This window comes from Mustela erminea, chromosome 13, assembly GCF_009829155.1.
Source record: "Mustela erminea isolate mMusErm1 chromosome 13, mMusErm1.Pri, whole genome shotgun sequence".
Lineage (NCBI taxonomy): Eukaryota > Metazoa > Chordata > Mammalia > Carnivora > Mustelidae > Mustela > Mustela erminea.
Window position 1 is genome coordinate 67,883,540 of NC_045626.1, and position 72,089 is coordinate 67,955,628.

Sequence of the window (72,089 nt, forward strand, 5' to 3'; positions counted from 1 at the left end):
ATATGGCAAAGGGAACGAGCATCAAAATTCAGGAGGTTCAGAGAACGCCCCTCCAAATCAATAAGAATAGGCCCACACCCCGTCACCTAATAGTAAAATTTACAAGTCTCAGTGACAAAGAGAAAATCCTGAAAGCAGCCCAGGAAAAGAAGTCTGTAACATACAATGGTAAAAATATTAGATTGGCAGCTGACTTATCCACAGAGACCTGGCAGGCCAGAAAGAGCTGGCATGATATTTTCAGAGCACTAAACGAGAAAAACATGCAGCCAAGAATACTATATCCAGCTAGGCTATCATTGAAAATAGAAGGAGAGATTAAAAGCTTCCAGGACAAACAAAAACTGAAAGAATTTGCAAATACCAAACCAGCTCTACAGGAAATCTTGAAAGGGGTCCTCTAAGAAAAGAGAGAGCCTACAAGTGGTAGATCAGAAAGGAACAGAGACCATATACAGTAACAGTCACCTTACAGGCAATACAATGGCACTAAATTCATATCTCTCAATAGTTACCCTGAATGTTAATGGGCTAAATGCCCCTGTCAAAAGACACAGGCTATCAGAATGGATAAAAAAACAAAACCCATCTATATGTTGCCTCCAAGAAACTCATTTTAAGCCCAAAGACACCTCCAGATTTAAAGTGAGGGGGTGGAAAAGAATTTACCATGCTAATGGACATCAGAAGAAAGCAGGAGTGGCAATCCTTATATCAGATCAATTAGATTTTAAGCCAAAGACTATAATAAGAGATGAGGAAGGACACTATATCATACTCAAAGGGTCTGTCCAACAAGAAGATTTAACAATTTTAAATATCTATGCCCCCAACGTGGGAGCAGCCAACTATATAAACCAATTAATAACAAAATCAAAGAAACACATCAACAATAATACAATAATAGTAGGGGACTTTAACACTCCCCTCACTGAAATGGACAGATCATCCAAGCAAAAGATCAGCAAGGAAATAAAGGCCTTAAACGACACACTGGACCAGATGGACATCACAGATATATTCAGAATATTTCATCCCAAAGCAACAGAATACACATTCTTCTCTAGTGCACATGGAACATTCTCCAGAATAGATCACATCCTCGGTCCTAAATCAGGACTCAACCGGTATCAAAAGATTGGGATCATTCCCTGCATATTTTCAGACCACAATGCTCTAAAGCTAGAACTCAACCACAAAAGGAAGTTTGGAAAGAACCCAAATACATGGAGACTAAACAGCATCCTTCTGAAGAATGAATGGGTCAACCGGGAAATTAAAGAAGAATTGAAAAAAATCATGGAAACAAATGATAATGAAAATACAACGGTTCAAAATCTGTGGGACACAACAAAGGCAGTCCTGAGAGGAAAATATATAGCGGTACAAGCCTTTCTCAAGAAACAAGAAAGGTCTCAGGTACACAACCTAACCCTACACCTAAAGGAGCTGGAGAAAGAACAAGAAAGAAACCCTAAGCCCAGCAGGAGAAGAGAAATCATAAAGATCAGAGCAGAAATCAATGAAATAGAAACAAAAAAAAACAATAGAACAAATCAACGAAACTAGGAGCTGGTTCTTTGAAAGAATTAATAAAATTGATAAACCCCTGGCCCGACTTATCAAAAAGAAAAGAGAAAGGACCCAAATAAATCAAATCATGAATGAAAGAGGAGAGATCACAACTAACACCAAAGAAATACAAACTATTATAAGAACATACTATGAGCAACTCTACGCCAACAAATTTGACAATCTGGAAGAAATGGATGCATTCCTAGAAACATATAAACTACCACAACTGAACCAGGAAGAAATAGAAAGCCTGAACAGACCCATAACCAGTAAGGAGATTGAAACAGTCATTAAAAATCTCCAAACAAACAAAAGCCCAGGGCCAGACGGCTTCCCGGGGGAATTCTACCAAACATTTAAAGAAGAACTAATTCCTATTCTCCTGAAACTGTTCCAAAAAATAGAAATGGAAGGAAAACTTCCAAACTCATTTTATGAGGCCAGCATCACCTTGATCCTAAAACCAGACAAGGATCCCACCAAAAAAGAGAGCTATAGACTGATATCCTTGATGAACACAGATGCGAAAATACTCAACAAAATACTAGCCAATAGGATTCAACAGTACATTAAAAAGATTATTCACCACGACCAAGTGGGATTTATTCCAGGGCTGCAAGGTTGGTTCAACATCCGCAAGTCAGTCAATGTGATACAACACATCAATAAAAGAAAGAACAAGAACCATATGATACTCTCAATAGATGCTGAAAAAGCATTTGACAAAGTACAGCATCCCTTCCTGATCAAAACTCTTCAAAGTGTAGGGATAGAGGGCACATACCTCAATATCATCAAAGCCATCTATGAAAAACCCACCGCAAATATCATTCTCAATGGAGAAAACCTGAAAGCTTTTCCGCTAAGGTCAGGAACACAGCAGGGATGTCCATTATCACCACTGCTATTCAACATAGTACTAGAGGTCCTAGCCTCAGCAATCAGACAACAAAAGGAAATTAAAGGCATCCAAATCGGCAAAGAAGAAGTCAAATTATCACTCTTCGCAGATGATATGATACTATATGTGGAAAACCCAAAAGACTCCACTCCAAAACTGCTAGAACTTATACAGGAATTCAGTAAAGTGTCGGGATATAAAATCAATGCACAGAAATCAGTTGCATTTCTCTACACCAACAGCAAGACAGAAGAAAGAGAAATTAAGGAGTCAATCCCGTTTACAATTGCACCCAAAACCATAAGATACCTAGGAATAAACCTAACCAAAGAGACACAGAATCTATACTCAGAAAACTATAAAGTACTCATGAAAGAAATTGAGGAAGACACAAAGAAATGGAAAAATGTTCCATGCTCCTGGATTGGAAGAATAAATATTGTGAAAATGTCTATGCTACCTAAAGCAATCTACACATTTAATGCGGTTCCTATCAAAGTACCATCCATCTTTTTCAAAGAAATGGAACAAATAATGCTAAAATTTATATGGAACCAGAAAAGACCTCGAATAGCCAAAGGGATATTGAAAAAGAAAGCCAACGTTGGTGGCATCACAATTCCGGACTTCAAGCTCTATTACAAAGCTGTCATCATCAAGACAGCATGATACTGGCACAAAAACAGACACATAGATCAATGGAACAGAATAGAGAGCCCAGAAATAGACCCTCAACTCTATGGTCAACTAATCTTCGACAAAGCAGGAAAGAATGTCCAATGGCAAAAAGACAGCCTCTTCAATAAATGGTGCTGGGAAAATTGGACAGCCACATGCAGAAAAATGAAATTGGACCATTTCCTTACACCACACACAAAAATTGACTCAAAATGGATGAAGGACCTCAATGTGCGAAAGGAATCCATCAAAATCCTTGAGGAGAACACAGGCAGCAACCTCTTTGACCTCTGCCGCAGCAACATCTTCCTAGGAACAACACAAAAGGCAAGGGAAGCAAGGGCAAAAATGAACTATTGGGATTTCATCAAGATCAAAAGCTTTTGCACAGCAAAGGAAACAGTGAACAAAATCAAAAGACAACTGACAGAATGGGAGAAGATATTTGCAAACGACATATCAGATAAAGGACTAGTGTCCAGAATCTATAAAGAACTTAGCAAACTCAACACCCAAAGAACAAATAATCCAATCAAGAAATGGGCAGAGGACATGAACAGACATTTCTGCAAAGAAGACATCCAGATGGCCAACAGACACATGAAAAAGTGCTCCATATCACTCGGCATCAGGGAAATACAAATCAAAACCACAATGAGATATCACCTCACACCAGTCAGAATGGCTAAAATCAACAAGTCAGGAAATGACAGATGCTGGCGAGGATGCGGAGAAAGGGGAACCCTCCTACACTGTTGGTGGGAATGCAAGCTGGTGCAGCCACTCTGGAAAACAGCATGGAGGTTCCTCAAAATGTTGAAAATAGAACTGCCCTATGACCCAGCAATTGCACTATTGGGTATTTACCCTAAGGATACAAACGTAGTGATCCAAAGGGGCACATGCACCCGAATGTTTATAGCAGCAATGTCCACAATAGCCAAACTATGGAAAGAACCTAGATGTCCATCAACAGATGAATGGATCAAGAAGATGTGGTATAAATACGCAATGGAATACTATGCAGCCATCAAAAGAAATGAAATCTTGCCATTTGCGACAACATGGATGGAACTAGAGCGTATCATGCTTAGCGAAATAAGTCAAGCAGAGAAAGACAACTATCATATGATCTCCCTGATATGAGGAAGTGGTGATGCAACATGGGGGCTTAAGTGGGTAGGAGAAGAATAAATGAAACAAGATGGGATTGGGAGGGAGACAAACCATAAGTGACTTTTAATCTCACAAAACAAACTGAGGGTTGCTGGGGGGAGGGGGTTTGGGAGAAGGGGGTGGGATTATGGACATTGGGGAGGGTATGTGCTTTGGTGAGTGCTGTGAAGTGTGTAAACCTGGTGATTCACAGACCTGTACCCCTGGGGATAGAGTATTATGCCTCCATCAGAAAGGATGAATACCCAACTTTTGTAGCAACATGGACGGGACTGGAAGAGATTATGCTGAGTGAAATAAGTCAAGCAGAGAGAGTCAATTATCATATGGTTTCACTTATTTGTGGAGCATAACAAATATCATGGAGGACATGGGGACTTAGAGTGGAGAAGGGAGTTGGGGGAAATTGGAAGGGGAGGTGAACCATGAGAGACTATGGACTCTGAAAAACAATCTGAGGGTTTTGAAGGGACGGGGGGTGGGAGGTTGGGGTACCAGGTGGTGGGTATTATAGAGGGCACGGATTGCATGGAGCACGGGGTGTGGTGCAAAAATAATGAATACTGTTATGCTGGAAATAAATAAATAAATAAATAAATAAATAAATAAATAAAAGATTGAGGCTTATAGACATCAAGGAGCAGCCAGAATGCATGTCCAAGGAGGAATTGGGCTCTCAGGAGAGTCTGCTCAGAGGGTAGGACAGTTTGTGGGCAGAATCCCCTCAATGGAACCTCAGAAGACAGCTCTGTGTGGTCCCCACAATGTCCTTGGGTCTCTACTTCTGTTTCTTATGCAGGTATCCTTTGCCAAATTTTACAGAAAGGGTCAGTGATGTCATCCAGGACCTGCTCTCTCCTCAGTAATAAGAGCAGATTCAGTGACACTAGATTCAGAGCCCATGTCTCAGTGTACTGCACACATGGGAAAAGTTCCCCTGTTTTTCACTGGAAAACTCAGCAGTGTGGGCTATGTTGAGTCTGAGACAGAAGCCCCATAAATGAGGTGATTGATGTCACTTGGGATTCAGCCTGAGTGGGAACAGTTGATCACTTTGGATCTGGGGTCACTGCCTCAACCTTCCACGATGTTCTTCACCCTGGGCAAGTGAGCCAACACATCTTCTCTGCTACCCTTGTTTATCCGTCGTGTTTATGTCATTAAGTGTCACCAGTACTGGTCACAGTCAGTGACGAGTCACTCATTGGGGAGATCTCTGCTGTCATGTCAGCACCAGCACTGGCCTAGGGGCCATGACATCCATTTGGATCCTTAAGAATGACTACTTGTCCTTTCCCATCAATCTAAGTATTAACCATTGAGAGAGAATCCTAAGCAGACTCCCTGCTGAACATGGAGTCCTATGCTGTTTTCAATCCCAGGACCTTGAGATCATGACCTGAGCCTAAACAACGAGTAAGACACTTAGCTGACTGAGCCACTCAGGTGCTCCTAATTTTGTATCTTCTTAAGAAACTATGTATTTTATGTATTCATAAAGGAATTATCTCCTTGATGTATACATAAATATTCTTATAGGAATTATCTCCTACAGGTTGTTTTTCTTTTTTTCATATTTCATTTTTCATTTTTCCATGTGAGATTAACAGGGGCACTGTGAGACTGCCCAAACTTCTACAAAGTTGCTCCGTGAGACATTCAGGTCTGGGGACTATGTGTGGTCTCAGCATGTGTTTCCTCCCAAGCCTCTCCCCAAGGGTGAGTCAAACTCCATCCTCCTCAGCGTGTGATGTGAGCTGAGCTCCAGCACCTGGGCCAGGGAATCACTAGGTAGATCCCATTTGCATGGACAGTCCCTCCTGTGGCAGAGGGTAGAGGAGAGCAGGAGGCCTGGGGCAGCCCAGCCCACTTCGGGGATCTGGGACTGTGTCACCATGGCCAGACTCTTGCTCTCCTCATGCTCCTATCTTACGGTACAGGTAGGGAGGGGCTTCAGGAACACAGGACAGACCTCTAGTAGGTGTCAGCCTCTTTCGCTGAGATCCTAAGAAAGGTTACCCTGGTCTATGCTCCATCAGGGAGCATCGCTCATTTTAACCCATGAGTGTATGCGTTTGCAGGTAGGAACAGAGCTCATGGAACACAGGGTAATCCCAAAATCACTCTTTCTGTGCTTAATGTCTGAGTATTTTTTTTCCCAATTCTACCCCTATCACCCATATGTCTGTGTTTGCAGGTTCCCTGTCCCAACCTGGGCTGACCCAGCCCTCCCTTTCTGCATCTCCGGGAACAACAGCCAGAATCACCTTCACCCTGAGCAGTGGCTTCAGTGTCAGGAGCTATAACATATACTGGTCCCATCAGAAGCCAGGGAGCCCGCCCTGGTATCTCTGTACTACTACTCAGACTCAGATAAACACCAGGGCTCAGGGTTCCCCAGTTGCTTCTCTGGCTCCAAAGATGCCTCAGCCAATGCAGGGCTTCTGTTCATCTCTGGGCTGCAGCCTGAGAATGAGGCTGACTATTACTGTGCTGTATATCATAACAGTGGCAGCAGCTATCATTACTCACAGTGTCTCAGATAATGAGGAAGTGAGACAAACATCAGGGATCTTGTCTCTGAGCCTGTTTAACTGAGCAGTTTCTGTAGAGGGTCCTATAGGGTAGAGTCCTCTGTGGGGAGATCTGCCCTTGAGGAGGAAGGAGTGACACACTGAATGTGCTGTTGCCTGAGACAGCACAGTTGTCCCAGGGATACAGGAAAGAACATTAGGGTTCAAAGCTAATGGCAAAGAAAGAATCCTTGAAACATCTTTGGTCCTTAAAAGGTGATTTTATTAAAGCACAGGGACAGGACCTATGGGCAGAAAGAGCTGGAATGGGGTCATGAGGAGTGGCCCATTATATACTTTCAAGTTGAGCAGAGGGTAGGTATAGTGTAAGTCTAAGAAATTTTAGCTATTGTTGGGAAAAGGTCACTTATTACCCTCTAATGAACCCTTAGACATGAGACCCATTATATCAGTGGGCCATATGCTTTAGGGATGATTGCTGGCACGTATCTTGGGGTGATTAAAAATAAATTTCTAAAGGAATTTTTATATGTTAAAGTAGCCGTACAGGACCCTGGGGGTTTGCTCACATTGCGTTTTACCTTTAGCAAAGTAATAACATGGAAGCAGATGAGTGCCTAAGGGAATGTCACTTGGTCTGTTTCAAGAACTTATCAGTGGGCTGTAGGCAATAAGGAAATTTAATACTTTTTCTTCTGCCTTTGTTTCCCACATCAGGAGGTATGTCCACAACCACCATGATCAAATGGACACATTGCCATTACATGCAGAGAAACTTCAGACCCAACAGTCAGGCCATTGTCCCCCTGCACTCTACCCTCTATGGTCCCCAATCCCATCCTGTCTACAGCGAGTTCCCTATTGTGCACATTTCATAGGGACTGAATCACAGAACAGGTGCCCTTGTAAGTGCTCCCTTCACTGGCATGAGGAGCCTGTGCTTTGCTGTGGGGACATAAGCACCACCTTCTACAAATATTGAGATCACTTCACTTATATGCTTATGACCCTTGTCCAGAGGCTATGCTAAGCTTTTGTATGGCTTTAATTGTAATACATAGGTTGTCAAAAGGAGCATAATTTTCCACAGTGGTCTGTAATTAAGGATTTCAATTTTTTTCCATTTTTTATTTTCCAATGACTATTATCCCCATGTTACCTTTTATTTTATACATTTGTGCACACTCCTTTTCCCCCCCAATAATTTAGCCAGTGGTTGTTTCTATTATATAATGAGTTTTCTAGTTTTTGTTTCATACATTTTTGCTTTACTTGTGGTCATTGATGAGGGTGTGTGTGGAAAGCAGAAAGCAAGCTAGGGCAAAGCAGGAACTGACACCTTTTAACCCCCACCCCCTCACTCCAGGGTGGGAACCTATGACATTCCTCAGGCACTCCTGGATGCCCTATAACTAAGGGAAGGGAAGAACAAGTGGTTAAGTGACGGAGATCACAGTCTTCCAAGATACGCCCAGAAATCTCCCTCAGTTTACAAATGTCTTAGTGATTTTAAGGAAAAAGCATTCATATCAATAGGCTCACTTTCAGAGACCTATAGGCTCAACTACCTGGAGCCATAATATCACCTTCTCCTCCACAGTGATGTGGGAAACAAAGATAAAAGGGAATGTAAATAACATAAAATTTCTTCATAAGCTGCCTCCCAAAACCCTGTCCTTAATACTTAAGGCAGCCAGAGTATAATGTTCATCCAGGAAGTTTATTACAGCGAAAATAAACTTTTGGGACTTCATCAAAATCAAAAGCTTCTGCACAGCAAAAGAAAAAGTCAAAAAAACAAAGAGGCAACCTACGGAATGGGAGAAGATATTTGCAAATGACAGTGCAGACAAAAGGTTGATACCCAGGATCTATAATGAACTCCTCAAACTCAACACACACAAAACAGGCAATCATATAAAAAAATGGGCAGGAGATATGAACAGACACTTCTCCAATGAAGACATACAAATGGCTATCAGACACATGAAAAAATGTTCATCATCACTAGCCCTCAGGGAGATTCACATTAAAACCACATTGAGATATCACCTTACACCAGTTAGAATGGCCAAAATTTACAAAACAGGAAACAACATGTGTTGGAGAGGATGTGGAGAAAGGGGAACCCTCTTCCACTGTTGGTGGGAATGCAAGTTGGTGCAGCCTCTTTGGAGAACAGTGTGGAGATTCCTCAAGAAATTAAAAATAGAACTTCCCTATGACCCTGCAATTGCACTCCTGGGTATTTACCCCAAAGGTACAGATGTAGTGAAAAGAAAGGCCATCTGTACCCCAATGTTTATAGCAGCAATGGCCACAGTTGCCAAACTATGGAAAGAACCAAGATGCCCTTCAACGGACGAATGGATAAGGAAAATGTGGTCCATATACACTATGGAATATTATGCCTCCATCAGAAAGGATGAATACCCAACTCTTGTAGCAACATGGATGGGACTGGAAGAGATTATGCTGAGTGAAATAAGTCAAGCAGAGAGAGTCAATTATCATATGGTTTCACTTATTTGTGGAGCATAACAAATAGCATGGAGGACATGGGGAGTTAGAGAGGAGAAGGGAGTTGGGGGAAATTGGAAGGGGAGGTGAATCATGAGAGACAATGGACTCTGAAAAACAATCTGAGGGGTTTGAAGTGGCGGGGGGCTGGGAGGTTGGGGTACCAGGTGGTGGGTATTATAGAAGGCACGGATTGCATGGAGCACTGGGTATGGTAAAAAAATAATGAATACTGTTATGCTGAAAGTAAATAAATTTAATTTAAAACAAACAAACAAAAAACATTAATGCCTTACTAGAAGAAAAAAAAAAAAAAACTTAGCTTGGCAATATCCAGCCAATATCCAGTATCCTGTGAGTCAATCTGTAGCAAATGAAAGTCCTTTTGGACACCTCTCTTCCTTCCAACTTCCTTCCAACTTCCTTCCATCCAACTCCCAAGTATATAATCAACCATTCCTCACAACCCCAGGGGAGCAGCTCTTTCCTCCACTAGTCCTATCCCAGCGCTTTAATAAAATCACCTGCTTCTTGCACCAAAGGCATCTCAAGAATTCTTGGCCTTACTATCATTCCAAAACCACATCAGTGGGGAGGTCGGCTGTGTCTCCTTTCCCTATTTCTTATTCTCCTGTGCCTGGCAGACTCTGAATGACTCCTTCCCCCTCTATTCCCATCTCTATGGTGATTTCAAGGCTCCCCCAACCCAAGGTTCTTTCCCCATCTGCCCATCGCACTGCATCTGACACCTCCTGTCTTCCTCCTGCTCGCCCTGGATGCCCGTCCTTTGGTCAAGGATCTGGTCCTCCTTTCACAGTCCCATGTCTTCACACTCAGGGGCTTTCTGTCCTGATGGTGGTTCCAGCTACTGCTAGTTTCTCCTTCTGTCTCCCACAGCATTTTCTAGAACTGACTTTTCTTTCCACTGAAGCTTATGACTTGTGGTGTGAGCATGGGAACCAGGCTGCCAGGATTCAGTTATTAGTGTCCTATTTAGCTGTTAACTTATGTTCACAGAGGTTGTGTGAAGTGGGTACATAATCTGTTTCATGTGTTAATAAGGTGTGAGTCTTGTGTAGTGCCCTCTGTCTTCTTAATTGTGCATGTGTTTTTAAGACTAATGGATATTTCAGTGGTGAGTTTCCTGATAACCACCTCAGCTATCCATAATTTTTCATGTGAAAAAAAAATCATAGAAGATCTCCTTTGAAAATAGATACTTTTCCAATTAATTACTTTTTTAAACTAATATCTAACATTGTATAAAGGATAAAAGTGGTCAAAGATAATTGTTATGACAGCTATTATTTGATATTTATAAGCAATTTCTCATTAATACATTCAATAAATGTAGTTAAAACCACAGGTAAAGAGTAAGGAGGAGGACCCAGGTTTTCTAGTTAAGGAATGAAATATAGGACATGTTGTATTTTTTTGTTGTTTTTGTTTGGTTTTTGTTTTTGATTTGGAGTAGTGTTGTTGAGGTCCAGAGCTAATTGCCAAGAAAGAATTCTTTAGATGTCTTTGGTGAAAAAGGTGACTTTATTAAATCACAGAAACAGGACCCAGGAGCTGAAAAAACTGCTTCCCTGGGGTTGTGTGGAGCATCTGAGTATGTACTTTGGGGTAGGGGGAACTAAAGATAAGGGAAGTTCCACAAGGATTATGATTTGCTGAAGAAGACTTACAGGATACCAGGTGCCTTGTTATTGGCAAACTAAGGTTGTTTTTCCCTCTAGGGAGCCATCAACTTTAAGACAGTGGGGAACTACCTAGATGAACATTATACTCTGCCTGCCTCAAGCATTCATCGATGGGCTGCAGGTTATCAGGACATTTAATTTTATCCATATTTCCTTCTGCCTTTGCATTCCACATCATTACATATAAATGGCATGGAACTACTGTGAGTTGGCTCCTTGGTGAGGTACAGGGAGGTGTTACATCAGATGTGTCACACAAAGGAAACTTGAAGCAAAGAAGGAGATCAGGGGGAAGTATTTCCAAAGTTGTGGCTCTCTGAGTGGAGGTGAGTGGATTCCATTATTTAGGGTTAGGATGACCGTTCACAAAGGGGAGTTTTCTCATCCCAGGCGAAGGTGGGCATAAATTTGTGCAGGGGAATTGAGAACACTAGCTGTGATGTATCCTGTGGTGTGTTCTTGAAGCTTCTGTTCTTTTCAGGGTGGAGATTTAACATAATAATGAGGCAGAGGTCATTGGGGGGCACTCCTTGGTCCTGTGCAGGTAGTCTTGGTGGAGGAGCTCAAACCCATCTAGGTTCCAGGCTCTTCTGCTGTTTGCCTCTGAAATGTAGGGTTAGCTTTCCTGTGAAGAAGAAGCGGTGTTCTTGGGAGTCTTGTTGATGTTAATTTTAATCTCATTAAGCCTGTGGCGCAAGGTTTCAATCCTGCTGAAACAACTAGAGAATGTGTGTTAGGTGACTGTTCGCTTTAAGCACTCAGAGTTTTACCACTGAGTTATTGTCTCTGAAGTGGTTAGACTGTTTCCTGGCATGGTAGGGAAAGTTAGGTTTTGCATTCCCTTCACTCTGTTAAAATCCTTAACAACTGAGGTGTTGCATTTCTTTGTTCTTTCCCACCTAGGAAATTCCACAAGATGTGTCCAAGTATAGCCTGCAGGGCATGGATCGCAGAAAACAGCTGAAGGTCTAAAATTGCTGCCATAGAGTCAGGAAAGCTGCCTCCTCTTTATTTTTTTTTTTAATTTTTATTTCCCCCCTGGGAACCCATAAATTTCTGCTTATAGATGACTTAGGGTTTTTATTTGAAAAAATACTACACTGATAGGAAAATTCAGTGAAGTCATGAGAAATATATAAAATAAGGTTTATATTAATTATTTCAATCGCAATTTAATAATAATGGTACTATTTTACATGCTAAAAATAAAGAACATTGCCGCTTCCTGATGATGCAGGGGAGAAGAATGAGGCACAAACAATTCAGCTGCAAAAGAAAGGGAACAGGGGGTGGCAGGACATGATTCTTCTAATAGGACCAACAAAGTAAAAGTGCTAATATCATGTGGCAGAGAACTGGTATCTTTGCTTCTAGATAATCAATACTTGAGACAAGGGATGGTGGGAAAGGAATGGGTACTTTACTCAGGAAGCCAGCAACCTGGGAAGAGAGGGTGCTAATGTCTCAAAGACCATCTTCCCCATCCAGCAGAAGTCTTAGAATTTTACAGGGGAAGGTGCAGGCAATGGTCAGTGTTCTGTGCAGAAAAAGCAAGTGCATAAGCAGCCAATCCTATGTGGACATGACCTTGAAAACACTCGCTGACATTATTGGTAGCAGTTTCATCATTGGTCAGGTCTTCTCCCCTAGGAAAGTCTGGTCCTTCATTTGTCAAGGCCAGTGGCCTACAAATCTCAAGGAAAGTGAGGCTATTCTGCTACAGACAAAGAGTCTTAGCACAATACACATGGAGTCCATAAGCTTGAAGCAAGTCCCCCCTTAAAACCAGGGGGAGTGCTGTTACACTAAGAAGTAGCATCCTGAGATGTGCACAACTTGTATATTAATGTGATGCAAAAATAATGAATACTGTTATGCTGGAAATAAAAAATAAAATAAAATAAAAAAAATAAACGCAAAAAAAAAAATTTTATAAAATTCCCTGATGAATATATAATACATTTGGGAAAAAAAGGTGAACATATCATTTTGTCATGAATAAGGAAACAAACTATAAACATGTCAATAAGTAGTAAGTGATCTCATATACCTTTTCTTCTAGCTTCTCTTTTCTAGATCAGACTCTGGATAGGAAGATACTTTCTAACTTCAAGGAAACTGAAGAAAGTCTGAGGATGTACTGCAGATGGGGAGAGATAGCAAAGGATTAAAGAGAGGTATGTGAGAAATGAAGGACCACAGAGTATCTGAACTAGGACCATCTTAGAGGGTATCTCACACATTCCTACGGCAGCAGTCAGCATGACCACATGCACGTGAAGCCACAGGCACCCGGGGAGACAGGGTGGAAAAGAAAGCAGCATGGTGGATTCCATGGATGTGGGGTTAGCAAGGTGAGGGGACTAACCCTTGAGGAGAACGTCGGTGGGGTGGTGATGATGATCATGATGACCCATGATTTTTAGTAAGTGAGGAATTGAAGAAAACATCAGGGTAAGGGAGAGAGAAAATGTCATTTCTTCTATGTTGTGAATATCTTTCAACACAACTTCACTTTGGACTGGAAGTCCACCTTCCAACCCTGCCTCCTACTTTGTCATCTTGATATTAAAGAACAGTATAAAGTGGAAATAAATCAGTTGTGATAATAGCCAAACTATTAGAATGATAGATGAGAGCAGGTCTCTCTCACTCTCTCAGGTAGATTTGTTTCTCTTCCACTACTTCCTCATTGGCATGGTTTCCCCAGGTCCTCTGACTCCATACATTTTCCATCAGTGACTCTGCTTCCCTCCTGACATCCTACCCTCCTCACCTGTTGAATTGCTACAAGTATTCATGGTTGTCCCCACCTTCTATTGCCAAGTAGTGGCCTGAAGTATTGTTATATACACGTAAATCTGTATATACACTACAACATTTGAAAAAGAAGGAATCAAATCAATTCTCTAAAAGTTATGAAATCCAACGACTACATCCACCTCATCACCCATTACAGACTCCATATGTCATGACTTCTCCTTCTCTCTCACCCTCAAAGACCTTGCTAATTAACTCTCTTGGATAATCTCCCTACTGATCAGCTTTTATTCATTCTGTCTTCCTGATTTCCCCAGGTAGCTTTTCTTCAAACTCTCATAATCCCCTGTTCTCCCTCATTCCTGACCTGCTTTCTACCCTTACTCCCTGACTTCCCTTTCTCCTGGATGGATTTCACAGTCTGGTGCATTGCACCCACAGGCTCTGCTCTCTTGTGACCTTGACCACCATCATCCACTATGTCTTCATCCAGGATACTCCTACATCTAAATCCATTCCAGAGCCGCACCATACATTCCCACTTCTAGGACCCTCATCCACAGAAACTTCTTCATATAAGAAACAGATATGTAGAGGACTCTCACTCAGTGAAGTTTTAAAAGTGAGGAGAAAAGGGGGAACATTTATCATGTATTCCTTTGTACTGAAGTCCATAGCAATACTGAGCATCTATTCAAATGAATGAGGTAGGTGTAGTACAGATTTTGAATGATGGTCTTGTTGTTTTCTTGGTAAATGTAGAACAATAATATTATCATATCATTTAATCACAGTTGTGGAAAGATGACATGCGTTTGATTAAATATATATTTATTTAAGAATAAGGGGGAAGACTGAAAAGATACTCACGTGAAGCTGTTTACAATAGTTATCTGTAAGGAAGGTGGATGGAATTAGCAAGAAAAATAAATTTAAACTCTGCTTATACACCACTACAGTGTTTGGGTGTACTGTTACGTGTCATATTATGTTTATTTTTATGTATCATTCATAGTGTTCAGCTCTAAAATATGTTTTATTTTGTTCGCAGTGTGCTCAGCATAGGGAACGCAAGACCCAGATTGGTTCAAATGACTTCAACACTGGGATTCAAAAATGAAATACTAAATCTGTATATTTTGTTTCACTGATAGACTAATATATAAATCATATTATATCTGAAGAGATCAATTGAAATGTGAAAATATTTTACACGAAGAAAAATATTTTGTAGAAATTTCAAAGAATATATCCAAATAGAAATTTTTACACAAAAAGGATGCCAAGAACATCGAAGACAATAGTCTTGAGACATACAAGTAAAAACATGAATTAAAAGCATTGGAGAAAAAGTAGGAACACAGATTTATGACTTTTTGCTTAGTGGTTTTAGTTTTTGCTTTATTGTAGCATAATGCATGCACAAATGCTCCCAATTGAACACACACATCTTGAACATATACATCTTGATGAGTTTGGGGATATGGGACACCCGTGAAATCATCTTCAACACAATCAAGGTACTAAACTTATGCATCCCCTCCAAATGTTCTTGCGTTCTTGTATATATGTATTTTCTTTGTTATATGAATGCATTACTTGTGAACAAGTTTCTTAACATATGTTAAAGTACACTCTATTATATTGTTAACAAGAGATGATATGCTGATCACACATCTCTGGAGTTTATTTATCTTGCATAACTGAAACTTTCTACACATTGAGCAACAATTTTCCATTTCCCTCCCCCAGTTCCTGATAACCATTATTCTATGCTCCTCTGATTTTCCCTATTTCGAATATTCATATGAGGGGAACCGCATAGGATTTGCCCATCACTGACTAGCAAAGAGACAGAGGGCAAAAGAGACAGAAAGAGAGAGAGAAAAGCCAGGAGAGGGACCTGGATTTCTATTCTGTTTGCGCACCAAACTTTCCCCTGGTAGTATAGCTTCCAGATGGTAGAGACTAGAGAGAACGTTCTCATTGGTCACAAAGCCAAGATAGTAGGACACAGAATGAAAAGAAAGAAAACAACCTCATTCATTCTTTCTATGGCTAAGGCTTGGGTCTCTTGTAGGCGCATTTATATCTAAGGCAGATGTGCCATGGGGTTGGGGATTATGTGGTGCTTTACAATATACCTCATTGCACTGATGTAGTCTTCAGAGTGGCAAATGACCTAGTTCAGTCTAATGTGTTCCATGAAAACGTACCCATGAGCTTATTTTTTTGAAATGAGCATTTTAACAGATTTTAAGTGTTTAACTTGTGTCACCACTTTTGTACTTTGGTTTCCAAGATGTCCCTTAGCAGCAGCCTGTGACCCACATTAGAACTTCTCCAAACTGGTTCCAGTCTGGTGAGAACTTTCCACTCATCAATCTGTGGGGATCACTGCAACAGAAGTCTTCTAGGGCCTATGTCTGCTGTCTGCCTAATGGTAAGTCCTTTTTGGACACATGACAATAAAGACGCAAAAGAAAACAAACATCATCTCTGGGAGGAAATGGAAGAATAAATAAATATGATGGAATAAATGGTATTCTATATGATGTAATAAACCATAAACATATGAAAATAAAATCAATGTCATCTTCAATGGCATGATTATGAAATTCCTGAAGGCAAATTTTAGAAAATGTAAAAGTCCTGTACATGGAAAACTAACACTCTGAGAGAAATTAATAAAAACTTGAATAAATGACTACATAGTCCTTGCTTGTGGCTCAAAATGCCGAATTTGGCTAAGGTAATGATTCTAAGTTTTTCAGTCTGTAGCTGGTATCAGTAGCTCCTGGGCACCAAAGAAACAAGTGGAATAACATGTCACAAATGGAGATACAAAAATTTGAAAGAAAATTTTAGAAAACAGAAAAGCACGTATTAATCTCAAGAAGTACACACTATGACCAAATGGGACCTGTTGTAGGAATGCAAGGCCACTTTAATATTCCAAAATGAATCAATCTAATATCTTATGTTAACCAGCTAAAGAAGAAAAAGCCCTGATCTTATCAATCAATACAGACAGCACTTTCACATAATTCAAAACCTAATCATGAAAATTAATGGGAATCAATAAATGATTAAAAATGATTAAATTTTTCAGAGAATGAGAAAACAGAACAGCACAAGTTCAGCTTGATAAAGAAAATTGTAAAGCTATACAAAACTGATAAACTATAAAACACATGCATCTCACGCACACAGAGGTGAAGCGCTGAAAGCTCTCTTCCTCAGGTAGGGCCAAGGCGATCATGTTCAAACTCAACGCTGCTGTTTGACATTGGACAGGATGCTCCGAGCAGAACCACAAGGCAAGAAAAACAATGAAAGGCGTAAGACTAAAAAGAATAAGAAACAGTCATCCCTACTTTTAGATGAGGGAATGATCTGTAGACAAAATACAAAGGAAGCTGCAAATATGTATGTAAATATATAAATTCAAAGAGTGATGAGTAGTTTGGGGAAGGCATAGAATATAAGGTCGACATCAAACGATCACTTAGATGTGTATATGATGGCAGTAAACACATGAAAGATAATAAAAATAACATTTAAACCCTCTCAACCATGAACTACATAGTTGAATATTTAACAAAACATGTACAGGCCATGGATGCTGAAATGCTGGTACATGTAATCAAAGTTGATCTAAAATGATGGAGAGACATGTTCTGTTTATGAATTAGAAGACTCATATAGTAAAGATGTCAATTCTTCCCAAATTGTATGAAAGTCTAATTCAATTCCTATCCCAACAAGAGACATTGGTATGGATGGAAGATAGATATGCTGGCCCAATGTAACATAATAGAAAATACAGAAACAGACCCAAGAAGAATGCATAAGCATTTTTTTACAAAGTTGCAGAAGACTTTCAGAGTAAGAAATATGGACTTTTGGAAAAGTGACTACAGGACAATCGGATATCCATAGAAAAAAATGAATCTCACCCAAAACTCTCACTTTATTTAAAAAAAAAAATCACCAAGAGATTATAGACATAAGTATAAAACATAAAGCTCTAAACAAAAAAGGAGAAAATACTTAGGTTCTAGGGTTTGTATAAACATGTTTTATCATCTGTACAACCCATAACAATTGATAAATTGCACTTCATCAATGATAACTTAATTGTTTCTATTTATTTGTAAATTAGCAAGTCAATAAAATTAGCTAAAATAGTAGATTAAAATAAAACTCAATTTTTGGACAGTAGTTGAAATCTATTGCTATAGTGCACAGGAGCTGTAAAACATTCACAAGGTAAGCATATTCCAAATTGCATATCATGCAATGATATGATGTCTGCAGTATCTTCTGCCGGGTGCCAACATTTACCACTTAATTGAGGTAAATGTTTGCATCTCACATAGATCAGGACTCCTTCTGAGAGTGAAAAATGCTACAGTAATCATGAGCAGCACTATGGGATCACATTATCCTTGATTCAGATCACTGGTGGATGAATCCACAGGAATCTGGTGAACCAAGAAAACAGACTGTGTTCAGGGTTTAAGGCCATGGTGAGGTGTGTGCTGTGCAGCCAGCAGGAGGTAGTGTGGGGACCGCCCTTTGAATCCTACAAAGAGGCTCAGTGAAAACCACTCATTCAAAGGAGCCTTCAACTGGAAACTGGGCCCTGTGCCCCCTGTTAGGAATTAGGGTTGTGTCCTCCCTGGCCTGGCAGAGTTCCCTGAGCAGGGACCTGTGTGTGGTCTCAGCAGGTGCTTCCTACTGGGGCTTTCCCCAGGGCTAAGTTCAACATACCCTCCTCAGTGTGTGGTGTGAGCTGAGCTCCAGCACCAGGCCTCAGGGAGGAGCTAGGCAATCATTGGATGGACCCCATTTGCAGGGACAGCCCCTCCTTGACAGAGGATGGAGGAGAAAAGGAGGCTTGGGCCAGCCCAAGCCATTGTTGGGTCCAGGGTCTATGTCACCATGGCCTGGGTTCCTGTCTTCCTCATGTTCCTGTCTCAATACACAGGGACAGGGCTCAGGGACACAGGGGTCCCAAATGTCTCTTCCCATTGTTCAGCATTTTGATATATTTTGTTCCGCTTTCAGTTCCATCACCCATGAGTGTCTGTATTTGTAGGTTCCCTGTCCAAGCCTGTGCTGACCCAGCCACCCTCTGTGTCTGCATCTCCAGGAACAACAGCCAGACTCACCTGCACCCTGAGCAGTGGTTTCAGTGTTGGCAGCTACTGCATTTACTGGTATCACCAGAAGCAAGGGAGCCCTCCCCAGTATCTCTTGTACTACTACTCAGACTCCATTACAGAGCTGGGACCTGGGATCCCCAGCCACTTCTCTGGCTCCAAAGACACCTCGGCCAATGCAGGGCTTCTGCTCATCTCTGGGCTGCAGCCTGAGGGTGAGGCTAACTGTTACTGTGCAGTCTGGCACAGTGATGCTGGTCACAGGGACACACACAGATGGGGAAGTGGGACAAATACCTCAGCCTGCTCAGACCCTTGTGCTATGACTCTCTTCCAATTTAAAATAAGTAGAGTTCACACTGACTGTACTTGGAAGTAACTTGTAGATGATGATATCTTTCTACCCAGTTTCCTATGCATTCTAAGTGATCTCTCAGAGGAAAAAAATAAATAAATAAAAAGACAATTAAAAACTCATGGTAATGCAGAAACTTCGCCTGCTGATTCAAAGTGTGAAAATCAGAGCCTATTGAGCTGGCATTTGTTCCCTCTTTATAAAGACATAAACTTTCCTTAGTTTTCCTGCTCAGAGCCGAAAGACCATCCCAGCAGGCAGATAGTGTTCCATAGCCTGGACCCTGTTCCTCCAGGGCTCAGAGCAGAGACCTTCCTTCCCTCCAGGTCCTGTGCTCAGGGATGGCTAAGCTCTGTGTCTCAGGAACAAGGCACTAAGGATGGTGCAGAGTGAGGACTCAGAACAGGAGGCATTCCAGGTTCACAGCTGGCCTGGCACAGGGGCTGGGATCTCTCACTTGAGTTGTGATGTCAGGAGGAGGGTAGTTAGTCCTGGGAGGAACTATGAGTATCAGTTAACAGATGTCTCATTGGGGCTTGTGAGGGTAATAGTAAGACTCTAGCATTGCTATAAAATGCTTAGACTACTCTAGGGAAGGTGGATAAAGTAGATCCCACAGATGTGAGGGACACACAGCTGACACTGTCAGGGCCAGTGTGCACCCATGCAGCAGATTTCCTGAACCCACAGGTTCTGGCTGTGTCCTCTTCCCCTTTCCTCCCACAGTGGGGCTTTTCAGGGATCCACACCGTAGGGGGGCTATGGAGCACCATGAACAAATCTCCCCCACCAGTGCAAAAAGGAAGTCCACCCCATGAGTCTTTCCAGGAAGATGTCCTGCTATTTGTGACAAAATGGTTGGAACTGCAAGACATTATGCTAAGTGAAATAAGACCTACAGGGAGAGACAAATGCTGTTTTATCTCATTTATATGTGGAGTCTACAGAAAAAAAATTGCTACACATTTTTAGTAATGAGGATGTTTTAGAATAAGGTAACACATATAAGTATGTAAAGGAGATTTGTATGCATACACCTTTTTAATATAATTTGATGCTCAACTAATAATTTATAATTATATATGTATATATCAGAAACTTCACTATTTCAATCATTCATTAATGTGCAAGTCAGAGATATTGAGTCCACTCCCAACATTGTGTACTCATCACAACTAGCCATTTCTAGAACTTTTTCATCATCCCAAGCAGTAACTGCACCCAACAGGAAAATGGGTTACCTGGATATGGCAGAGGAACCAAGGTTCCAGGAGCCCATGTCAATGCAGGAAGCAACAGAGAGCAGAGGGCAGCATCGATGGGGGCTCTCGGCAGATGTGGCCTGTCCCACCTCAAGAGCATCATTTGGGCTGTGCTTCCTACCCCAGTGGCCATGTGGACGCACTGTGCCTTATGGCATGGGCATCAATGTACGCACTGTAGGGTGTCCAGTGATTTCAGCTTTGACTCCCAAAATGTGCCAGGAAACCTCAGTGAGATCAGGAGGATCTCATTTGGGGCATCTGGTATATGATTCATGTATGTTTCTATCTGAAACACCATGTAAGGTCTCCTCCAGAGTCCTCCCAAAGTCCCTGTTTTCAGCCTATGTCCTCCCTGATGGTCAAAGAGAACTTGTATTTTTTCTGTTTTTGTTTTTTAATTTTTTTATTGTATTCTGTGGAATTGATCTGTGTGTCTCCAGGCCAGTGTGATGCTGTTTTCAATACTATAGCATCGTAATATAATTTGAAAGCGAGAAGTATGGTGTTTCCAGCTTTGTTCTTCTTTCTCAAGATTGTTTTGGCAATTTGAGGACTTTCGTGACTCCACACAAAACCCAGGATTTTTTTTTTAATTTCTGAGAATAATGTCACTTGAATTTTCATAGGAAAAGCATCGAATGTATAGATTGCTTTAGGTAACAGGGGCCTTTTATTTTATTTTATTTTTTGTGGAAAGCACTGTAATTAGGAACTATATGGAGATTTTCTACATGTCTAAGACAACACCAATATCTGTGGTTAAGAATGAGTTGATAATGATGGTCTGAATGAAGCTGGAGATAGATATTTTAGCCATAATTTAAAGAGGTGGATATTTGTATTTTTTTTCATTTGCTGATTGATTTATTTTAGTTCAGAAGTATTTACTGAGCACCAGCTAAGTATCAGCAAGCTCCACATACTTAGAGCCGCAAGGAGAAAAACAATATTGTGAAGGACATGGACACATGTTCGGTTTTTATCTGACCTGCTATGAAAGGCAGTGATCAGATATTTCATGTGAAGTTCAGAAGGGACCGTTAAGCATTTGTAGGGATAGGTCATACTGTTCGATGTTAACTGAGAGTTGATGAACAGAAATATATTTTATTTATATAATATATAAGTATAAACTGCCATTGTCAGTGCAGAATGGATTAGTTAACTTCACTGGGGAAAATAATTGTGTTAATATTTAGAGCATGAGTGCAACCATGTCTGGCACATTGAAGGACTAGAGAGGGATCTGGTGAGCAATTAAAATACATCTCACACTGAGGACAGGGGGTTTATGGCACCAGGAATTTCTAGGCCATGAGACTGAGTGATGTGCTTGAAACTCCCACCCCTCTGCATGTCCCCAAATGTACAGTGCCATCTGAGTAAGACTAGTAGTGTCTTGTGCATGAGGCTCATTCACTCCTAGTGTCTCCCCTCAGGGCTGGGGGCTCCTGGTTGCATACTGGGAATGCTGTGTTGTTGACCATCTCCTGTGGGTGCTCTCAGAGAGGAGACACAGAAGAACATTTCGCTCTTTATAATTCTGGTCTCTCCTTGAAGAATTCCTTGTATATGGTTAAGAATGAACTTTGCCCCATCAAAAACAGAGCAGAAGGTTATGGGGGCTGTTTGGCTCTGGTGGGAAGTGTCCTGACATGAGACAGAGATTGGTTGCCCCCTGCAGTCCCCCCGTAGAGCCTGGGAAGGGAAATGAGCACCCTCTGCACTTCTCTCTGGGTTCAGGACACATCCTTTTTGAGGGGCTATTCACCTGTGGCTCCAACAACCATCTAAGTGTTGGGAGGAGCACAATGTGATTCATGCTGAGGAGGCCATGTCTCTGAAGCAAGGGCTGAGGAATGGTGGCACCTGTAGCACAGGAAGAAGCCCCTGGGGAATGAGAAGCCCCCACCTTTGTGTGGGGGTGGGTGATGAGTCAGGGAGGCTGAGGTCCAGAGTATCCCCCTCTCTCTCTGCTCAGTGCCAGGATGTCCATCTCAGTCAGTGGTGAGTCTGGAGTCTGAGACAGCAGGGGACACTGTGGGCTTGTCTCTGTGCTCTGTGAGTTGGGATGCGGGATCAGCTGGGCACCCAGGCCTGGAGCCTTGCCTTGTGCCCTCTGTTCTATGCTCACTGGGGCCCAGCAAAGGTTCCCCAGGCCTGCCCAAACTCAGGTTTCCCCAAATTCAGGCCCCAGGGTAGGGAGTGATTTGCATGAAGGGCCCTCTCTGCTCTTCCAGAAGGGGACAGGTTAAGAGGCTTTGTGCAGGCCTCTCACTTGTGGGCTCAGAAGCAGAGCGTGGGTCATATCCACGATGGCCTGAACCCTTCTCTTCATCACCCCCCTCACTCTCTGCTCTGGTGACGGGCTCTGGGAAGTAGGGGGAGTGATTATGAGGACTCCTGGGGATTTCTTTCCACTTTTTGAGAACACCTTGTGGACAGTATCTTGAGACTCACCTGTGTGTGCCCCCACTGCTCTGTTGCAGGGTCCTGAGCACAGTCTGCCCTGACCCATGTCGGGGTCTGTGGGACAGAGGGTCACCCTCACCTGACTGGAAACAGCAACAATGTTGGACATGTTATGTGGACTAGTACCAAAGGATTTCTCATGGTTTGCCCAAAATTGTGGTGCTGGGAATCACTAGGCCTTCAGCAAGGCCAGCTCTGTTCTCTGGTTCTGACACTGGGGATATAGCCTCTCTGATCATCTCTGACCTGCAGCCTGAGAATGAGGCTGATTATTACTGCTCAGCATGGGATGACATCAACAAGGACAAGAGTTGCAGACCCGTGGGACCCGAGACAAAAACCTGCCTCTATTCCCCATAGTCACCCTATGACTATGTGTGACAAGCAAACAGGGAGACTGTGGAGACCTTGGAGGGTTTGAGTGTCTGACTAAGCACAGAACAACTTTATAGGGAGAGTGACAGTAGCTTCCTCTTATATTTTCCCCCCTAAAAACAAAACAAATGCATTAAGATAATGTGCATGCCATGAAGATCACTGATTTAAAGTGTACAATTCAGTGGTCTGTAGTATATTTAAAGGAGTTGAGAAACGACCATCATGATTCAACTTACATTTCCATCACCTGCAGAGAATCCCTTGACCCACCAGTGGTCAGGCCAGTGTCCTCCTGCACTCAGCCCTCTGTGGCTCTCAAGTCCCTCCTGTCTGCATTGTGTTCCCTACTGTGCACATTTCACAGGGACTGAACCCAAGAACATGTGCCCTTGGAAGTGCTCCCTTCAGTGACATGAGTGTGTGCATGGATGTGGGGACATCACCATCATGTGTAAGTGTGCATATCACTTCATGTATGTACAGGTCACCCCTGTGTGGAGGGCATGGAAATCTATCTGTAAGGTCCTAATTTTAATGCACAGGATGTTGAAATGTTCATGATTGATTTTTCCATATTGGTCTATAAAATACTTAAGGATTCCAATATTTTTTATTTTTATTTTCCAATATCAAATATCCCTTATCTATCTTTTTTAGGTTGGTTCAAATGAATAATTCAGTCAGTGGTGGTTTTATTCTGTTATGAATGATAATATTACGTGTTATTAAGGTTTTTTTTATTTTTTTAGCATAACAGTATTCATTATTTTTGCACCACACCCAGTGCTCCATGCAATCCGTGCCCTCTCCAATACCCACCACCTGGTTCCCCCAACCTCCCACCCCCCACTCCTTCAGACCCCTCAGATTGTTTTTCAGAGTCCACAGTCTCTCATGGTTCACCTCCCCTTCCAATTTCCCCCCACTCCCTTCTCCTCTCTAACTCCCCTTGTCCTCCATGCTGTTTGTTATGCTCCACAAATAAGTGAAACCATATGATAATTGACTCTCTCTGCCTGACTTATTTCACTCAGATCATCTCTTCCAGTCCCGTCCATGTTGCTACAAAAGTTGGGTATTCATCCTTTCTGATGGAGGCATAATACTCCATAGTGTATATGGGCCACATCTTCCTTATTTTTTTTCTAGATTTTGTCTCATCCATTTTTTTCTTTAATTATGGTGGGGGATGGCGGGCTGTTTTTCCTTTCCCTTGTCCCCCTCCCCTAGGACTGGCAGACATTAATGTCTCTTTGGCCCTATTTTCCCATCACAGTATTATTTCCAGGACTCACCACCTAAGGTGCTCACCCCATCTGCCCTACAGCACTGCATCTGAGACCTCCTGTCTCTCTCCTAGATGCCCATTCTGTGGTCAGGGCCCAGGTCTCCTCCTTGCTGTCCTGTGTCTTCACACTCAGGGAACTTTCTCCTCTGATGTTGGTTCAGTCCTGCTGCTAGCTTTCCCTTCTGTCTCCCACAGACTGTTCTGGAACTGATTTTTCTTTCCACTGAAGCTCAAGACTTCTACGGTTAGCAAGGGAGTGAGGAAACCAAGGTCTCTGGTCTGTTTGTGCATCTATGAATTCTTTTGTTTTCATTTATAGGATGGGAGAAGTTGGTGTATGAGCTCTTTATATGTTAACACGGTGTGAGTCCTCTGTAGTTTCCTCTGTCCTCCTAATTGTGAAGGTATCTTTAAGAGGCATAATTTCTGTGCAGTGCAAGCATTTTGCAGATACATTTTTAAAAGTATTAACAATTATAAATACTTTTAGAAAGATATTTTCTTCCCTAATACCATAGATGAAATTGGATCATCTCAAAGAGCATATATTGAAGGTGTAGCCCTTAAGGCCAAAGAATGTAACCTTATTCGATAATGGGGTTGTCCCAGATGTAATTAGGAAAGATGAGACGATAATGGGTTGGGGTGACCTCCTAATCTGATATGACTGGTGTGTGTGTGTGTGTGTGTGTGTGTGTGTGTGTAACAAAACAGCCAGAGGGAGACCATGAGGGTGCCATGGGGACATGGAGGCAGAAACTGTGGTCCTGGAGCTGCAAACAGAGCATGACAAAAATTGGCCTCAAAGCTCCAATGGTTAGAGCAAGGCAAGGAGGATTCCCCTGCAGGTTTCAGACAGAACATGGCCAGGCCCTGCAAACTGGGGGACTGTGTGAGAACCACAGAAATGCATTTCTACTGTTGAAGCCACCTGCTCTATGGTTCTTTCTTATGGCAACCATAGAAAAATAATATACCTAAAAATCAACATATACAAATATAGGAAATGCTACTAATTAGTGGAGAAATACAACTTAACGATGAAATCATTTCTCAGCCATAAAGTTGAAATATATTAAGATTGATTTTATCTTCTGTAATACATGTGCTGAAATAGAAATTCATGTATTGATGGTGAGAGTATGAGTTTGTGAGTCAATTTGGCAACATAAATTTTAAATATTTATCAAACATTATATGTATGGTTTGCATCAGAGTCACCTTTTTAGAAATCAATTATTTTTTTTACTCCTTTTATTTTTTTTATTTTTTTAATTAATTTATTTATTTTCAGAAAAACAGTATTCATTATTTTTTCACCACACCCAGTGCTCCATGCAATCCGTGCCCTTTATAATACCAACCACCTGGTACCCTAACCTCCCCCCACCCACCACTTCGAACCCCTCAGATTGTTTTTCAGAGTCCATAGTCTCTCATGATTCACCTCCCCTTCCAATTTACCCCAACTCCCTTCTCCTCAATTATTAATGAAAATTATCTGAGCAATACACTCAATAATGAATATACAGGCATATCCAGTTCAGAGATATTACAATAATAATAAGTGAGACCAATGTAGATATTTCTCCATGGAAATGTGGCCAAATTATAGTAAATTATCCTATAGAATGATCATAAAGTATGAATCAAAATAAGAGATATCTTCATGCTTATCAAACAAATATCCTTGATTATATTTTATATGTAAAAGATAGTCATGGAACACTGAACTACACAAAAACAGGCTTGTGTTATTATATATATATGTATATATATATATTTTATATTTATAGAGATCACATTCTTGAGAGTGTTATCAGTTATGCATTCAGGGAATACAAGGTTGTGGGACAGAGGAGTGGGTTGTGAGTGGATGGTATCATATCAATTTTATAGACCATTTATAGTAATGTTATTTAATAACATTCCTTAATATTTAATAACGTTCCTTTTTACTGAGAAACATTATAAAATAGACTAAAAATACCTTAAATGCATCAGATAGGCAATACAATAGAACTTCTGTAAGGATACTATTTAAGAATAAGTGAGAATCCACCAAAGTAATCAAGGAAAAAAGACATGTTGACATGCTAGTAGCTACATGATATTATCATGGCAAAGACAGAGATAATGACAAGTTATATGCCATGAAGGCTGGTGAACCTACGGGGAGACCCTGAGAATGATAACAATAACCAAATAAGTCAACCTGTAAGGGTAATCCAGGTAGAATTATTACTAGGGTTGAACCAGTGGGTTTCTCTGGGGGATTTTAAGCCTTGAGCTTGGTTCAAGTGCATTATGTCTCAGTACTAAAACCAGGGACAAGGCAGAAGCAAGCTCAAATATTAAGTGATCCTGAAATATCTCCTAACATAAATGTTTCATTTAGTTGTCACCTGAGGACATTGGTGCTCTGGGAAAATGGATGTCTCAACCCCAAACCCCACAGAGCTGACCTACTCATTCTACTGCCCTGGATGGTGACATCAAAAAGGTCCACCTGCAAATGTCACAAAGCCCTTCCAGGAGTGCTGGGGAATGGGTCATGTGTTGTGGGGGGGTGGTGTCTGAGATCAGCAGGGGCACAGGTGGGCTGCTCCTAAGAGTTCAGGTTCTGGGCCAGGAAGAGTAGGAAAATCTATCACTGACCTTTACCCACTAGGGCAAGCAGGGTCCTCACTGTGTGTGACCTTCATGCACCTGGGCCCCCAGGCACCACAAGAGCCCTCAGCTCAGATCCACTCATGCCTCATATTTCATCCTCCACTTTCATCACAGAGAAAATTGTCTAAACCTGAATTCGTGGAAAGATAGATAGATAGGATAATGAGATAACAGAAAGCCATTTGCTTTATGAACTCAAGCTGCAATGTTCCCTGGGCAAAAGATAGGACACAGGAGAGACTGTCTCCATGCCAGCAAATGGCATCAGCAAGGAGAGCTCTGGGGCTTCTCCACTATGGTCTAGTTTCTTCTCTGTACCTCCTCACTGAGTGAATAGAGGGTTTCCTTTAGGGAAAAGTGAAAGGGCAGGGCAGTGAGGAAGAGCACTGGCTCTGCTTTTTGTTCCTGTCATCTTGGTACAGGTGGTTGTCATCAAATCTTTCTGTCACCTTCTGACCTGCTTTCTAGGGTTCTAAGTCAGAGGAAGCTCATTGTGTCCTTCACAGAGGTTAAGAATTTTTCTTTTTTTTAGAAAAAAGAAATGGTTTATAATTTATATTAAAATAGAGGGTGTGTTGCCTTTTAGCAAATCAATGGAGGGAAAACAACCCAAATGAAAAGTATCAGTTGTGAAAATTACAGGAAGATCTAATTTATGAACATAGCTAATATTTGCACAAATGACTCAAAAAATGAGCTACTAGAATCCTTGTTATCTGGGAACCCCGATAGCGGTTAAGGGTCTGTTTTTGGCTCAGGTCATGATCCTAGGGTCCTGGGATCAATCTCCACATTGGGCTCCCTGCTCAGTGGGGATCATGCTTCTGCCTCTTTCTCTGCTACCCTCCCCACTTGTGCTCTCTTGCACTCTCTTTTGCTCCCTCTCACCAAATGAATTCTTTAAAAAAATCCATTTTATCTTAGGGAAAATTTACCTGGACTGTCAGGGAGAATTGGGGCTGAGACTGGGTTGTGTGCAGTCTGTCAGTGCGAGGAATATGGAAGGTGGAGGATCACATATGATGTGGCATGGACCATGGATCATATTCCCAAACAGGGTAGAGCTCCTGAGATCCTAGTGCTGGTTCCATGACCCTCTCTGGAAGAAAACAGTGAGGTCACTAAACACAACACGGAGAACACAGTCATCTCAGAGTGACCTGGTCAGCCTGCATCAGCATCCTCTCAGAGTTACAAGCACTGCCCAGAGGAAGCTCCTCCCAGACTCATGCAGGACTCACAGGACCCACAGGGGGCGCTGCTTTATCTACTTCCTGCATGTAAGTGGCCCCTGGACTCCTACATGCTACTCCCACCTCTAACCTATCAACCCCACCATTCTGCTCTGGCGGCAGATCCCCACCCAGATCTGCCCCATGGAAAAATGAATCAGACCCTGGTGTATAGGGAGTGCCTGGGAAAATGTATCCAGGTGGGCACGCTCAGGGACCTTGCTGCTGGTTATGACATTTATATCCTTAGGATGAAATATGCCATAAGGTATGAGCCCTTTATCTGCCATAATTTCAGTCTTTATTTCATACCGATCTTTTTCACTTATTCCAATATTTTATAGTGACTTTTGTAAACTGGTATCATTCATGTTTTCAACTTTCCAGTTCTTTCGAGTATGAATACTGTTCCTCACCTCAACATTTGATAGATATGAAACTACCTATTGTTTTCTAAAGTGTTGGGAATGCATTAGTTTAATAGGAACATCATTAATATAAGGATTTTTCTCTGAAATGAGTTAGGGCTCTCAAACATATGAAGAGAAAGGGAAAATAACCATGCAGGATTTATGAAACCAATAATTTCTTACTGATTCAAACCTGAATAGCAATCACTTTTATATCTCAAAAAAACCCCAGCCTTCAGCCTAATCGTCCCCTATTTCTGGACATCTTTTACCACCCTTCCACTACCCTTACCTGCCAGTCCCTTCACCAGGCTTCCCTGTCCCTCTGATCCTGAGGATCAGAGCACAAAGGGAAATGGAGTTCAGAAAACTCCATGAGGGCCACACCCACTTGTTTATCCAGTGTCTTTTTCATTTATGATAAAGATGTACATGTCCATATTTTGTTATGCCTGATGTAGCAAACTGTGTCGTACTTACATTGTAACCCTCTGAATTTATCCACAAAACTTCAGGTACATTGAATCTACTTCATATAATTGATGGCTTCCTAGAACAAAGGGTATTCTCCCAAGCCTGGCAATGCTGCTCAGTGTGATGCCCCCATCCCTGGTTGGCTCCCACTTAGTAAGTGCAGACAGGGTTCACGACTGAGTCAGAGGAGACCACCATCCCTACATTCCTCAGACATGGGCCTTGAGATTGTCTGTGTCCTCATTTCTGGAGGAGTGTCGGCTCATATCTTACAAGGAGACAAGAAGGAATATCCCTGGGAGGGGAAGAAAATGTTACAGGGTTCAATTCGGGATGAACTAGAAGCAGGGCCAAGAGGTGGAGAACACACCCAACTCCTCATTCAGGTCTTAGGCTTCCCAACAAGGAACCTTCGGATGGAGGTCACCAAGGTCATTGAGGATGTGATTATTCTGGAAAGCAGACAAGAGATATGTGAATAGACAGGAATCTGATGAACTACAGAAACCAGAGGGGCTCTCAGATATTAAGCTCTTTGTGAGGTGTGTGCCCTGCAACCAGCAGGGGATGTTGTGGTACTGCCCTGTGGACCCTACTTAGCTGCTCATTGAGGACCATTTACTCAAAGGATTACAGGCCTTTGTGCTGGGCCCTGTACTCACTGCTTTGGACCTAGAAGCTGTGTCCTCTCTGGCCTGGCACAGTCCACTGAGGAGAGGCCTGTGTGTGGTCTCAGCAGTGTTTCCTTGCAGGGATGACCCAAGGGTTGAAACCAACCACCATCCTCCTCAGTGTGCTGTGTGGGCTGTGCTCCAACACTTGGGCTCAAGGAGGGGCTGGATAGTCAATGGACGGGTCCCATTTGCATGGACAGACCTTCCTGTGACACATGATGATGAAGAAAAGGTGGCCTGGGTGTTTGCCCAGCTCACTGTAGGGAACAAGAGGTAGGTGACCATGGCCTGGACTCTAATCTTCCTCTTGCTCCTCTGTCACTGCACAGATAAATAAAAGGTTTTGTGGATACAGGGAGTCTTCAGACCTGTGTGAGCAGCACTGTGACAATTTTGGAGCTAATTTACTGTTTCTCCCCCATCACCCATGAGTTTGTGTTTGCAGGCTCCATGTCCCAGCTTGTGGTGAATCAGCCACCATCCCTCTCTGCATCCCTGGGATCATCAGCCAGAACCACCTGCAGCCTGAGCAGTGGCTACAATGTCAGTTATTCTATAACTTGGTTCCAACAGAAGACAGGGAGCCCACCCTAGTATCTCCTGTGGTTCTACTCAGACTCAGATAAGCACCAGGGCTCAGGGGTCCCCAGCCACTTCTCTGGCTCCAAAGATGCTTCTGCCAATGCAGGGCTTCTCCTCATCTCGGAGCTGTGCTCTGAGGGCAACGCTGACTATTTTGGAGCTACAGATCATGGCAGTGGGAGCAGCTACCATTACTCACAGTGTCTCAGATAATGGGGAATTGAGACAAAAATCCTGGTCACACACACACCTTGTCTCCCAGTCTCTTTTCAGTGAGAAACGAATGCAGAGACACCTATGGGGGCACAGTTTTTTAGGAAGATTTGCCTTTAAATTGAGGAAAGAGAGACACTCATGTTTGAATTGAAAGTGATCTAGCATAGGACATCCCAGGAATACAGGGACAGATGAGTTATCAGAGCCAAACTGCCCATCTCTGTGGGGTCTGGAGGAGGTGCACAGGAATAAATACTACGTCTATACCTGAACTTGCTGTCTTGTGTCACTACTCATGCATCCACAGCTGGTGTATTGACAATAACTCTGGTCACAGACCCAGTCTCCACTCTCTGAACCAGTTACACATGAGCTTGGACCATATCCTAGACTCTCCCTGATGACACCCTCCACACTCTCCCCCTCATCTCAACTCTGCCCCGGCTTCCCTCAGGCTTCAGTCTCTTCCTCTGGCAGTTCAGGTCTGAGATCTCTTTCCATGTTAGGATTTTAGAGAAAATTGGAAATGATCCTGCTGTAGTTTCCAGTAGAGTGTCCACCTCTAGGGAGGAGAATGGCCAAAAAGCAGGACTGCCCACAACCCCTCATATTCACCCGCAGGCTTCTGTCCCTCAAGAGGACCTGGAGTTCTGATTCAGGGACTTGTTAACAGGTCTGCTCTCAAATGAGTCCTCACTGCCTAAATAAATCCTCCACTATGGAAATGGTCTTTGAGATATTGACCTTTAAATCCAGTCTCTCTCTCTCTCTCTCTCTCTCTCTCTCTCTCTCTCTCTCTCTCTCTCTCTCTCTCTCTCTCTCTCTCTCTCTCTCATACACACACACACACACACACACACACACACACACACACACACACCACAGCTCCCTCCTCTCTCTGAGGGTCCAGTGTCCTGGATTCTGCAGTTTCCAGGATTCGCTGTCTCTCCAGAGGTCAGGTTAACTTGTGCTCACCCAGCCATCCTCAGTGTCACAATATCCAGGTGGGAGATTCCGCCCCAGCTGGAAACAACAGGTACAGCAAATGTGACTGGGTTCTTTTCACCAGGGCAGCCAGGATGTGCTCTGACCACCTTCTGTCCTGATGATAATATGCTCAGGCATGCCAGGGAGAGTCTCTGTCCCTGTGGGAATCTCAGCCCCCAACCACCTCTGGACTCCAGTCAGTGCCTGAGGTTGATCAGTATGTTGACTCTGGGACCTGGGGAGCTCAAGGCCCATAGGGATGTGTGATACAACACCTCTGTACTTTCTGGGCTGGTATGTCACTCCGTTAGTCATCCCAGTGACTTCTCCAGCCAGTCTGGACTTCTGCTGAAAACTCTTGTCCCCAAACAGGGTAACAGGGTCTCTGGCCTCAGGGACACAGTCCTCTTATTCCCACTTCACCACTCAGATTCACTTTGACAGGAACTTCTGGGTCTCAGTGGCCTTTGGTAATAGTAAGTCATTCCTTTAGTCATGAGTGGCCGAATGAGCAATTGTTCTATCCTGAAAATGCCCAACACAAGTTGCAGGGACTGTACGTGTACCCACTCGAGAGAGATCTAATCACTGAAATGACTCTGAAATTCATGTGAACCATCCTTTCATGGTGTTCACTGGACATCAGATCAGGACTATGCTCCATAGAGAACCAGCCCCATGATTGAAAACTCATAACAGAAATAATAATAATAATAATAAATCAAACTATTTTAGTAAACATTGATAGATTCCTATTGAATGAAAAGCATAGGCATTCCATTTCCATTGTTGTTCCATTCATGATTTAATCACAATTTCCATCCATATTATCTCTGTAATAAGAACAGATCTGGGAAAATATACTCATGATTTCACCTGCAACTTCACAATGGCATTAGCTTTGAGATTCAATCAAACTTAATAAGGTGAATTTTGTATAAAATGTCAAGAGTCAGGAGTGCTGGGAAGTTCAATCAGGTAAGCCTCTCCCTTCAGTTCAGGTCATGATCCCAGGATCCTGGAATCTAGCCCTGGTCTGGTTCCTTCTCATGGAGAGCCTGCTGCTTCGCCACTTCCTCCTTGTTCTCTTCTCTTCTCTCTCTCTCTCTCTGTCTCTCGTCAAATAGAAAACTAAAATCTTAAAAAAATTGCAAGAATCAATTTTAAGTGCATGGTTGGCTAAGTAATGACTCTTATGTAAACTCTGTCACTGGATCCCTATAAAAGCACCTGGATCTATGATTTTTTTCCTCCTAGAACTTTCAGAACATATTCCCTTTGTGCTCTGAGCTCAATGGCACACACAGCCTTACTTGGGAGGGCTCCTGTCCATGTACTGGAGAATATATCCTGGCACAGAATCACTGTCCACAGTACATGCAGACCTGTTTCTTCAAGACGGTAGGAAGAGTGACAGATGACAAAGATGTTCAATGTGTAACCTTCTAGGAATGCACATGACAGCTTCTAACCACGACCTGCGGAGAAGCCTTTCCTGCCCCCTCAGTACTGTGGGAACCTCCGAGGAAGGAGAGCTCTGTATATCAGGGAAGATTCACATAAAGAAGGAAACCAGAGTCCTGCACAAATGGGACCATGGGTCCATGTGGACCCATCACTGCTCTGGATTTGATGTTGATTTAAGAGGGGTTTGTGTAAAGACACCTCCTCAGCCCTGACCCATGAACAGCCAAGATAGTGGTGGAAAGACTCACAGTAGGTGTCTGAGTGAGGCATAAAGTCTGCCCCAAAGCTGTGACAGTCCAAACAAAGGAAAAGTTTGTTTGGCCCTAAGGCAAGGGAGAGTAGACTTCTCAGTGGTGATATAGCTGTCTCTGAGGGAATCTGGTCTCCATATCATACAATGGTAAGACTGGGACTGGAGACCTGGGGAACCAAGGCCAGTATCTGAGGAATCAGGGGAGATCAGAGCTGGGCCTGCCACCTGACACTGCTCTGTCTTCTACTCAGGGCTCACAGCTGGGACCTCTTTAAACACTGTTCCCACATAGCCACTCCCCTGCCTTCCCAATCCTGACATCTTTTAACAGAGAGACTTGATCCAGGGCCAGTGAGGGGTCAGATAGCTGAGGTCTCATTTGTATAGATGGGCGCTCCCTCCCTAAGAGGATGAAGAGGGGGTGGGAGAGATTAAGGGAAGCATGTCTCTCTCCCTGCCAGGGTACTGGGCCCAGTCTGAGCTGCCCTCAGCTTCTGGAGCCCTAGGCCAGAGGGTCACCCACTCCTGCCCTGGAAGCAGCTACAACATCAGGGCTTATTCTCTGAACTGGTACCAACAACCCCCAGAAATGGACCTCAATATCTTCATCTATGATAATAGCAATTGACCTTCAGGTATGCCCTATTGATTCTGTGGCTCCAAGTCTCGGAGTTTGGGCTCCCTGACGATCACTGGGCTCTGAGCTGAGGACAAGGCTTATTATATGATAGTAGCCTCCATGCTCACATGGTGCTCTAGGCCTGTGGGGATGTGAGACTAAAACCTGAGGTCCCCACATTGATGGGTCTCCCTCTCCAACCTTGACTCATATGACATGGCACTTGTTCTATTTTTCTTTACAACAACTGAGTCCATATGAACTTCGTCCAAAGATCTTGTCCTTGTCTTCTCAAATTTTGCTTCAAAATCCCTTTCTTGGTCACAGCACACTGTTTTGATGTTTTTGGTGATTTTTGATTTGATGATTTTGGTATTTTTGTTTTTGTTTTTGTTTTTGTTTTGTTTTTGTATTTTTTGTTTTTTTGTTTTTTTGCTTTTTTAATGGAACAGAAATTGCTTGATGCTATTGCAAATGCTCTGGGGATAGGATCTCTACTCTGCTTGTGCTGCAATTGCACAATACCAGAGTCTAGACGGCTTAAGCAACAGAAATGTATTTTCTTATACGTCTGGATGCTGGATGTCCATGTTCAAGGGGGTGGCAGGTTCGAGTTCCACCTTGGCTTGCAGATGGTTGCATTCCTCCTGGGTCCTCACATGGCCTTTGTTTTTTTCCTGTGTGATCACCTCTGTATCTTCTATCACTTTGTATAAAGGCACAAGGCCATTTTTATGAGGGAATCAGTCTTATGATATCACTTACCTTAATTCTTTCTTCCTTTCTTTGAAAGGAAGAGAGAGTATGGGGGGGAGGTCATGGGAGAAGGTGAGAGAGAACCTTAATCAAGCTCCATGCCCAGTGCAGAGCCCAGCAACTGGGTGGATCTCACATTCCTGAGATCATGACCTGAGCTGAAATCAAGAGTCAGATGTTTAACCCACTGAGTCACCCAGGAACCCCATCAATTACTTTTTAAAATTCTTTATTTCCCATAAACCCAGAGGTTATTACGATGTCTGCATAGGATTTTGAGGGGAAACAGTTGAGTCTAGATCAAGAAGTCAGGGCAGAACCAGTGACAGAAGGTCAAGCTGTGTCTGACTCAGGGTAATTGTGCAGATAATGTGCATCCACACCATTTAGTGAACATCTACTATGTGAGAGACCTAGATCCAATACATCTTCTGTAATTGTTATTCATGGTATATGTTGCAAATGCTTATCACAGCAGATTCAGTCCGTGTGTGTGTGTGTGTGTGTGTGTGTGTGTGTGTGTGTGTAAGGTTCAGTGAGTGAGAGAGAGAGAGAAAAAAAAGTACACTTTTCTGATGGTTTTCTATAAGAAAGCAGATTCTGGGGACTGTCGGAGGCCCCCAGATCTCTCCCATGACACCTCCTCAGAACAAGCCATCACTAAAGGTCCTTCTTATCTAATGGGTGGCCCAAGTCATATTCTGAAGTGAGGGTCCCCAAGGGGACAGAAGACAGTGTGAAAACCCCTTCCCTGTCACTCTTCCCTGTCTCATCCCCTGAAAGTTCATTTTTCGGGTCTCTTGGGAAACTCAACACCCACTTCCCTTTACTACTCAGGATCCCCCTCCAGCCTGACCCTTGTCCTCTTCATAGAGACCCCTCCCCCTATGTTCTGGGCTAGAGCCCCATGTCCTGAAGGGATAGCGGTGGTGAGTGGTGAGTCCCAGGAAGCCGAACTCTATCTTTCTAATGGTAGAGGTCTGGACATTAGGCACTTGAACCAAGTTTAAGGTTTAAAGTTCCCCAGAGAACCCCCTGGCTCAACCCTGGTAATACGTCTGCTTGGTTTACGTTACAGGTGAGTGATTAGACATTGTTTTTACTCTAAGAGTCTACTGTTAGGTGCCTCACCACCCTGGTACCTGTCCTAGTTTCTGATCTATGTCCTTGCCATGAGAATAGTGTTGCATCAGGGGCAACATGTCTTCTGTTCCTGATTACTTCCATGGGTTCTCATTTACCCTTAGATGATATTATTTTTTTAATTCTTTTAAAAATATTTTTAAGATTTTATTTATTTGACAGAGAGAGAAACAACGGGAGCAGAAACACAAGCAGGGGGAGTGGGAGAGGGTGAATCAGGATTCGCCCTGAGCAGGGAGCCCAGCACTTGGCTTGATCCAAGGACCCTGGGATCATGACGTGCGCCAAAGGCAGACAATTAATGACTGAGCCACCCAGACACCCGTTAGATAGTACTCTTACAATCATTATCTTCTAGGACTATCTGGTATACTTCAGCTATTTACTTTAGTTTTGTAATTATTCTCAGTAGAAAGACTGATATTCAGAAAATACTACTACAAATGGTCTGGAGAATTAACAGGTTGTAACTCTTGACAATGCACACCTTACTTCTTCTCAACACCTCCAGAGGGTCAGGCATCAGCAGCGTGCTCACTAGATTATACTGACTTGCCAGGACCCAGAAGTCATCACCACTCAGGCCACTGCTAACCCTGAATGGGTTCCTCTCCTTCTGTTCTATCTGCTTCTACCTGTGGGTGCCCCAGGCAGGGATGCTGGGTAGACAGACAGGAAGGGTTTACTTGAGTGCAAAAGCTCTGCTGCCATGGAAGTTTCTGGTGATATAAAGCTAATTCAGAGAGCTCAGAGTCCATAACAGAACTTCAGGGTCAGAATCTGACTGTCCACCCTGATCTAGGCTCCACTCCTACTTACCCCATTCCTTCTCCGCACAGGTGAGGGCCAACCTTAAATTGGGTGGGTGGGAGATCCTCAATTCTGCTCCATGCCCCAACTCTCATGCACAGTGGGTTGCCATCCTGTTCACATTCCTCTCTGTCCCATTACAGTGTCTGTGACTGAACAGGGCTGACAGTCACCCTCATTGTCCATGGCTCTAAACAGATGATCACATTCACCTGCATTGGAAACAGCAACGCTGTTGGCAATGAAGGAGCAACTTCACTGTAGAATCACCCAGGCAACATCTCTAAAGTCATGATCAACAGGAAGAACACCCAGCCCTCTTGGGTGCCTGACAGAGTCTCTGACTCCAGGTCAGGCAGCCTGGCATCTCTGATCATCTCTGGGCTCCAGGCCAAGACAAGGGTGAAAACTCCTGCTCAGGGTGAGATATCAGCCCAGAGGTTAAAATGGTGCTTCAGGCCAGTGAAAAAGGGACACAAAAACTTGAGGTTCCTCCATTCTCATCCAGCACTGTTGGGACCTCACAGAGCATCATATCATGGGGTCCATTAAGAGAAAAACGCTGAGCTCTACCTGACTATCATGTGGACTATCCAGGATGATAAGAAATAATAATGTGAGGAGAATCACTGGACCTGCAGAATAAACAAGTGCATGTGAATAGTACACATGGGCAGTATCCCCATCTGTGGCCCAGTAGCACCCTTTATTGCCTTTCCCTGTACCACATGCAATGTCTGGCAAAGGAGATATGGTTGGGCTTCTACAGATGGTGTTGACAGAGGTTACATTTTGAAATACATCACAGTTTTCCAATGAGAGAAAATGTCAAATGTGAGAGTGTCACCATTCCAATAATAGGTCTAGAAAGGCCCTTACTCACTCTTTTGGGTTATAACATGAGTATGACTACTGTGAAAATGATAATTGTTATTGGTGTGCTGAGGGGTATCACAGTGTCTGGAAGATGTGGCACTGTGTCCAGAAGGGGAACAAGTTAAGCAGAAACCTGGGAGGTTCTGTACAGACAGCTGGTAAACCCCTGCACTTGCTGGAGGAGTGTTAGGCCAACCATGTCCTTACTGATGTAGGACCTGACTCCACATGTGAACCCCAATGACTGTGAGCTTTAGGGTCAGGTTCACTCACCACATTGCTTCAAAGATTGGCTGCCTCCTCTTTTTTTCTCTGAGGGGTCTGGTAATTTGGAGGCTGATGGACAAGATGCAGGAAGAATGCATTTCAAGGAGAAAGTGGGACCCCAGGAAAGTTTCCTCAGAAAATAAGGGCTGTGGGTAGAACACCCACAATGGAACCTCAGGAGACAGAGCTCTGTGACATCTCTACTATTTCTGGAGTCTCTCCTTCACTTGATTATATAGGGAGGCTTTGCCATATGTTAGGGAAAGAAATCCTTGAGGCCACACAAGATTTGCCCTCTCCAAGGTTCATCATGAAACAGGCGCAGTGGCACCTCAGAGACTCACATTTCATTTCTCAGTGTGATGGTTCGATAAGGATCACTCACTCAATGGAGCCAGGAATGAAGACTGGGCCATGTGCTCCTTGATGGGGACTCAGCAGCTGTGTCCTCTCTGGTGTGGCAGCGTTCCCCGAGAAGGAACCCATGTGTGGTCTTATCAGGTGCTTCCCTTCCAGGGCTCTCCCCAGAGGTGAAGCCAACCTCCATCCTCCTCAGTATGAGGTGTGAGCTCAGCTCCATCACCAGGGCTCAGGGAGAGGCTGGGAAGTCCCTGGATGAAGCCTATTTGCATGGACAACCCCTCCTGTGGCAGAGGATGGAGGAGAAATGGGTTCTGGGGCAGCCCAGCCCACTGTGGGGACCAGGGACTGTGTCACCATGGCCTGGTCTCCCCTTTGTGCTCCTCTCTTACTGCACAGTTAGGGACAATCCTAGGGGACACAGGGAAGACTCTCAGTCTAAATTAGCCCCTCTGGATTAGAGCCAGGGAAACCTTATTTTGGTCACTGACCCACCACCCACGAGTGTCTCTATTTGCAGGTTCTCTGTTCCAAACGGTGCCGGCCCAGCCACCTCCCCCTCTGCATTTCCAGGATCTACAGCCAGGCTCACCTGCACCCTGAGCAGTGGCTTCAGTGTTGACAGCTACTACATACATTGGTACCAGCAGAAGTCAGGGAGTCCTCCACAGTTTCTCCTGCACTACTACTCAGACTCAAATAAGCACCAGGGTTCTGGGATCCCTAGATGCTTCTCAGGATCCACAAAGATACCTCGGCCAAAGCAATGCCTCTCCTAATCTCTGGGCTGCAGTTTGAGAATGAGGCTGACTCTTCCTATCTGATTGGACACAATGGTGATTCTCACATTGACACAGGCAGATGGGGACATGGTATAGAAACTTCCACTGGCTCAGAGTCTTGTTCCATGGCAATTTAAAACTTACAATCTGAGGGTTTTGAAGGGACGGGGGGTGGGAGGTTGGGGTACCAGGTGGTGGGTATTATAGAGGACACGAATTGCATGGAGCACTGGGTGTGGTGCAAAAATAATGAATACTGTTATGCTGGAAATAAAAAAAAATAAAAATAAAAAATATATATATAAAAAAAAATGAACACTGGACATTCTAGAAAAAAAAATAATAAATTAAAAAAAAAACTTACAATATAAGTTGTGTATATGGAAACTGCACTTTTAAGTTTTCTTTCATAATATATTTATCCTCAACTACCCAAGCTATGTTTCTGTGACTTTTAGGAAAATAAAACAAAAGCTAAATTTAGCGTCACGATATGCTGATATTGCTCAGTTATTCACCAGGAACATAGCCAGATTCTCTGCAGTTGTTTTTTCTCCTGAAATGAGGAAGATGGTCCTTCTTAGATTTCATTCTCTTCAGAGATCATGAACCATCCCAGCAGGTGAAAGTCCCCCATGGCATAAACTCAGCCCTTCCAGGAATCAGAGCAGAGACCTTCCCTATCCATGCAGGCTCCAGTGCTCAGGGATGGCTGAGGCTCACTGTATCCAGGGAAGGGGCACTAGGATTGGATATTCTATCTGAGAATACAAGTCTCATGAGAAAACCATCCACGAAGTTGGCCTGGAACCCAATCTTGCACCTAAACCCTCAGTAGTGAAGTCTTGGAGAGAGCGATTATTTAAAGAAGAAATTTGAAGCTTGAGGCAAGAATCCACTTTGTGGGCCTTGAGAGGGAAGGGAATGCCCAACACCTCTGGTGAAATGCTCAGCCTGCCTCAGGGAATTTGAGTTAAATAGGCCCATGGATGAGCCTCTGCTACAGTTGACACAAGGACCTATGGGGAATCCCGTGGGTGGTTTTCTTAGCCCTTAAGTACTGATTCTGTTCTCCTGTCCCCTCAGAACCTGTTGGATCTTTTCCACAATCCAGGGAGTGGGGGTGTGAAAGATCCAGAGCAGGAATTTCCCCTATATGTCTATGTATCACACACAACCCCCAGTGAGGAGCTCTTGATGACCTTAGATCCCAGGTCGTCTCCTCCTGCAGAGGAGCAGCAGAAACACAGGGGTCACCATGTAATGATACCAAAGGTACCCGGCAGAGCCACTAAGTTGTGACCCTGGACAGCACAGAGGAAACAGGTGTTCAAGCCTGATTCTCCAGATTCAGATGTGTTGATAGAACCTCTAATGAAAGGTGGTTCATCATTGCCTTAGAGAAATATACAACAAAATGAAATGGAGCTCCTCTTCCACGGAGACATGTGAGAACTTGTACCCTCCACCTTTGCCCCGTACTTATTCACTTCTCCCCCATTTCTGCTTGAGACAAACACCAGTTCAGAATATGGCTTCTAATGTTCCATATCCACTAAAAGTAGAGGACTTCAATCTCTGCACCTGTTTATGTTTAGAAGGTCAGTGGAAATATCTCACTTTGGAAGTACTAGTATCCCAATGCAAAAATAGTTTCTTTGTTTCCAGAAACAAAGTTATCCTAACATTTACTAGATGGGAATGACAAGGAGGGCAGTCGTGCAGGATGCATTACCTGGGAGAACCGGGTGGCCCTCTGTCCATCCCTGTACATGTCCCCTGGTGCTCTACTGGGCTTTATTGAGAATCCTCTGATCTCTGAAATCTCAGTGATTCATATTTTCTCTCTTTCTCCTTAGATTAGAACTTTGTACTGCTCCTGAATATCCAGTGGGGGGGTTCTGTCTCCCTAGTGACCATATGTGACTAATCCCTTACCAAGAAAGGTACACAAATGACTGGTAAAGATGTGCAAGAATGGTCCATGTAATATGCCATTCAGGTACTAATTGAAACAATAAGGTAACACCAGATTTCTATTAATGTGGGTAACATTCAATACAGTGACAGCATCGGATGTTTCCCAGAATGTGAGGCAGCAGGAGCTCTCAGTCATTGCTGGTGGAAATGCAAAATGCCCCAGGTGCTGTGGAAGATGCCTTGGCAGGTCTTTACAAACATAAACACACTCAGATTTTGATACACTACAGAAATCACACTCCTAGGTATTTCCCAAAAGGAGTTGCTTGTGTTCACCCAAGAATGTGCACATAATTGTTTATGGCTGTTTTATTTATGGTTGTCAAGACCTGAAAGCAACAAACACATCCTTCCATGGATGAATGGGTAAATAAACTCAAGTGTATCCATACATGAAATATGATTAAATAATAGAAAGACATGAAACATAAGTTATCAGGCCATGAAAACACATGCAAGAAAGTTCCATGCATATTTATAAGTGAAAGAAGACAGTTTGAAGAGCTAGAACTTTTGAGCTGTAGGGGATGAGGTGGGGGACAGCCCAGGCCACAGGATGCCCAGAGTCACTCTGTCTCCCTCATCCATGAGAGGGCTGGAAAGTTGGAAGTGCCTCATTCCTGTCTCTTGCAGATGCTCTGGAGTCATCCCTGGGTGAAGTCCTCCACCCAACTCCTAAACTCTTTTACCTAGCTGGAGCCAAGGCATGGATCAAACTAGCCACTTATATGGACTTGAGAAAAGGACATATTTGCATAAAGACTCCCTACCCTAAAGAGGAGTGGACACATAAGAAGGGTTAAGAGCCTCAGGCCTGGCTCTGGGGTTCAAGAGCAGACTTCGGGGCACCTGTACCAGAGTCTGGGCTCCGCTTTACCTCACACTGTTTGCTCACTGCACAAATGATTTCCAAACACCTGGAGAGATGAAATAATACCTTTTTGTGATTCACAACATCAAATAACATATTCTGCACTATTAGGCAGACTTTAAGTTATGTTTATGCTATTCATTGGATGGGAGTTGGTTTTTTTTTTAATTAATTTTTTATTTTTTATAAACATATATTTTTATCCCCAGGGGTACAGGTCTGTGAATCACCAGGTTTACACACTTCACAGCACTCACCAAAGCACATACCCTCCCCAATGTCCATAATCCCACCCCCTTCTCCCAAACCCCCTCCCCCCGAATGTTTATAGGAGTTGGTTTTTTTTTTAAAGATTTTATTTATTTATTTGAGAGAGATATTGAGAGGGAGAGAGCATGAGAGAGGAGAAGTCAGATGGGATTTAGATGAGAAAAAAATAGGCAGATTTATATCACTCGACTAGACCTAGACTTCTTTTTTTTTAATTTATTTATTTTTTCAGCGTAATGGTATTCATTGTTTTTGCACCATACCCAGTGCTCCATGCAATCTGTGCCCTCTCTAATACCCACCACCTGGTTCCCCCAACCTCCCACCCCCCGCCCCTTCAAAACCCTCAGATTGTTTTTCAGAGTCCATAGTCTCTCATGGTTCATCTCCCCTTCCAATTTACCCCAACTCTCTTCTCTTCTCCATCTCCCTTTGTCCTCCATGATATTTGTTATGCTCCACAAATAAGTGAAACCATATGATAATTGACTCTCTCTGCTTGACTTATTTCACTCAGCATAATCTCTTCCAGTCCCATCCATGTTGCTACAAAAGTTGGGTATTCATCCTTTCTGATGGAGGCATAATATTCCATAGTGTATATAGACCACATCTTCCTTATCCATTTGTCCGTTGAAGGGCATCTTGGTTCTTTCCACAGTTTGGCGACCGTGGCCATTGCTGCTATAAACATTGGGGTACAGATGGCCCTTCTTTTCACTACATCTGTATCTTTGGGGTAAATACCCAGGAGTGCAATTGCAGGGTCATAGGGAAGCTCTATTTTTAATATCTTGAGGAATCTCCACACTGTTCTCCAAAGTGGCTGCACCAACTTGCATTCCCACCAACAGTGGAAGAGGGTTCCCCTTTCTCCACATCCTCTCGAAAACATGTTGTTTCCTGTCTTGTTAATTTTGGCCATTCTAACTGGTGTAAGGTGGTATCTCAATGTGATTTTAATTTGAATCTCCCTGATGGCTAGTGATGGTGAACATTTTTTCATGTTAGACCTAGGCTTCTGATCCAGTAAATTTCTAAAAGGTCTGCTCTCATATTAACTACCCACCCACTCCCACCAGTTAAAATAAATCTCCCTTCAGGGAAAATGTCTTTGAGAAAACTGTCCTTTAAATCCAGAATCAACTTCATGGAGAACCATCCCTCAGGAGAAGTCATAAGCAGGGCAGAGAGATACCTGAATCTCATTTTTGGTCACACACACATAACTCTACTCTTTTTGAGTGTACAGTGTCCTGAATTCTGCAGTGCCAGGCTCCTCTGTCAGTCCAGAAGTCAGGATCAATCTGTGCTCACCCAGTTGTCATCAAGTCACCATCTCTAATAGAACAGATTTCCCATCAGCAGGAAACACGAGCAAAATTCAGTGTGACTGGGGTCCTGTCACCAGGACAGCCAGGATGCGACCTGAGGTCCTGGTCTCCTGAGACTAGGCTTATGCTCAGGAAATCCAGGAGGTTTTTCTGTCCCCATGAGTTATGCAACCCCCAACCATCTCTGGGCTCCAGGCATGAATGAGCCTGATCAATTCTAGAAAAGAAGCCTCAGTGCTGCTCCTGCAGAGCTCAAGGCCCATGAAGATGAGACACACTTTATTGTGCTAGGCTTTCACTCCCTCATTCACCACACTGACACCCCCTGCTAGGCTAGACCACTGCTGAAAAGTCTGTCCTATCTGAGGGCAGCAGGGTGTTTGAGCTCAAGGATATAGTCCCCCTTATTTCCACCTCTCCATCACTCAGATTTGGGACCTTTGGCAGAATCTTCTGGGTTGAGGTGGCCTTGGGTATCCTCTAGTCATGGGTGATTGAATGTGCACTTACTTGCTCTATCCTGAACATGCTGGACACAAGCACAAGGACTGTAGTTATGCCCATCCCAGATAAATATCTGGCTTTGAATTGCTCCATCCTAGAATTTCTGTCTGTTTTTGGTAATTCTATCACTGAGATGGCTCTGAAGAGCATAGGAACAGGACATTCATGGGGTTCCACTGGGAAACATGTGATGTCTTCCTACCTGTATGATCATACTCATTAAAGAAAGTTCATGAATAAAATAATAGTAACAATTAGTAACAAATCAAATGATTTTAGAAAGAAGTTTGTTGAAAACTATTCAACTGAGAATGGGAGGCATTCTTTTCCATGGTTTTCCACCCATCTATTTAAAAACAACTTATACTTATATTCACTCTGCAATAAGCACAGATCTGTAAAAGTATATAAATGATTGTACCTGCATTTTCAACTTGGCATTGCCATTGACTTTAAATCCATCATACTGAGCTGCATTTTGTTTAATAACACACTTCCATTTTAAGTGCACTGTAGGCTAAGCTGTGACTGATATGTACAGTCTGTCAGTGCATCCCCATCAGAGCATCTGCAGGTGTCACTCCTTCACTCCAGGAACTTCTAGCATCCGTCCCTTGTGCTCTGAGGTCAATGCCACATGCAGTCTCACGTGGCTGGACTCCTGCAGTCTTGTGCCTGCGCTGGAAGGACAGATCCTGGGAGGGAATCACTGGCCACAGTGTGTGGAGAACTTGTTTAAGCAGGTGGAAATAGTGACAGATGATAAAGATTTTCAGTGTGTGACCTCTTTAGCCCTCAATGTTACCTGGAAATAATCATTTCCTGTCTCCTTAGTGTAACAGTCACCTCATTGGAAATCAGGGTAGAACCACATTAAAGGAAAGACCCAGCATCCTGCACAAAAGGGGCCACATGTCCCTGAGGTCCTGGCACTGCTCTGGACTTGATCCTGATCTAGAGGACCTTGTTTAGAGATCCTACCTCAGTTTTGACCTATGAACAGCCAAGGAAGCCATGGACAGACTTCAACTGAGGAGTCTCAAGAGAGCATAAATTTTGTCCTCAGGAGGATGGGAGGTCATATGGGGGGGACACCTGCCATGGACCTAATGCAACTAACAGTGATCAGAGCAGTGAGGGGGCAGGAGTCATGCCTGATGGGGTCTAGTTACCATTTCACACAAAGGTGTGACTGAATCTGACACCAGGGAGTGATGAGGGCCAGTTTCTGAGAGATCAGGGGTGATCAGAACTGAAACCTCCCACATGACCTTGCTGTGCCCTCTGCTAAGGACTCAGAGCTGTGATCTCTCCATCCCCTGGCCCCATGCAGCCCCTCCCTTACCCATTCCACTGACATCCTCAGGCAGAGGGATCTGACCCAGGGCCAGTGAGGGATCAGAGAGCTGGGGTCTCATTTGCATGGAAGGGCCCTCCCTCTCTCTGAGGATGAAGAGGGGAAGGGAGAGATAGGGGAGGCTCTGTTCAGCTATGGGGCCACAGAAGGTGGGATCAGTGATGACCTCCACCTTGGCCTGATCCCCTCTCCTCCTCAGCTTCCTCATTAACTGCACAGGTGACTGGTGTGGCGAGAGAAGAGAGACCCTGGAGGACACATGGGGTTCTTCTTCCTTCTCTTGATTACAGACTCCAGCATCATGCTTTGTGTGTCTCTCCTCCTTCCAGGGTCCTAGGCCCAGTCTGTGCTGACTCAGCTATCCTCAGCGTCTGGGGTCCTTGGGCAGAAGGTCACCATTTCCTGCACTGGAATCCCCACCAACATAGAGTTTCATGGAATGGAATATCAACCTTATGTGCACTGGTACCAGCAGCTCCCGGGAAAGGACCCAGACTCCCCATCTATGAGGATGATACCAAAGACTCGGGGGTTCCTGATCTATTCTCTGGTTACATGTCAGGCAGCTCAGACTCCCTGACCATCACTGGGCTCCAGGCTTAGGAAAAGGCTTATTATTACTGCCAGTCTCAATGCTCACACAGTGCTCCAGGCCTGTGGGGAAGTGAGATACAGACCTGTTGTTCCCACAGCAATGGAGTTTCTATGCTGCCACCACTCCTTGGCTGTCAGCTGGTTCCTTTGTTTTCTTGGTGGATGTTGGAGTCTGCGATCCACTCTGGAGTATTTTGTATACAAAATATGTGCCCATTCTCTAAAATCCGTCTCCCAAAGCCTGTCCTTGTCATGAATGCTTTATATGATGTTCTAACACCGAGCAGACACTCCTGGGTGTCAGTGCAAGGCTACCGCAGGTTATGAGCTCATGACAGGTCAAGACTGAGATAGGCATGGAAAATTCATGATTGTGTGAGACATGACACATCAGGGGGTGTGCAGTAGGTGTCCTGGTACCAAGAGTTCCCATGAATGGGCCTCCAAATCTTAAACAATTATAGCATTTAGAATCTTTGGGGTCCCTGATAAATTCTCTGGCTCCATGTATGGCAACACCCAGCTTCCTGATCATCATTGCTCTATGATCTAAGGTTGAGGCTACCTCTTATTGTTCCTCTTGTTACAACATTCTTGGGACTCACACAGAGCCCCAGTTCTGTGAAAATTAGGACCAGGACCTCTTTCTCATCTGCTGCAAGTAAGGGGTTACCAAACTAATGGGGTTTCCCTTTCCGTGTCCTTTGAGAACAGGAAAGGTCTCCTGTGATTGACTTGAGGACAGAAGGGAAGGAGGTGCCCTCATTCCTTGGTGGGGCCCCTGGATGGACTTGGACTTGAGTCCATGGTGTTAGCAGCAGGAACAGCAGAAGCCACAAGCTGAGCCTGAGCAACGAATAGCTGAGGACGTTTCCTAGAAGATGAGAAATGGTTTCTGTTCTCAGTTCTTACAAGCCAGGGTCTCTGTGTGAACCCTGATATACTGATTTGGGACACAGAATCTCTTGCTCTGAATTCACAGACTGGGACTGGCTGGTCCAGAATGCTTATCTTGGACCTTTGTGCCTTTCTTTGCTGCCTTGACAAACAGGGATATTAATGTTGCTGCTCTCTATTTACCCCCAAATATGGTGACGGGAAAGCATTTTTCTAACTAAATATTCTCCCAATGCAAAAACCAGTCATGATTTTTCAAGCCATTTGTTCCTCAAATCGGATTTTACTGAGCACCTAGGATGTCCAGCAGTGTGCTCTCCCCTCATGAGGTTCACAGGCTGGTGGGGAGGATGAAATCCATATAAATCTGATGGGGTTTAACAAAGCAGCCACTGTGGGGGCCTTGAAAACTGGGGAATTTATTCTCCTCAGCAGGCACTATTTCAGCAGGGACCAGGATAACTATAAAGAGTCCCGATGAGGGTTCGGGCAGAGGTGACCCATGCACAGCTCTAAAATTTACCATAGCCCCTCTGTGCTGGGCTCAGTTCTCAGCATCGGGCATGTGTGATATTGTTCTATCTTTCCACAGCCCCTGGACACAGGTGTTATTCCTCTATGTCCTTTACCTAATGAGAATACTAAGGTTCAGAGAGGTGATGTGATTGGCCTGGGAAGCACAGCTAAAAGCTAAAGGGGCCAGGCTATGGCCACTGGTGCTAAGAAACCAGTATAAGACAAAAGTCTAGTTGTTGCTTCCTAGCCATGTAGCCTTGAGTCAGCCTGCTTCCCTAGCTGAGCCTCAGTTTCCACACCTGTGAATAGGACCAGTTCCATGGGTTTCACTGGACAGTTTTCAGACTTAGCAATGCAGCTGGCAAAGCCTCACTTGGGGGGCACTAAGCTTCAAGGTCAGGAGATTTTCACAGGGAGGGTGCTGACCTGGATTCTTGGAGTGGGGACCATCATGTGTTTCCCACAGAGTGGGGCCTGGGATGCTCTTCTTTCTGCCTCCCTTCCAGGAGGCAAGCAGAAGGCATGGAGACAGGGGTGTGGCGAGTGTTCACTTGTACTTGTCTATCTTCCTCACTGGACTCTGAACTCCATGAGAACAGGCAACTAAAATCTGTTATTCCCCATTATGTCCCCAGTGCCTGGACAGTGCCCAGAACCCCAGATGCTTTAGAAATGATTGTTGAATGAATAAGAGCCTCTTGGGAGCCAGACCCCATTCTGAATGCAGGAAGACCAAAATTTAATGAAACCAGTATGGCCACTGTCTGCACGCCCCGATTGTGACATTGAGGCAACCACTGAAGGGGAACAGTGACTTCAATCACACATCCTAAGGGCTGATTATGTTTATGGGGGGGGGGGGGGATTCATGGCCTGAGTGTGTGTACATGAGCGCCTTCTACCAGAGTCACCCCAAAAGTCCCAAGTATGCAGGCAAAGCCTCCATCTGAGGCCTGGTCAGGGATTCTCAGTCCGTGCTAGAGGCTGCCCCAAGGACCTTGTTGTGAAAGATTCTGGAGCTGCTATTGGGTTTTGTGGCAAAGAATGCATGGATTGATTAGCCATGTCTATTTTCAGCAAGAGGAGGGAGAGGGGGGCACATTTGCCATGTTCGCCTTCTCTGCTGTGGGTGATCACTCCACATCACTAGATGGGAAATTGCCCTTACCTTGTCTTCCAGGCCATGTCAGACCAGTGCTTATAGACAGGACTGCATGATGCGTCAGCATGTGACTTTGACATTGCCGACTCCTGTTTGGAATTTAACTCCTCGGCCACATGGTCTTCAGGTGCCTTCTAATTCCCAGGTGTTGGCTGATAATCTACAAAGGGATGGATTTCCACGGGTCTTCCATAATATCGGGAGTGACTTTCTAATGGAGAAATTAGAGATACCCAGCCAGGTGGTGAGGGAGAGCCATTCCTTTATTCATGCAGTCGCTCATCCATAGCAGATAGAGGGGGAAGAGAAAGAGAGAAGGAGAGAGGGGAAGAGAAGAGAAGTAGCACTGTGAGAATCTGGCTTGCCCATCAACAGTTAAGGAAAGTGCCTGTTTCCCTGCAACTTTACGCTCACTCTGTATCGTGATTTTTTTCAGCTCTTTACCCACTTACCAGGAGCAATAAGGGCTCTTGTTCTTTTAGTTGCCATTCCTTCATTTCCTAGCGAGTTAGAACATTTTTCCCTTTGCATATCGGTCCTGTGGGATTTCCTCTTTTGTGAATATTCATCCTCCTTCTTTACTGGCCTTGAAGGCGAAACCAGATCCAGGACCTCCAGGAGAATGTGTGGAAGCTGCCGAAGTTGCCCAACCTGTCCCCACTCTCCACCAAGCCCCTGTGGATTTGCACTGCCTCATTTAAGAAAATGCTGGACAAAATTGTGCATTACCTGCGTGGAAAACAGCAGGTGAGCCTGAAAGACTAGCCACTTGGGTATGTTCTGCCGCCACCTGCTGGGAATTGCAGCCTATTACACAAAGCTTTATTTTCTCCCCCTTGGTATGTACTTGATTTGAAAGAGATGAAATAAAGGCTTTCTGTATGTTTGCCTCCAAATTAGTCAATTTAGAACCTTGGGTCAATTCAGGTGCTTATGGTAAGATATGAAGAGTTGGAGTGGAATGTAGGATCTTGCTCTCTTAGATCTCTTTCTTCTCCCATGAACTAAACCTACTGTCTTTTTGCTAACTACCTTGAGAAGTAATTTAGCTCCTCTGTGTCTGCTCTCATTTGGTAAATGGGACAGGGATTGCTGCCATTCTGGAGGAGAGCAGGAGAGTTAGTGAGTACACAGCATCTTAGAAATAATAATACCTTTTTACATTTTCTTTCCTCAGATCAACCTGGTATAAAAGTTTTGTAGTATGATCCCTCTTGGCAAGCATTTACCCATCCATCCATCCAACCATCGATTCATCCAGTAAATATTTATTGAGTGCCTACCATGTGCCAGGCACTAACCTAGATGTTAGGGATGCACTGGTCTCAACTATCATGTTCAACACTTAGATGTTATGCTAAAAGCATGGGACAGCCAGTGAAGAATGAAGAGGCTGTGCATGGCCAGTACTCCCTTCCAGTCAAGGGTGTGGGAGAAGGTGGGGGTAGTATCTGAGAATCTCCTCATCTCTTGGTGTATGCAAGTGCATGTTTAACCATATCTTCACACGCAATGGGTATTATGATCAGCTTTTATTTTTAGCCTATTTGCTAGGAAAATGTGTATGAAAGTGCAGAACTAAGTGCTTCCTCTCATGAACCTCGTATTGTAGCAGGGAAAACACATAACTGCTGATTGGGATAAGATATGATGGGTATTCCAAGTCAGGTGGGTGATGTTTAATCTCCACTGGGTGGCCTGGGAAAGTGTGCTGGAAGACATGGCAGTAAGCTTCCATTTGAAGGACATGTAGGCATTAGCTAGGTAAAGGGGATGTGAGGGAAAGAGTGATCCCAGCAGAAGGAACAGCAGGTGCAAAGGGAAGGAGGCAGGAGTGGAACTGGAAGAAATCCAGGCCTTGGAGTCCAATTAATCTCTTCATTTTCTTGTGAAACATCTCTGCCCTGTGCCCTAGCATGGGTTCAGGGCCTCTGTAGTTATTGCCTTTGGCATATGACCTTGTTTCTTCTCAATAAGTCAGTCCAAAGGAATTAGCGATTTATTTCAGTAATAATGCGAACCTCTTTCTTCATTAAATTTTTTTTTTTAGATTCACATCGAAGCTGTGACATTAGTACAGAGAGTCTCTTCTACCCTATGTGATAACATCCTCCATAACCATAGTACAAATACCAAAATAGGAGATTTCCATTGGTAAAATATTGCTAACTGAACAACAAACTTTATTTGGATTTCGCTAGTTTTTACATACCCTCATTTTCCTCCCTGTGTTGTTCTATGGAATTTTAACACATGTATAGTTTTGTATAACCGACAGCACAGTCAGGACACAGAACTGTTCCAGGGAAACCTATCACCCCAAAGGAAGTCCCTTGGGCCACACTTGGTGGTCACATCTTGCTCCCAATTCTAAGTGCTATTTTTCAAGGCAGTATTCTCAAGGTTCGTGATCAGGTAACTGTGCTGATTTATGGAATGGAAACTGAATGCCAGAGTGGAAAGTGTCTTGAAGCCTTATCTTCAGCCAAAACATAGAAACTTGCTGCTGAGCATGTAAAGGGCAGGTCAGTTCTGTTTCAGCCAATATTCTGGTGGACAGAAGATTCCTCTGCGGTAAAATTACCATGATGTTGCCACCATTTCATGAGAACTTCCTGGAGGCAGGGTATGTGCTATTGCTGTACAAGTGGATTTAATTTAATCATCCCAACAACCTCGGCGGGTGAGTTTCATCATTCTTCCCATTTTACAGCTGAGGACACTGAAGCTCAGAGAAGGTAGTTACCTGCCCAGGGACACACTTGGGCAGAGAAGCTCAGAGAAGGTAGTTACCTGCCCAGTGAGAGCAGGAATGGCCGAGCCTGGCACCCATTCAGTCTGTCTCCTTCCAGGTTCTGTGGTATTTGCCCCCTGCTGTAGGATGGGAAGACCCAGGCTGGGTGTAATCTATATCCACCTACTCTGTGGCCTCCATTGAGTCACTTTCCCTCCCTGAGCCTGAGACCCCTCAGAAGGGTAGAACAAGGTCTTTTCCAACTCTAGAATTCTGTTTCTAGATGGTATGAGTTAGCAAAGAATTAGAAGCCACTCCACAACAACTCAAACAAAGAAATGAAAAGCAAAACAGCAGGAACATTGTATTGCCCACATCCTACGTTATTTGGAAGAGCCAGGAGCCAGGGGGTGCTAGTGAGCACATCAGGTGGACATCACCCCCATAGGCTGTCTGGGCAGGAAGTCCTGTTAATACAGCTTTACAGTGCACACCACAGCTAAAGAGCATCTTGCTGCTGCAATAACATTAGAAGGGCAGACAACATCTGAGCCCCTAAGCAATTTGCCCTCTGAAATGGAAGATGTCGTAGAAGTCAATAGAACCATCCAGGAGCCACCTTGTTTTGTTGTTGTTGTCATTGTTCATTTATTTTTTAAAGATTTTATTTATTTATTTTACAGAGAAAGAGAGATAGAGATAGAGGGAACACAAGCAGGAGAAGTGGGAAAGGGAGAAACAGGTCTCCTACTGTGCAGGGAGCCCAGTGTGTGGCTCAGTCCCAGGACCCTGGGATCCTGACCGGAGTCGAAGGCAGATGCTTAATGACTGAGCTACCCAGTTGCCACTGGCAACTCCAGGAGCCACTTTGTAATCATTATTCCTGTTACTCTCATTCCAGCTGTATCGTATAGCCCTGTATTAAGCAGTTCTGTACAAAGCACGGTGCTAAGTGCTTCACACCTGTTGTCTCTCTCAAAAAGCTTTCCAACAGCCCTAGGACATCTATTTTTATTACACCCATTTTATATGGGGCATCTGAGGCTCACAGAGGTGACTAGAGGGAAACAGAGAACAGTCCACTGTTAACCAGCAGGTCAAAGTATTTTGTGCTCTCTGCCAGTCGTCATCCAAATCTGCCTGTCCTGTTCTCCTGCTAGTAAGTACCACAAGAAGGAGGCCCTCCTAATGGACCCCATGGATGGCCCCATCCTTGCACCTTTGTTGGGTAAGTGGTCCAGGTCTCTGAGCTTTATCTGGATCTCTGGGTTCTGCGCACTGGTGCACATGAAGGGCCTCTCACAACTCCCTCCAGCCTCCTCCATCAAAAATGTACCTGTTCCCTGGCTCTGGTCCCCAAGGTGGGCTGCTGGCCTCTCCTTAGGAGGACCCTCTGGGGATACTCACTGGCTGGAGGGGAGAAGAGTTGAAATCGGTGGCCCATGGAGGGAGTAGATGAACTGTCTGGGGCTCTGGAGTCCTAGCACATGTATGCCCCACGGTGGGGCCCTGTTCCCTGGACTACACCAAGATAAAGACTGCGGATCTCTTCTGAATCGACCCCTCAGCAGATGAGTTTGTGCAGAGGTACCGTATCCACAGTTCACACCTGTAGCAGGACTCATCCACCAAGCATCTGGCCCTTTGTGTGAATAGGGGTGGGATGTGGGGTCACAGGAGGGAGTTGGGCTGGGTTCCAGACTTTGGTGGGAAGGTGGGGAATGGAATGGGACCCTGAGGGTCGCCCCAGGCTTTACCCTGCTCCTCTTGTCACACTGAAAGATCCAGAATAGGCATTCAAGTGGCAGCATGGGTGACTGACAGTCCCTTTCTGCCTGTAACTACGTAGGATCCCTGCATCAGAGCTCCCAGGCCATGCTGCTCTATGGCAAGAACAATGTTTTGGTTCAGCTGGTGAGAGAGATCTTGAGCCTGGTCTTCCATGGGTGGTGTGTGTGGGGGGGGTCTATCTTCAGGTTATAGAGGAGGAGTTCCCTCTGGCTCCATGTGGCTCATCCATTCAATTTATCCACCTACCCACATCCCTGTCTCTTCTTTCATCTGCCAGTAGGCAGTCCATCTCTCCATCCATTCATCTCTATGACATTTCCTTCTACCCATCCATCCACGCACCCATCCAACTATTCATTCATCCACCCATCTCTATATCTATCCATTCAATCATTCATCCATGCATTCATCCTTCCATCTACCCACAGATCTATCTCTTCATTCATTAGTCAGTACTCCATCTCTTCATCCATTCATCCATAGGACAACATTTCCTTCTATCTACCCATCCCTCTTTGTAACTATCCACCCATATTTATATCAACCCATCAACCCATCTTTACATCTATCTGTTCATCTATCCATCTTTATATCCATCCATTTAGTCATCCATCCCTCCATCTACCCATCTTTACTTCTTTCATCTCATCTACCTATACAGTCATCACTCTGTCTTTACATGTCTACCCATCCATCCACCTACCCATCTTTACATGCTTCTACCCATCCATCCATCCATTTGTCCTTTTATCTTCAGTCCCTCTCTCCACTCACCTGTCCACCCAGCTGTCTATCCATCCAGTCTCTCTTGTTACCACTCACTCATTCAGCAGATATTTATGTTGAACCTACTATGAGTTAGATGCTTAGGATATCAAGATAAACATTTTCATGGTTAATATTGATGGAGCACTTCCTCTGTGTCAGACATCATGCTAAGCGCTTTTAATGGCATTAGCTCACTTAAAGCTCACAACAAACATTTGAGGCAAGGAGTTTCATCAAATGCAGTAACACTGAAGTGTGCACAGTGGGGAGGAAGGGACAAAGCTATGCTTTCAATTTAGGCTGTCCACTGTGAGGGTCTGTGTCATTTATCATTCACCTTCTATGCCCAGGACTGGTTCAGGTTCCAGAGATGGGTGGTGAGCAAGACACATGAAGCCCCTGCCCTCAAGCAATAGATATCCCCTTTTCTGTTCCCTTCCTGACACCACGCCAATCAGTGTGTTATTTGGGCTCAGTGAGGAGGAAGCAGAGGGAGAGCTGTTGGCCATTCCAGATCTGCAGTCACAGATGCGACCACAACGTAACCTTAAGCAAGTCACTTCTCCCTACGAGCCTTCATATCCACATCCCAGTGGGCACAAGATCCTATCTCCTCAGATATAAGAAAATGTGAATTTAAGACATCCCATTTTTAAACATAAGGAAGTAAACAAAAATGCTATTAAGTCATATAAAATGTTTCCTCCTAACTTGGAAATTCTATGTTATACTTTTTGAAGGTACTCTTTAGACTTATTTGGGTATTTTGTTTGTTTGTTTGTTTAATCAGACATTATCCTTGTAACTACATACAAGGGAATATATAATTAAAAAAATGTTTATTTGACAGAGAGAGAGAAATAGTGACAGAGAGAGAGCATAATCAGGTGGAGTGTCAGGCAGAGGGAGAGGGAGAAGCAGGCTCCACACTGAGCAAGGAGCCCAATGTAGGTTTCCATTGCAGGACTCTGGGATCATGACCAAAGCTGAAGGCAAATACTTAACTGCCTAAGCCACCAAGGCACCCCAAGGGAACATGAAATTGACATTCATTAGTGAAGATAGCCCTAAAACTTCTTCACATTTTAGAGTTTAATCTTCATGTCACCCTTTGATTGAGAAACATCACTGTCTATATTTTCCACCAAATATTGTCTTCTGTTCCTTCAAAAGAAGGGGTCAACAAACTATATAGCCACAGGCCAAATGCAGTGCTCCATCTCTTTTTGCCAATAAAGTTTTACTGTAACACAGCCATACCCATGAAAAATCTTGTATGGCTGCTTTCATGCTGTGATGGCAAGTTGAATGGTTGCCATGGAGCCTATATGGCTCCACGAGGCCAATTTTTTTTCCCTATCTGACCCTTTGTAAAAAGTTTGTTGATCTCTAATCGAGAGTGTTGGAGATGCAGTATTTTTTCCAAACTCACTAGTATTTTTTGGCTATTGCTTTGCACTGTGGGCATCTGTGCAGTGATGAATAGTGTGCCTGCTTTTCCAATATCACATCAGTGCCCTCTTGCTCTGTTGCCAGGTTTTCTGCACAATCATTTTTGATTCAAAGACGAATCAGCCTAATCTTTACAAAGACATTTAAAATAGCACCTGTACTGGGGCACCTGGGTGGCTCAGTGGGTTAAAGCCTCTGCCTTTGGCTCAGGTCATGATCTCAGGGTCCTGGGATCGAGCCCCGCATTGGGCTCTCTGCTTAGCAGGGAGCCTGCTTCCCCCTCTCTCTCTCTGCCTGCTTGTGGTCTCTGTCAAATAAATAAATAAAATCTTTTAAAAAATAAAAATAAAATAAAGTAGCATCTGTACTCCACACATGAAGTAACAACCATGCTCAAAATTGAATGGAGGGGCGCCTGGATGGCTTCACTGGTGACTTGGCTGCCTTTGGCTCAGGTCATGATCCCAGGGTCCTGGGACCAAGCCCTGAGTCAGGCTCCCTGCTCAGTGAGTAGCCTGCTTTTCCCTCTCCCTCTGTACCTGCCTCTGCTTGTGCTCGTTCTCTCTCTTTCTCTCTCTCTCTTTCCTTGTCTTTGTCAAAGAAATAAGTAAAATCTTAAAAAAAAAAAAACAAAAACAAAACCGAACTGAAGTAACAGTGTCTGAACTGCTAGGCTTGAGTTCGCATGAGATCAGGCAGTGACCACTTTGTCATGATTGTGAGATGCCACTCTCTCAGATGCATCCCCATTTCAGGTGCATTAAAATGTGAAAACCATTCATAAAATAGTGCTCCATCATGGGGCATGTGTGGTGAAATGGGGACTGTGACGTGAAACCACGCTATGCTTGGTGCACACACTAGGAACTCAGTAAATATCAGCTGTTCATCCCCATGTGTTGTTCAGGTGAGTTTGGTGGAGAAAGCACCTTTTCTATGTGTGAGGCTTGGAGGACTAAGTTTCCCCCTTCTTGCAAATGAGGAGGTTGGATAAGTGATCTCCGTGGAATTCAAAGCATTCCTAAAGGGTTTACAGAGTTCCCCATACACTGAAGTCTCTTCTGTCAAACATCCCACCCTGAGGGCCCAGTTTGTTGGTTGGATTCAAGCCCAGGATTGTGTGGCCAGAAAACTTCCAATACTAATGTTTTGGAGAAACATTGAACCAAATGATTCCCAAGCACTCCTCCCCCCCACCTCACATCACTGAGGCCTTCATCTTTCTGCCTCACCTTTTCTTCTGTGAACAGGCACATTGTAGACACATTGATATTTGGTTCCAGCTGAGTCTGCCCTTTCAAGGTCATTACTGCTGGGGCTAGAGATTTCCCCAGCCCTGGGCTCTGAACCCCCATCTATCATTTTTACTCCTGCCTGGAACCCGGAGCTCAGTGAAAGAGAACAAACCAGGTGTGAGAAATGTGGTGGTTAGCCTGTAGGAAATGGGAGTGCCCAGGAGCCCCAGTGTTTCTTTGGGGATGAAGGGGCAATGAAAAAAGGGATATGGTCCTTGTCTGAGGAGCTTCAGGACTCCTTTTCTTTTCCCAGTCAGCACCCTCTCTTATATAGCAAGGGTCAGAACTCCCCAGCTGACTTTCCTAGTGTATGTGAGGAAATATCACCAAGGTGTTTATTTGGCCTCTGGAGTCAGGTTGCACTTGGCTGAGATCTCAGCCCTGCTATTGGAGCAGCAGCTGGAACTCCCTCCCACCCCCCATCACTGATGGTACAATCACTTCACAAACCAGACTAGAAGTTTCTTATGACCTACTCCTACCACGTGACCCAGCAGTTCTACTCTAGGAAACGGTTAAAACATGTAAAATGAAAATAGAAGTTCAGCTCTTGCTCTTTTCCAGTAGAGTGATCCTGGACAGTCAGCTTCACCTTCCTGAGCCTCAGTTTGTTCATCTGGTGTTAAATGGGGATGCGATAATGGAAACTCGGAATGGACATTCAGGAAAGAGTCAATGAGAAAATGCTGGTAAAGCCCTTAGCTGGGAGGCTGGAACTCAGAGGCTGTTGGGGTCAAGTTGCACAGCTCCAAAGGGACTGTGGCCACAGCTCCTCCTTGCTGGTATGGGGTGGTAGTTGGAGAGTTGCTTTGTTTACTGGGTGCCCTTGGGCATTCACCATTAGCTCTGAATATTCTCTGAGCATCTTCTGGAAGTGAGCAAAACCCAGTCCCTGTCCTATCAGCACCTCTCCCAAGAGACATGAGATAACAGACCACTGTAATCCTGGGGGATGGGCAGTGTGGAAGTCTGAGGAAGGAACCCCTGGCCAAGATTCACATGCAAGGGGCTCTGTAGAGACTACTACCCTGAAAATCCTCTCGGGCTTGGCTGCCGTCAGAGGATGTTCACTTCATGGGTCCTGACACAGTTGACTCTGCTACAGAGTAGTGCAGGAAGGTCCCTTATAGAGCTTCTCTTCTAACTTCCTTGTATTGCAGCTAGGGAAATTGAGGCACAGAGGAGAGAAAGGTCTGATTCAGTATAATTGGTGGAACTGGGATTTGAGGTCTGAGCAATATTTGTTGGGGACAAATGGGTCCTAGTGAGAAGGGTGCAGGAGCCCATGAGTGTGGTCTTCTGGCTTCCTGGCCCCTTTGCCACAATGAGGTGAGTAGGCATCCTGTGGACCTAACCAACCCTCCCCTTCCAGCGTCTACTGGGACTATTCTATAACCACCCACCTAGAGGTGATTGTGTACATGTACTGCCACCAGCAAGGTAGGGACCGTGGGGGGAGCACAGGGCTGGAGTGTTCCTCCTAGATCCATTGCCTGGCCCCACCTCCTTATTATCTGTGGCTTCTCCTCACTGAGCCTCAGTTTCTCCATCTATGAAATGGAAACATAGCAGCAGCTTCTCCTGGCCTTGCTGTGAACATCCTATGACATATAAGGGCTCAGCATCCAACCCATGGTGTTAGTGGCTAACATTTACTGAGGTCTTATGATGTGCCTAGCAGGGCTCTAAACAGCTTGGCACAAATACACACAGCCTGGAATTGGTAGAGTTTGGACTCAAAATCAGGTCTTTTTTGTTCCAAAGCTTGTGCTCTGATGATCTGGGATTAAAGACTAGAGTTCTCTTTAAAGTTCAGAGAAAGTACATTCCGAACAGGAAGGCCATCCCTATGGAAAGGAAGGGATCCATGACCCACCTAGGCACAAAACATTAAGCTTATTTAGTAAAACAGACCTGGGTTCAGATCCAGGCTCTACTGTGCAGCTGTGAGCAAATTACATTACCTCTCTGAGTATTTTGAGTATTCCAATAAGACACTGCCTTTAAGGTGTTGTGCTCACATACAGTAAGTACTCAATATGTGCTAGCAAGTCAAATACTGCTCTGAGATGGGATAGGTCTGTAAGGTTCCATATAAAAATAGGTCAAGTTGATTCGTAGAGGGTGCTTGAAGGACATCGGATGTGCGGGCGTGACTTCAGAGTGGCCAACCATACTCTTCTGGACCACTTCCTATGCTACTTAGTCAGTGACCCCAGCAGGTGGGATTTAAGAGGCTCAGAGGAGGTTACAAACTGCCCCCCACCTTCTGCCCAGGCATATCCCAGAGCCTTGGAGCAGGTCCGTGGGTCTGTTTTGGCACATCTGGAGAGATGCATATGCTCGGAAGGCCCCATCTCCGTTCCTCCTAGTGACTACCCTCTGGGTCTCCTCTCACTGTGTCATGTGGCAGTGGGCAGCAGTGGGACAGTGGGACTGCTCAGCCAGGATGGGATCCAGAGGATGCCCTGCTTCTTCCCCAAGTGAGGACAGTTCTTGCAGTTCTTCTCATGCCTGGAACAGGGGCTGTCCCCTCATGGCCAGCTGGGCCCTCCACACTGGTCTCAATGGGGAAAGGTGAGTGATCACAGGGGACCCAGGGAAGCTAGAGTGGGAATCAGCCATGAAAAGTGGTCTTTTTTTTTTTTTTAAGAGAAAGGACCATGTGCATACCTACAAGTGAGGTGGGGAGGGGGAGAAACCCAAATAGGCTCCATGCACCGTGGAGCCTGAAACTCAGGGCTCAATCTCACAACCCTGAGATCATGACCTGAGCCAAAATCAGGAGTCAGATGTTTAACTGACTGAGCCACACAGACTCCCGGGTAAGTGGTCATTCTTGCCTATGGATCCTGACATGGCTTTGTGAGCACACATTCCACTGAAACCCTCAGGCTGTGCAGATTGTGGGGACAGGGGTATCCCATGGACAGTGCTATGGGACATGTTCTTTCAGGACAAAGTAATTCCCAAACTGCATACGTGAAGCCCTCAGTGTTCTGCCCAATCCACATCTTCAGACAAGGAAAATGACAATGTCAGGGATTACGTGCTCAGGATCATCTACCCTGGTATGCAGTCTGAATTCGGTAAGCTGTCCCAAACCCGGGCCCCCTGGATCTACCAGTTAAATGATTCCAGGTGTTTGGGATTTGAAAACAAGTGATCTGGACTCTGGGGCCAGCAGGGGTTGGTTGGGGGCGGGGACTTGAAACGAGGAAGTTAGTATCTCAGTTTCTCCCCAAATGAGAAACATGTGCTACTTAGCTTAATAAAGACACACCTGAGCAGGAGGTGGCCTGAGATAGTGGCTGTGGGCTCTGGAATCCTGGTCAAACTGTGGTAAGTCACTTCACCCCTTGTGTCTTGGTTTCACCATCTGTAAATTGGGGATGTTCACAGAACCTGTGACATAGGCCCCTTGTGGGGATTACATGAGATAAGGCTCTTGGCACAGAACACGGACATTATAGCCACTGTTGCACTGCTGTTCTTTTACTTTGCTATATTGTCAGGATTTAATGAGATAAAGAGATGATCAACACGAAGTCTATAGCATAAAGTCCCTCATACAGCAAGCTCTCAAAAAATGGCAGCGAAAACAGCAGAGGGGAAGCAAAGCATGAGGATCTGGCACAGGGGACACTGATGTATGTCCAGTACATTGCATGGCGGCTCACCTGGTGTAGATGTTTGGTTAACGAAGACTATTACTGTCAAGGTCATCCTTACCGAGGGGTGATCATGAGGATTACATGAGAAAAATTCCTGAAAGAGGCCTGGCATTTATTAAGCACCATATGGATCTCTGTTCAACAACAAGTTGTAGGTTCCTTCTGTCCACCCCATTTTATTTAACCTTTGGTGGCCCTGTTGTTCCATCTGATAGATAATGGCTCTGAGTCTCCCCTTGCTTTATTGACTACAGCTGGGCCATGAGAAGTGCTTTTGAAAGCACATGTTCTCCTGGCAAGGGCGGGCTAACTGTGCCAGGCCACCTGATGCTCAGGCTCTCATCTACCACTGAATTGGATTTCGGTATGGGGCAGGCTTGGCAGTAAGGGCTAATGTTGCTTGGGTTAGTCTCTTATCTTACTCATGTATTCATTACTTCATGTCCAATGAGGATCAAAGCCTCATGTTCCTGCATCACCAAGAGCCATAGAGTATCCTAAAGTATTCATCACTGCATCTGTTCCTACCCAGAAGCAGGATCTGGAGCCCTCCCAGCCTGTTGGCAGTACCATGACTCTCAGTGCCCCACCAGACAGCTGATTGATCAGAGGGGCCCAATGCCATGGGTCTGCGTTCCCAGGAAACTCTTAGAACAGGGGCTCATCCAACAAAAACGTGTAGGCACCTGCTGGGAGTCAGGCTGGGCGCTGGATGTCTTACTTGGGTGCAGTCCATGTTAGTGTGTTGTGGTTCTGCATGTGTCAGTAGAAGAGACACTAGCTGTGCCCACCCACACCACTCAGTGCCTGCCAATCCATAGCCAAATCCCATCCTAAGAGTCTCTCTGCCTGAGGGTACCTCTGCACATGGGCAGGGGGAGCTGTGAGGTAGAGATGTCAGGAAGTCAGAGCCTCGCTGGAGCAGCCCTCAGCCAAGGATGGGCAAGAGTTGGTGTCTCAATGCCCCAGCTCCCTTGGCCTTCACCCTGATGAGAAAGTTCTGGCCTATGTGCTGAACATGTCTCTCAGAGTCCCTTCCCCCCCAGGAGATAAAGCACCAGTTGCCCATGGTGGTGACCTTTGTGGTAAACCTTTGCAGTACCTTCTCGTGTTGCTTACCCTTTCTCCTACCCATGCTTCTTGGAAGCATCTCCCAAATATGCTCCTGGGACTTGAATTCTTGTATGCCCCTGGGGAAACCTTAGTGAACTCAGTTTAGGTAGAAGAAAGCTTCTCAATGGTAGCACTACTGACATTTTAGGTGGAATAATTCTTGGTGGTTGTTGGGAGGGGGCACCATGTGCCTTGTATGACGTGGAGCAGCATCCCCCCCCCACCCTACTAACTGCCAAGTAACAACTCTTCCCCCAACTCTGCCACCCACTGGGGACAGCCAGAAATGTCTCCAGGCACTGCCAGTTGCCCTCTGAGAGCAACATCACCCTCCACTGAGAAAAGCACACATCCCTGCAATCACCTCTGCCCCTGTGGTGTGACCAGGTGACCTACCCTCTTCAGGCCTCATTTACTTGACTGTAGAATGGGGACAAAAGCACCTCCCCACCCACGATCCTATTCTGAGGAGTCAATGTGATGATGTATCAGACATCTGATGAGAAATACCTGACAGATGCTTAGTGAGTAATACTAGGTACCATGTGCAGACTGCTGCAGTGTGCCAAGGCTGCCTTTGTCTGTCCAGTCTTGTAACTAATTTAATCCTCTCCATGGCCCTCTTAGGCAGGTGCCAGTGTCCTCACGAAACCCTGTTTTCCAGGAGAGGAAACGGAAGCACAGAAAGGTTAAGAAACTGGTCCAGAGAGGCACAGTTAATCCTCGGTATGGTTGGAATTGAAGCCCAGGTATCCTGGCTCCAGAGCTTGTGCCCCTCACAACCACTCCTTGCACATAGTTTTGACATATCGTGCCTTCAACCACTTCCTCCCCAAGTTCAGATTCAGCCTGCATGGCAATGTGCCCCATCCTTGGTTGATTTTTTCCAGGGACCGGAGCCTCACAGAGCTAACACAAACAATCCTGTATGGTTTTCATCTTTGAGAACAAAGAAGTCCTTTCTGAAGAAATGCCTAAATCAGAAACGGACAAACTCCCTCCTGTATCCAAATTAGTCCCACTGCCTATTTATGTAAATAAAGTTTTATTGGAACACGGTCATGCCCATTCATTGTCACTTAGTGCGTTGCTGCTTTCACACCACAGTAGTGGAGTGGGTTTGTTGTGATAGAGACCATATGACCCACAAAGCCAAAAATATTTACTGTCTGGCCCTTTATAGTAAAAATTTGCAGGTGCCTGCCATGTAATAAGAGAGAAGAGTTTGGCCTTGTGGGATGGATGACGTGGCCATCAATGGTTTTAAACCTGCTCTCAGTGTCTTCTAGCCTTCGTCTCCACCACCAGGTGGAGTTCACAGAGGATACAGAGACATGTTCTGAAACAGAGTCAGGTTCAGAGTCAGAGAAGAGCATTCTAAGACTCCTGTGTTGCTGAGACAGTCTGTACCATCTGGCATGGTAGGTGTGGAGCTGTGTGTGGCTCCCAAGCACCTGAAATGCAGTGAGTTCAAAAGGAAAAGTGATGCGTCTTAAGTGTAAAAGACACACTGCATTCTGAAGACTTTGGAGCAACAACAGAAAAGAATGAAAATATCTCATCAGCAATTTTATATTGACTCTCTGTTAACATAGTAAAATTAGGGATACACAGGGTTAAACAGAATATATTGTTGAAATTGATTTCATCTGTTTCTCCCCTTTTAGTGTGGCTACTGGAAACTTCTAAATTAAGCATTGGCTCAGGGTTGATTTCTATTGAACGAGGTGGTCAAGGGCAGGGTTGACATATTGGGCTGAATAATGATGCATTTGGTGGTGGGTATGGTCTTGTGCATTATAGAATGGTGAGCAGCATCCCTGGCTTCTACCCACTGGATAGATGCCAGTAGCATCTAGCAAATTCTCTGGTGTAGACCACAAATAATGTCTCCAGACATCGCCAAATGTCCCTGAGGGGATATAATTGCCCCAGTTGAGAACTGCTGGTCTAGATAGAGCATGGATGATGTGGGGGCATATCAGTCAGGAGAATATGAATAGGGTCCGATGACCTGGGTCAGAGTCCCAGCTCCACTCTTTGTTCTCTGGTTGGTCATGGACATGATACTTACATCTGTGCCTCAGTTCCAAATCTGTAAAAGGGGGTGGTAATAATTCTTGCTCTCAGTAAGTTATAGCTGTTTTTAGCAGAAAGAGAAGTGGGGCCTTTGTCAGAAAGAGCTGTAAGGCCAATTACCACCTGCTGGGGCTTTGGGTGGTTCAGTTCTGTTGTCCTTCTCAAGCTCAGTTTCCTCTGCAGCAGAATGGGAGAAGAGATAGATCCCCGACAGGGTCATTAAGGATGAGAAAGCAATTCCATGCCTGCACAACAGCCAACATGTAATAGGGCATTTTATAAACAACAGCATTCTTTGCTCCTCAAAGCCAACAAAGTACATGGAGCTGTGCAGAGCTGGTCAGAGTTTCTCCTGACCGCCTAAGGAGCACAGACCCTGACTCTGCAAGCCCCACGGCAGATCCTGCCAGTTGGTCCATGCTGGTGAGTGCCATCCAGATGAGATGCTGTCTTCCCCAGGCCGGGCCTGAAGCAGCAGCCCCCCAGTAACTTCTGGGCTTCTCCCACCCCTGGGGATGGGTGCTGGCCACCTCGGCTATGTTGTCATTTGAGTCTTGGTCCCCAAGGTGATAGAAATGTGTGCCCTCAAGCTTTCCAGCCTCCACGTGACAAGATGTAGCTTCGAGTGTTGTGAGATCCATAGCAAAGGGGTCCATTGGTGATGCTGGTGGTGTGTTTGGGGCTGGGGCTGAGGCATACTGGCCACATCTTGCTGAAACTGATCAATCCTTCCCTGGTATTTGCAGTGACCTGGGGATGCTTTTCTAGAACATTTTACAGAGGCCCCCTGTCTTTCTTGGCCAGCTCATCAGGGAAGCTGCTTGGGGAGGAGCTTTCTGCATTATCCTGGGTAGGGCTGAGCCCTATCCACTACTAAGCTCAGATGACATGTGGCCCTGGTCTACAACTTTCCTGGCCTTACAGCCTGAGGGAAGAGGCTAGGTGTACCAGTCATCCTTGAGGGTGCGTGACCTGTGGGGCAGATGTGCACCCTTCTCTGTCTCCTAGGTTAGCGCTTGGCAAACTAGGGCTGTCAGGCCAAAGCCAACCTCATTCAGTAAGACCCATGAGCTAAGAATCTTTTTTAAATTTTTGTAATGATAGAAAAAAAAAGTCAAAAGAAGTGTAATATTTGTGACCTGTGAAAAATGACATGATACTAAGATTTCAGTATCCATAAATAATATTTTATTTATTATTTATCATAAATAATGTTTCATTGTAACGTAGCCATGCTCATGTGTTTGCATCTTGTGGAAGGCTATTTTTGCATGATAATGGCAAGGTTGAGTGGTTATGATTGTGGCCAAATGGGCACAAACCCTAGAATATTACTGTCTGGCCCTTGACAGAAAAATTGCCTACCAAGCCCTGTCCTAGAGAAAATAAAATCTTTGCTCCTGTCTGGAACTTCCCAAGAGGCCAGGAAATTAACTATAGAAATTATGTGTGAGTCACTGTCGTGTTTTTCATGCAGTTGTGGAGACATGGTGATTTCCATGGAGCCAGAAGAGAAGGCAGGGAGGGAAACTCTGAGTTTCCTGGGAGCCCATGTGAATCTGACCCCCACCCGTTTGAGACCCATTGATGGAACAGCTGTATGGCTCATGATGATGGACAGTGCAGATGGGCTCATCATCAGGAACTCCTCTGGGTCCCTTGCCCATGGGAGCCCTTCCTCATCTGGTGAGTTAGGCTCCCTTCTGTCTCTCTACTAGAGACTCTTCCAGAATGTCTATCTCTGGGGACTCAGGGCCATAAGCCTTCCCCAGAATCCCCTGGCAGGCTCCTCTTCCTTCTTGTCAGCCCTCCTGTAAGGACACTTGAATGACAACATAGTGAAGCTTGGTCTCCTGCTCTGGGACTGGGTCTGTTTTCTTGGCTCTTGGTTATCTCTCTCCTCCCCCCCGCCCCCACTTCTTCCTCTCTCTCAGCTGTCATCAGCTCTGCCTCTCTGCTCAGGGCCCCAAATCGTGGTGGGGTTTTCACTGGATTAGGTGGGCTCAAAGGTCTGGGTCAGATAATGATTGGGGTTGCTGTCTCTGACTGTCTAATTCAGGGTCTTTCCTTGTCCCCATACTGGCCTATGGATGACGTGCTTGCTTTGGGATGAGGTTTCTGTGACCCACATAGGCTTAACTGGGAATCTTGCTCCAACCCTCCTGTCAACCACAGTCCCCCAGGAACTGATGGCTGTCTCCATGAACAACCAACTGCCCCAATAGCACCCTAGACCCAGAAATCCTCCTGCTTGTCCTGTTCACTTGGTGAGTGGCTTGGTCAATGGTAGCTCATCCAATGGCTTCAACCATGAGAGGTATGAGGGGCTTAATCTGTGGTTGGAGGGTATGGAAGGATTTCTCAAAGATTTGTAGATGCCCATTTCTTGTCCAGCACTCAATTCAGAGGAGGAACACAAGCTATGGAATCATTGAGGTCTGTGTTAAACGTAGCTTCATGAAGTCCTAGCTATCTTTGCTTCCCCCATGTATCAGTCAGGTTAACCAATGTTGTGTTGTGGTAACAACCTGAAATCTCAGTCGCTCAGTGGGACAAAGGTTGATTTATCATGCATACTGCGTGTCTATCGTGGGTCAGCTGGGGGCTCCGCTTGCTCCACATTAAAAGGCCTGGCTGATGGGGCCACACCATCTTGAATATTCCCAGTCAGAGTGACAGAGGGAAAGGTGTCTCTTGGATGCCTGGATGCCAATGAAAATGCTCCACCCTGAATGAAGCACATAGTCACTCTGCTCATGCCTCATTGACCCCACCCACAACAGGCCAGGATTCACAGTCCTATTATGCTCCTGGAATGCAGAAACTAGGAATACTACTAGCTGCCAACCGCATGTGTCTCAGTTTGCTCCTCTGCCAAATGGGGATACAAATGCTTGCTTTGCATAGCTATCATAAGGACAAATCAGATACTGGTCTAACATGGATAGCATGTGGTACCCAGCACCTGACAATGTTCAGTAAGTGATGCTTCTTATTTTATTGGATAAAGTTTGATCCCCAGGTCATCTGTTTCTTGGCCCATGTCTCATGTGTCTTCAGGGCTGCTCAGTGCAATAATGAGACTGGCCTGGCTGTGGAAAATGGAACCCCTTTTTCCATGTCGGGCCTCTGGCCCAATGGGTGGTCCAGTCTTCAGTCATAGGAGCTTAAGGGGTGGGAGCATTTTTGCATTCATATAAGTCCTGGCTTTCCGTACATGGATCAGAAGCAGAATCTGCATTTAACGTGATCCTAAGCTTGTGTGCACACTTTTCAGTGTGAGAAGCACTCTTGCCGTCAGAGAGCCTCTCCTGTTTATGTGTACCAGAATCATCAGGAAGAGGTGACACTGCTTCCAAGACAACTTCCATAGGGTTCCTGATTCAATAGGTCTGTGCAGGGCCCAGGAATCTGCATGTTGGAGAAATTCCAAGTGATTCTTGGGCTGTAGTCCAGGGACCATTGAAAAAGCTGTTCTGACCTAGTATCCCCTCTCATGGCATCTGCTTACACACCTATAGTTACAGGGAGCTCATCATCTTTCCAAGGACCAAGTCCACTGTCTGTGTGATGTTGTTCTTAGGTAAACTGAGCAAGCCTGGGCCACATCAACCTGAGGGCACAATGAGGGTGATTTTCATGATTAATGGCTCCATGTGTGTAACTGGAGCACATTAGCCATGCCTCCTTCTTGTGTTTTTGAGTTTTCCTGAGTGTCCCCAGGGTGTCCTGAGGGGGTTAAAATGCAGATACTCCTCCACTCTGTTCTCTGTGAGGATGAACAAAACTCCCATCAGAAGTCCTTGATTTCCCCAACAGTGACAGGTCTTACTCCTCTCTCTTCTTTCAGCCAAAACAGCTCCTCTTCCACCAAATTTCCATGCAAGGGGATGCTCTGAAACATCAGCTACTTTCCAAACAGCCAGACTCGGAGAGCTGGTCTGGCTCAGTTAGGTTTAGGTGGGTCACTTCAGACGTCAGAACTCTTTGTGCAAGTGACAGAAACCCACTTCAGACTGGGCCAAATACAAAATAAAATCTTGACATAACTGAGGAGTCTAGAGGTGTGGTGACTTCAGGCATGGTTAGTTCCAGACGCTCATGTGATGCTTTCATTCTCGGGCAGGCCCTTCCTATGCAGTGGCAGAAATGGATCCCAGCAGCCACTGCCCGACATTCCTCTAGCCTAGGAAATCAAACAGAGAAAATAGTGTGTATTTCCCTGTAGTTCCAACAAAATGAGTCTGGCCTCATTGTCCTTGGCTCAGGTTGATCACATGACCACCTCTTCCCCAATGCCTGTGACTCCAGAATGAGTCCCATACTAGGTCAAATCAGCCCCATCCAAACCACAGAGCGCTGGAGAAAGAGTGACCCCCAAAACTCTATGGTCAAATAACCTTCGACAAAGTGGGGAGAAGTCCAGTGGAAACAAGATATACTCTTTAATTAATGGTGCTGAGAAAATTAGACAGCTATGTATTGAAGAATGAAACTTGATCATTATCTTACACCACAAACAAAGATAAATTCAAAATGAATAAAGACCTCACTATGAGGCAGGAATCTGGCAAAATCCTAGAGGAGAACATAGGCAGTAACCTCTTCGATATCAGCCACAGCACTTTCTTTCAAGAGATGTCTTGAAAGGAAAGGAAACAAAAGCAAAAATGAAATTTGGGGAATTCATCGAGATCAAAAGCTTCTGCACAGCACAGGAAACACTTAACAAAACAAAGAGGCAACCCATGGAATGGGAGAAGATATTCACAAATGACACTATAGACAAAGGGCTGATATCCAAGATCTATAAAGAACTCCTCAAACTCAACACTCAAAAAACAGTTAATAATGTCAAAAAAATGGATAGAAAACATGAACAGACACTTCTGCAAAGAAGACATACAAATGGCTAACAGACACAGGAAAAAATGTTAATAATCATTAGCCATCAGGGAGATTCAAATACCACATTGAGATACCACCTTACACCAGTTATAATGGCCAAAATTAACAAGACAGTAAAAAACAAGTGTTGGAGAGGGTATTAAAAAAGGGGAACCCTCATATACTGTTGGTGGGAATGCAAGTTGATGCAGCCACTTTGGAAAACAGTGTGGACAGTGGGGGAAATTAGAAGGGGAGGTTAACCATGAGAGGCTATGGACTCTGAAAAACAATCTGAGGGGTTTGAAGTGGCGGGGGCGGTGGGAGGTTGGGGTACCAGGTGGTGGGTATTAGAGAGGGCACAGATTGCATGGAGCACTGGGGTGTGGTGCAAAAATAATGAATACTGTTATGCTGAAAATAAATAAAAAATAAATTTAAAAAAAACGAAAGTAAAAATTGAGATAGCCTATGACCCTGCAATTGCACTACTGGGTATTTACCCCCAAAATACAGATGTAGTGAAAGAAGGGCCATCTGTACCCCAGTGTTCATAGCAGCATTGGCCACAGTCACCAAACTGTGGAGAGAATCAAGATGACCTTCAATAGATGAATGTATAAAGAACCATATATACAATGGAGTATCATGCTTCCATCAGAAAGGATGAATACTCAACTCTTGTATCATCATGGATAGGACTGGAGGAGATTATGTTGAGTGAAATAAGCAGAGAGAATCAATTATTATATGGTCTCACTTACTTGTTGAGCATAGGAGTAACATGGAGTATATTGGGAAAAGGAGAGGAAAAATTATTTGGGGTAAATTAGAGGGGAAGATCAACCACGAGAGACTGTGGACTCTGCGAAACAAACTGAGTGTTTTTTGAGGGGAAGGGGCGGGTGTTGAATGAGCCTGGTGGTGGGTTATTAAGGAAGGCATTTATTGCATGGAGCACTGTGTGTGGTGCATAAACAATGGATCTTGGAACACTGAAAAAATAAATTAAAAAAAAATGGAGGGGAGGTGTGGGACCTGGGGACCAAGTTCAGTCATGTGGCCAGTGATAATTACACTCCAGCAAAACCCTGGACTTCAAGCTCCGTTGAGCTCCCTGGTGAGTAGCCAGCCAGACATATTTGCGCTGGGATGATGATGTCTCCCGATGACAATGGAAGCTTTGTGTTGGGACTCTCCCATACCTTGTCTTTACCTCTCTTCATATGTCTGGATCTGATTTTATCCTTTACAATAAGACGGGAGTCCTCAGTATGGCACTTAACTGACTTCTGTGAGTTCTTCTAGGCAATCATCAACTCTGTTGTGGTAGTGGGAAGCTCCAAATGCTAGTTAGTTGGTCAAAGTCACATGTGGCCTGGAGGCCATGAACTGTGCCTCATGTTTTAAGTGAGGAATGGTGCTCTTCATCTGTGGGGTGCCACTGACTCCAGGGGGTCAGAGTTGCACTGTAAAGAACTTTCCTTAAAGTACGAGGCTTTCCAACAAGACAAACACTAACTGGGAAGGTTGACAGGGATAATTGGTTTTTTAGGCTGTTGTTCATGTAGAACACTGCCACACATAGGCTTGAGCCTCCACTTCCAAGTTGGGAGGAGAGATATGCATGCATCCCCAAGGCTTGGAAGCAGATGCAGCAACCTGGAGAGCCTGGAAGGAAAAAGATGATGGACATGATTCACTGGGAATTCCTAAGAGGATGTTATATTGAGCAGGAGGCAAGTCCAGTGACACATTTCAGAGGAAGGATCTCTTGAGGTTGACAGTGAGTCATGAACCATTCATCCCACCAAAGACACAGTGTTGGTTTGCTTGTCCTTCTTTCGGTCAGTGGTTACACTTCTATCTCCACTCCCATGTCCACCCTCACATGCATCTATGTAGTCACTATGTTTGAACTACTGTACCTGAAGAATGGCCATAACACCAATCCCTTATTACCACAGACAAGCCTCATCCCAACTGACACTTGCTCTCCCATTGAGCCATGACCTGGGATCCTCCCAATAGTCCTGCTTGCTGTCATTATACAGGGTCATATGATGAGCTGCTCCCTGCTTCTGCTATGACCCCCTCCCACACTCTTTGGCCCCAAAACAACCCTGGGAGCCCTCCTGGGAGCATCAAACCTCCAGAAGCTCCTTCAAGCCATTATGTGAACTGTGTGCAGTCATATGTGATGCCCCATTGACTGGAGGGTCAGGCCAATGAGAAAGTCAGCCTCTGAGGCAGGCTCAGCATCCCTCTCACCTTTGAGTAATTCTTGGGCAGAACAGATCACTTCTACTTCTTGATTTCTATTGCAATTGACATATTTTTCAGTTCACCAAACAGCTTGAAGTTCTATAGGAGCAGGAACCCCACTGCATCCTATTTGATTCTGGATCTGCCTACCTTTTCTTAGGTAGGAAATTTCTCTTCTCCTTTTTGTGCCTCTTTCCATTGACCTTGAGGGAGAGACTGCCACTGCCCTTCTCTCCCAGAGCTGACAAGCCAAGAAGGGGCATGAGGTCTGTACACAGACTGGGACAAGGTGAGGCCCCTCAGATCAGGAGCCACAGGGTGGTTCTGAAAATAATGTTGGGTGGGAATGCAGGGTAGGGCTGCAATGAGGGTCACCTTGTGGAGGAGATGGTCACATGACTAGAGTGATATGGGTGAGTAGAGTGGGAGAGGAGTCTTCTTAGGCAGGAGGGGTAAGAAGGGGAATGACCCACTGTGGGTAAGGGGGAGGCTGGGGGCGGTTTGGGGGCAGTGGTGGGAATGCACGGTTTGCACTGGGTAGCAGTGGCACATAAGAGAGGAAGGCATGTAGGAGACACGTGTGTTCAAAATTTCTGGGCTATCTTTGTGACACTGACTTTCCAGGGCTGGAACTCCAAGGGCAGCTCATTTGAAAGTGTCCCAGGGACTACACAAAATATCATGACATCTGCATAACGGTCAGGAGAGAAGAGAGATCCTGAGACAAAAGCTGGGTTAGAGGTTGAGGATCCAGGCATCCAGGCTCTGAGAGGAGACAGTGGGGAGTGCACAGCTTGCTGGGGACAAGGCTTGCAGAGTGGCCCTTCTGGACCTTGAGTTTGGATGGACTGGCCCCAAGGCTGTAGGTGAACAGGCTCCTATTGGACAACGGGAGTGTCCATCCTGTGGCCCCAGAGAAACTACTGTGTCTCTGCACACCTTGTCTTGTGGCCTTGAGTGGGCCACACTGGATCTAACTCTAAATCTTGAAAGTGTGTCTTTCAGGCAGCTGGGAAAATATGCAGTCCTTTTGCTCAACTTCAGATCATGCTACTCTCTGTCTAGAACGAGGCCTAAGAAATGACCAATGTGACACATGACCAGAGAGCTTTTTTCTGGGGAGTGGAGTGTTTTGCTGATTATTAGCAAATCACAGCCACTTCTGGAGGGAGAGCAAACTACTTGAGCACTT